This window comes from Puma concolor, chromosome A1 (assembly GCF_028749965.1).
Source record: "Puma concolor isolate L17-30 chromosome A1, mPumCon1.1.hap2, whole genome shotgun sequence".
Classification (NCBI taxonomy): Eukaryota; Metazoa; Chordata; class Mammalia; order Carnivora; family Felidae; genus Puma; species Puma concolor.
The window spans coordinates 109,905,873-109,977,961 of record NC_141667.1 but is presented as its reverse complement, the minus strand read 5'-3'; the positions used below and the strand labels follow the sequence as shown (position 1 = coordinate 109,977,961).

Genomic DNA, 72,089 nt, shown 5'->3' with positions numbered 1-72,089 from the left:
AGATGCTTCATATGGTTTCATTCTTCTTGGATTTATTGATGCTTGTGTGACCTAATATATGATCTATCCTGGAGAATGTTCAGTGTGCACTCAAGAAGAATGTACATAATATTGCTATTAGATGGAATGTTTTTGTATACCTATTAAATCCATTATGAATTTTCTTTTTAGTTTATCTATTGATGTAAGTGGGGTGTTAAATTCCTTTACTATTTTTATATTTCGGTCAATTCATCCCTTCAGATATGTTAATGTTTACTTTATTCATTTGGTATTCCTATGGTGGGTGTGTGTGTGTGTGTGTATTTTATATCTTCTGGTTGGATTGACCCTCTATCATTATGCCTTTCTTTGCCTATTATTGTAGTCTTTCTTTGAAAGCCAATCTTGTGTAACAGTATAGCTACACCAACTTTCTTTCTGTTTCCATTTCAATGGAATAGCTTTCTCTATCCCTTTACTTTTGGTCTCTGTGTGTCCTTCCTTCTGGAGTGAGTCTTGTAGGCAGCATGTAGATAGAATGGCTGAATGGCTTTAAAAAAATACCTATGTCTTTTGATTGAAGAATCTTGTTTATTTACATTTAAAGCAATTATTGATAGGTTTTTACTTAGGCATTTTGTTAGTTGTTTCTAAGCTGTTGTTGTTGTTATTACTGTCCATTTCTTCTCTTTTTCTATTCCCTCATGGTTTGATGGCTTTCAGTAATGATATGTTTGCATTCTTTTCTTGTTCTCCTTTGTGTATTTATTGTAAGTAAATTGTGGTTTTCCTGCATATAATTCCCATTGTTTTTCAAAGCCCATCATTTAGGAAGCTCATTTCATGTAGGATTGAAGGGTTGTAGTACTTGATGTAGAGCACAAACACTTCACTTAGGGAAAAGTTCTGTATTTTTGAGATTCCTTTCACGTGTGGATTGCTGTGATTGGGGAAGATATTTTTGTGTAGGACTTTTTCTGCCTCCCCTACCCATCTTAAAACTGTTCTTTTTTCCTTTGTTGTGGAGATTCTGCTCACCTAGTTTTCTTGCCTTTTTAAGAGAAAATATTTCATATATATTTGCTCTGTGGGATGGAGTGAGGTCAGTATGTTCCGACTCTGCCATTTTGAACCCAACCAGGATTTAAACTTTTAATAACCTACCTATATATCATACACAGTATAAGCTGTCTTCTTCACTTTTTACTGTATGCCCCTATTACTTACCTTATAACCGGAAGTTTGTATCTGTGATCACCTTCATCCATTGTACACCCTCTGCCTCTGGTAACAACAAGTTTGATATATTTTCCTGTGAGTTTTATTTATCTTAAGATTCCACATATAAATGAAATCATGAATTATTTGTCTTTCTCCGGCTTATTTCACTATTTAATGCCTTCCAGGTCCAACTATATTGTCACAAATGGGAAGATTTCCTCAATCCTTGATGGCTGATATTCCATGTGTATGTACTTTATATACATGTATTTATATGGATTTCATTATACACACACACACACTTATACATAATTGTGTATGTGTGTTTTTTGTTGTTTGTGGTTGTGTGTGTGTGTTAAGTCTTATATATTTTGGATACTAACCCCATATTGGATATATCATTTGCAAATATCTTCTCCAATTCAGTAGATTGTATTTTAGTTTTATTGATTGTTTGCTGTGCAGAAGCTTTTGATTTTGATGTAGTCCCAATAGTTCATTTTTGCTTTTGTTTCCCTTGTCTCAGGACACATATCTAGAAAAATATTGCTATGGCTGATGTCAGATAATTACTGCCTGTGTTCTCTTCGAGGATTTTCATAGTTTGAAGGCTCACATTAAGATCTTTAATCCACTTTGAGTCAGGAACAACCTGTGTCTCCATCTTGGTCAAATTTTTTGTTTTTGTTTTTTGACTTGAATATAACACATGATTATTTTTTCCTTTTCGTATTCTGAATATTGTAGAAAAAGTTATTAACCCTATGCTTAAAAGGAAAGCCAGTGGTAAGCTTAATTTTAAATTGGTTGTGATTTCTGTAAACCCTGACTTTTTTTTTCTTCATGAAGGACCTTGTAAAACTGCTAAAGTTGCAGGAGTCTAGGACTTAGGATAAGCACCCAGCAGAGACAAACCAGTATTGAACTTAAGTAATTTAACTTCACCTCCCTTCTTCTACCCCACCCCGGTATAATAAGAACTCTGCTCTGAAATTACTTGCTTTACTATGGATTTTCACTTTTTGGAATACACTTGAAGGACTTGATTATTTGAGAAATCAGAATGATCTCAGTACAAGACTTCTTCACTTATATCATGCCCCTTAAGTTAGGCACCACTGTATTCTGACAGATTTGTACTGCTTTTTCAGGGAGTGAACATTCCCGCTTCCAGGTGTTTCTCAGCACATACACTCCCTTCCTTTAATTTCACTATCTGTCATGGTGATATTGCACCACAGTGGATGTGCTTTTCCAGACTTTAGGTTGAAAGATAGATCTGAGAATTTTCCCTAGTTGACAGTTAACTGTCATTTAAATGTTTTTCTAACCTAAATTATGCAAAGCTCAGATTATCTTCAGCCCTAAATATGGTTTATTACAGGTTTGTATTCCCTATTGGTACTCATTGCTCATGCCATAATTGCTTTTCTTGCTAGAGTTATAGATTTGAATTATGGTCCTAATACCTAGTTATTTACGGAAATGAAGATAAAGTACGAGAGTATGATTATCTCAAAAGAGGATCCAATAATTAGGCTGTAGAAAAGCTAGGATTGTTTCTAGAGGAACTTTTGCCCAAATAAGAACTCAAAAGTTAGTATCTTTAAGGTTTTACTTATTCCTTTTATATTAAAAAGCAGCAACAGCAAAGCTCTGAGCACTAACTCTTCCTAGCTATTTGCTGTTTTAGTCATTTACACAGCTCTAGTGTCTGGAGAGAACTCAGGATTGTACAGCTTTTGCTGAATTAGTTTGGATAATTTGCAATAAAACAAAAACCTCTGTTAAAATTAAATACTAAATGGAGACGGGACTTTAGAAAACCCTGAGCAGATAAAACCATTTAAGCTGCATAAGCAAAACTAAATGTAACTTATTTCATGAACGTAAGTGAAACTTACTTTTTATAAGTGCCTTTGACAATTGTAAAGAAACTTAGTTATTTTCCTAAAAATTGCATGAGATAATCACTTTAAACCAATGCCCTGCCATCTGGATATTTCCATTTTAAATAACCAATCATTGTAAAGATTAACAACTTTTTCACCTTGATTTTATAAGTCATCCTGTAATTCTATGCCCCTGAGCTTCATATCCATTTTTATTTTATTTTTATTTTTTTAATGTTTATTTTTGAGAGACAGACACACAGAGAGCATGAGCAGAGGAGGGGCAGAGAGAAAGAGAGGGAGACACAGGATCTGAAGCAGGCTCCACGCTTGGAGCTGTCTGCACAGAGCCCGACACAGTGTTCGAACTCACGAATGGTGAGATCATGACCTGAGCCAAAGTCGGACGCTTAACAGACTGAGGCCTCCAGGTGCCCCCATTTTTAATTTTACAAGCTCCCATGTTTTGAACTATGTTATATGCACAAAAATATCTTACTACTCTTTGTTGATTTGGTGGTTTTGATACTCCTAGATTTTTGACACCTTAAAATGAGGTAGCTTCTTAAGTAAAAGGGAAAGAAATTTTCCTTAAAAATTCATGCTGATGAAATTTATATTGACTCCTTCCCTTCCTTCTCTTATAGTTTCCTTCCTGGTCTACCTCCTATAATACAATTCACAAAGTCATTGTATTAAAATCAACAATAATTTTATTATAGTTTAAATCAAATTCAGGGTAAAAGTTATATACAGTTTTCATATCAGAAAAGAGGTAAATGGGACAGTGTCATTGCTATTAGAACAAGTAGCATTTAGGAGCAGAGTCCAGGTAACTGGTCAAAAGTCACACTTAAACATGTTTTCTTTGACGCACTTTCATTTGGCTAGTACTTTGCATTCCTTACAATCTGGCGTCACTCTCCTTTCTTACTAGGTTTTCAGAGTTTCATGGCAAATCCAGAAATAAATAGCTTTTATTCTGTAAGCAAATAATGTTGACCTGTAGCCATGTGCCGAGCGCTCTTTGCAGGGCTGAGGATTTAAAGGTGAGCAAAACAGGGGCGCCTGGGTGGCGCAGTCGGTTAAGCGTCCGACTTCAGCCAGGTCACGATCTCGCGGTCCGTGAGTTCGAGCCCCGCGTCGGGCTCTGGGCTGATGGCTCAGAGCCTGGAGCCTGTTTCCGATTCTGTGTCTCCCTCTCTCTCTGCCCCTCCCCCGTTCATGCTCTGTCTCTCTCTGTCCCAAAAATAAATAAACGTTGAAAAAAAAAAAAAATAAAGGTGAGCAAAACAGACCTGATCTGATCTGATTTGACCAAGAGCTGTAGTCTGGTGTGAACAACCAAATACTCTCATGAATAAGTAATTATTAATTGCGATACAGATTTAAAGAAAATAAAGGTGCTTTTTAGGCTATGGAGTGAGGATATGGCACATGAGCTGATACATGAAAGGTTTAAGAATGAAATGGTTGGAGGGGAGGAGGAAAATTGGGCAGTGGAAAGAAGACAGAGTTGTTAAAAGTGGAAAGATGTAAAAGCAGAACATAATGAGGCTATAAATGGCAGGGAATAGCATGTTTGGGTTTTGGAAGGCCATATTAGGGACTTTCATCTCTAGACTCAGAGCATTTATTGTAGGAGTAATGGGAAGGTTTTGAAGAGGTACAAACAGGAAAATGTCCAATAAGAATTTCATTTGTTTAAAAAAGATTATTGCTGACACAGTGAGGAAAATGAACTGGAGAGGAGCAAAAGAGAAGAGAGAAACTAGTTACACATCTACTGCAAAAGTCGAGAGAGATGATGGCAGCATGGACCAGGATGGGGATGGCAGAGAAGACAGAGCAATGACAGAAATCAATGGTATGTGGGCATTGAAATTTCATAGATTTTACAACAGTTGAATACTTCTCAAATTTTATATATTTATGATGAAACAGGCACTATCAGAGGTGTAAATTAGTATCTCCACTTGGGGACATAGTATTGTGTCTCATGAGTGTCAAAAATGCTTAACCCTTTTGCCTAGTAATTTCTTATCTGGGAAACCATTCAAAAGAAAAAACCCTGAAGTACCTAAGTCTTCTATGGACAAAGATGTTTACTACTAAGGAACAAGTGCATTAGTAAAGGTAATTACCTGCATATTCAAATACAGATGAAAGACTACTTTAATTCTGATATAGTTTTCTCCATCATGTCTAATTTTTAAATGTTTACAGTGAGCGTGTTTTACTTAATCAGAAAAATTACTTTTTTTATTTTTTATTTTTTTTAGTTTATATCCAAATTAGTTAGCATATAGTGCAACAATGATTTCAGGAGTAGATTCCTTAGTGCCCTTACCCATTTAGCCCATCCCCCCTCCCCCAACCCCTCCAGTAACCCTCTGTTTGTTCTCCATATTTATGAATCTCTTATGCTCTGTCCCCCTCCTTGTTTTTATATTATTTTTGTTTCCCTTCCCTTATGTTCATCTGTTTTGTCTCTTAAAGTCCTCATATGAGTGAAGTTATATTTGTCTTTCTCTGACTAATTTCACTTAGCATAATACCCTCCAGTTCCATCCACGTAGTTGTAATTGGCAAGATTTCATTCTTTTTGATTGCTGACTAATACTCCATTGTGTGTGTGTGTGTGTGTGTGTGTGTAGACACCACATCTTCTTTATCCATTCATCCATCGATGGACATTTGGGCTCTTTCCATACTTTGGCTATTGTTGATAGTGCTACTATAAACATGGGGGTGCACGTGTCCCTTCGAACAGCACACCTGTATCCCTTGGATAAATGCCCAGTACTGCAATTGCTGGGTCGTAGGGTAGTTCTATTTTTAGTTTTTTGAGGAACCTCCTTACTTTTTTCCAGAGTGGCTTCACCAGCTTGCATTCCCTTCAGAAAAATTAATTTTTAAGGGCCCAGTATCTCAGCGACTATCCATAGTATTAGGTCTTATTTAAAACATCACACTTAAGTTTTAATAAATAATAATAAACAAACTTAAGTTTTAGTGCTTTACCTTCCATCTGCAGTTTTCAAGGATTTGGTTGGAGGGTAAAGGAAAGTGAAGGCCTAAGTAAAAAACCTTGCTAAGAATATTTCATAACCATAAAACTGTAAGCATCGATAAATGAGTATCTCAGTTTCATGGTCCAAGTGCAAGATCTAATATATTCAGTAAATGTACGTAGACTATTCATGAAGGTGTATGAGTACTTAATAGATTTATTAATGACAATTTGGGTCTAATAACTAACCTCCAGTACCTCCGGGGTATATAAGGGTGAGTAGAGCAACAGGAAGAAGGTGAGGGGCATAATATTGCACAGAACATATTGCATCCCATGCAGATGGTATTGTCTCTTCTAGGCTTTTTTATACAGCACTAGGGAGAACCACAGAATGGAAGAGTGACAGAGCTAATAAAGTGGTAAGAACATAATCAGCAAAATCTGGTAGCTATGAGATAAAGTCAGGAGAAGTAGAAAAGATGGTCATAAAGTGAACTAAGCTGACAATCAGATTTTCTAGGCATGTATAACATACAGTTTTCCCCCTTAGTACCCAGAGGAGAGAGAATTTTCTCTTCCTTTTCTTACAGCCTTAGGGCATCCTTGGTGTTGGGGGTGGTGGTGTTCACCTTTACCCTGTCTAGCTGTTAGGGACACGGAGGTCAACAACCAAGGAGTTCAAATGGGAAAATTTCCATTGTATTTATTTGTTTTTCTTTTATAGCCCTTCCCTCAATTTGCAATTATATAGTCATCTTGTTTATTGTCTGAATCTTCCATTTAAAAGTAAGATCCATGGAGTCAGACATGTTTTTGGTTTACTGCTGTGTGCCCCCTAGCCCGCAGAGTGGTCCTATACTATTAATCAAGGGAATAAATGGAGTGGTAGTTAAGTGGGAAGGTAACAGAGCATTAGCTATGGAACGTGGGGAGGAAGTGGAAAGAGTCTGACCTTCAAGGCCATGCAACCATCATTTCTCACCTGCTCTCCTGCCAAAAGGTAGTGGAAAGGTCCAGGCAAAACAAGGCCAGAATCCTCCAGCGATGTGAGGACCTGAGAACAATACTGCTCTCAGGATTAGCACATTGATAAGACAAAATTACAGAAGGCTATCTTGTTTAGAAGGAAAAGAACACTTGGTAACAGTCTCAAAGGAGAGAGAAACAACCAGGAACCTGTTCTCGGTGGGATCAGGTAGAGTACAGTTTTAAGTAAAGAAAAAATTCATCTGAGCACATCTATTCCACATAACAATGGATTTTAGTAAAGCAGTCTTATAACCCCTAAGAAGAAATGTGTCTGTCAAAATTACCAAACTGAAAAATTCTAGAATTGAAGTTGTCTGAGAAGTTTGAATCCAAAATTACACCCTAATGATTTAACAGACTATGATAACAACGGCTACAGAGATTTGTGCATGTATGTGTATAGCTAATGTGCACTATAAATGGATGACACTGAAAAACAACACCTCTTACTTTAAGTGCACTTTTCCTTTTCTGTCATTATACTGTATTAGAGGTCTCCAGAAAAACCAAATCAGTAAGATCAATAGATGTACCTATTTCCAGTCAGAGAAGACCAGTGTTCCAGCTCAGACAGGCAGGAAGACAGGGAACTCTCCTTTACTCTTCTTATTCTATTCAGGCTTTCAACAGAGTAGATGAAGCCCAACTACAATGGAAAAGGCAATCATTTTTACTAAATCTGAGTCTACCAATTCAAATGCTAATCTCCTCCAAAACACATTCACAGATGTATCCCCAAGAAGTTTAACAAAATACCTGGGCATCCTGTGGGCCAGTCAAGTTGACACATAAAACTAAGCATCACAAAGGAACATAAAGGCATGACTAAATCCACTGAAATCCTATCGTTTTTACAACATCATTTTGTAGTTTTGGAATCAATAGTTGCATCCTTTATTACTGCAGCAGGATGCATTAAAATGTCTAGATGCCAGCACCACTAAGTGCAACAATCCAGCCAAATAACATTTTATAGCTGTGATATCCACAAAAGGTGGTATTTCAGGATTTAGCCTGCCTGCCAGAGAGGTTTAAATTTATAAAGATTTGCAAAAGATGACATTAAATGTTAAGATATTTAGCATGATAAACCACTAGTTTATAATATTCATAGTAGGGAAAATTATATTGTAATGTTTAATACACTGAAAATAGTGATTAACCTTACTGTAAAGTATCAAATTTTGTTTAAAACTGGGATTTTATCACTCATTACATTCAAATATATAAGATCTCATTCAAAGCAGCACCTTTGGAGAAAACGTACCCTACTGAACCTAAGTGAGGGGGGTTAGTAAAACATAATAGAAAATATTTATAGGTATTTAATTATGGTCTCTCTTGTGTCTCAGTTTTGAAACAAAAATTTTCTGTGTAATTTCCTTTATCACTTCTCTTGGTTCTAGTAACTTGTAGCGATTACTTAATAGAAAATTCAGGGCACCTGGGTGGCTCAGTCGGTTGGGCGGCCGACTTCGGCTCAGGTCATGATCTTGTGGTCTGTTCAGTTGGAGCCTGTGGCAGGCTCTGTGCTGACAGCTTGGAGCCTGGAGCCTGCTTCGAATTCTGTGTCTCCCTGTCTCTCTGCCCCTTCCCCATTCTCACTCTCTCTCTGTCTTTCAAAGGTGAATAATTGTTAAAAAAAAAAAAAGCCAAAAAAAGAAAATTCACCTACAAAAGATGATTTACCCTTACTTACCATATCAAAATAGTGAACCACAGCTTTTTTTTTTTAAATTTTTTTTTCAACGTTTATTTATTTTTGGGACAGAGAGAGACAGAGCATGAACGGGGGAGGAGCAGAGAGAGAGGGAGACACAGAATCGGAAACAGGCTCCAGGCTCTGAGCCATCAGCTAAGAGCCCAACGCGGGGCTCGAACTCACAGACCGCAAGATCGTGACCTGGCTGAAGTCGGACGCTTAACCGACTGCACCACCCAGGCGCCCCTGTGAACCACAGCTTTAAAGGCAGTCTGACATGGTACCAGGCAGGAGCAGCACCACTGACACACAGGTGTATCTCCTTAACACCAATTTGAAGGCAGGCCGGGGTAAAGAAGTTTCCATGGGATGAGAGTCTGAGAATTTGTCTCCAAATATACTCCTGATTTCCTGGTGGATGGACTTTCCTCTTTGCTCCAGTCCTGATTGTTTGCCACCTGTGTGGGTATTTAAGAGATTGGTAATAAACAAGTTCAACACTTGTAAACCAACAAGTACATAGTTGTTTTTTTCTTCTTCTCCTTCTCCTCCTTTTCCTTGTCCTTTTTCTTTTTATACTAGATATATTCGTTCAGACTACAGAGAAAGGATTTTGCTCTTTTGAGGGGAAAGATAATCCTCTCTTTTCACTTTCCCACCTCTCTCAACCTGGGTAAGGATGCACATTGTCCAGATTGGGACCGGAAGCGTCGTTGTGTAGGAAAAATAAAAATTCAGAGGCTTAATCCTCCCTGTTGAAAATAAGGGAAGGGACTTTCCTACTTCCTTTTCCTAGAGCATTTACTTCAGGAACCTTGTAAGTTTTTTCTCTGTCTCTTCGAGATGAATATAAATACTTAAAAACGAAATAAGCCTGAGACCAGCTTTGTAACCCCAGAATGTCTTCTTCTAGGACCTGGCAGTTGGATGTTAGGGATGTCATCATTCTTGATGATTGCCTCTCAACTTCCAGTTTATGTGAGAGAGTAGGAGCCCAACTTAAGAAGTTTGGTTCACTCCAAGTTGCAAAATTATTTGTTGTCTTAAAGATAGGGGAAGTTTGTTATTCCTTTGGATAAAGCTAATTCACTAACACAGCCATTGCAATTACCAAGTGAATTTAGGATGAACTATAGGAAGACATGTCTTGATGGACTGTAAGTGCTTGGCTATATAAAAGGGTGAAATTACTGTCTCCACAACCTCTTCTTAGTGACTGCCTATGATACACATCACATTCTGGTATAATGCTTATATTTCACCAGTAATTGTGACCATGAGGAAATCTAGTTTAAAGATGAAGCCACCATGTGGAGGAAAAAATAACTTAGAGAATTACAGAATAATGGAACTGAAGACTTGGCTAAAATATTGTTGAGTATTTACATTCTTTAGACTTAACTCTATGAGCAATGACATTTCCTTATTGATTCAAGCCAGATTGAAATAGGTAAATTGTTACTCATAATTGAAAGCGTTCTGTGCATTTCCCTGATGATTAGTGATATTGAACATCTATTGACTTGTAAGAGTTCCTTGTATATTTTGGGATAACTGCTTATCAGATATATAATTTGCAAATATTTTCTCTCATTCAGTAGATTGCATTTTCATTTTGTTGACTTTCCTTGCTGTACAGAGACTTTTTAGATTGAGGTAGTCCCATTTGGTTTTTGATTTTGTTGTCTTTGTTTTTGGTGTCAAATAAAAAAAAATCCTCACTAAGATCATTGTTAGGGAGGTTACTACCTATGTTTTCTTCTACAAGTTTTATAGTTCCAGGTCTTACATTCATTCTTTATTCATTTTTAATTTTTTTTTGTATGGTTTTTTTTTTTTTGTATGGGGTTTTTTTTGTATGTTTGTAGGGTTCCATTTTCATTATTTTGCATGTAGTTGTCCAGTTTTCCCAGCACCATTTATTGAAGATCCTGCCTTTCCTCATTGTATATTCTTGGCATCTTTGTCATAAATTGAACAAATAAGCATGAGTTTATTTGTGGACTTCTATTCTGTTTTACTGATCCATCTGTCTGTGTTTAGGCCAATGCCATACTGTTTTGATGACTATATTGTTTTAATATAATTTGAAACTAGGGAGCATGATGCCTCCAGCTTTGCTTTTCTCTCTCAGAATTGATTTGGCTATTTCAGATTTTCCGTGATTCCATACATATTTTAGGATTATTTGTTCTATTTTTGTGAAAAATGCTATTCGAATTTTTGTCAGGATTACATTGAATCAATAAATGGCTTTGGCTAGTATGAACATTTTAACAACACTAACTCTGAATCCATAAGTATAGAACATTTTTCTATTTATTAACATATTCAATTTTTTATTCATTTCCTTTGTTAAATTTATTCCCAGGTATTTTTTTTTTAATTCCTCAGTATTTTATTCTTTTTGATTTAATTATAAATAGGATCATTATCTTTTTTTCTTTTTTCTTTTTTAAAATTTACATCTAAATTAGTTAGCATCTAGTGCAACAATGATTTCAGGAGTAGATTCCTTAATGGCCCTTACCCATTTAGCCCATCCTCCTTCCCACAACCCCTCCAGTAACCCTCAGTTTGTTCTCCATATTTATGAGTTTCTTCTGTCTTGTCCCCCTCCCTGTTTTTATATTATTTTTGTTTCCCTTCCTTTATGTTCATCTATTTTGTCTCTTAAAGTCCTCATATGAGTGAAGTCATATGATTTTTGTCTTTCTCTGACTAATTTCACTTAGCATAATACCCTCCAGTTCCATCCACGTGGTTGCAAATGGCAAGATTTCATTTTTTTGATTGCTGAGTCAAAATACTCCATTGTGTGTGTGTGTGTGTGTGTGTGTGTGTATGTATGTGTGTGTATATATATATATATATATATATATATATATATACCACATCTTCTTTATCCATTCATCCATGAATGGACATTTGGGCTCTTTCCATACTTTGGTTATTGTTGATAGTGCTTAGTGCTGCTATAAACATGGGGGTGCATGTGTCCCTTCAAAACAGCACACCTGTATCCCTTGGATGAATGCCTAGTAGTCCAATTGCTGGGTTGTAGGGCAATTCTCTTTTTAGTTTTTTGAGGAACCTCCATACTGTTTTCCAGAGTGGCTACACCAGCTTGCATTCCCACCAAAAATGCAAAAGAGATCCTCTTCCTTTGCATTCTCTCCAACATCTGTTGTTGCCTGAGTTGTTACTGTTAGCCATTCTGACAGGTGTAAGGTGGTATCTCATGGTGGTTTTGATTTGTATTTACCTGATGATGAGTGATGTTGAGCATTTTTTCACATGCCAGTTGGCCATCTGGATGTCTTCTTTGGAAAAGTGTCTATTCATGTCTTTTGCCCATTTCTTCACTGGATTATTTGTTTTTTGGGTGTTGAGTTTGATAAGTTCTTTATAGATTTTGGATACTAACCCTTTATCTGATATGTCGTTTGCAAATATCTTCTCCCATTCTGTTGGTTGCCTTTTAGTTTTGCTGATTGTTTCCTTCGCTATGCAGAAGCTTTTTATTTTGATGAGGTCTCAGTAGTTCATTTTTGCTTTTGTTACCCTTGCCTTTGGAGACGTGTTGAGTAAGAAGTTGCTGTGGCCAAGATCAGAGAGGTTTTTGCCTGCTTTTTCCTTGAGGATTTTGATGGCTTCCTGTCTTACACTTAGGTCTTTCATCCATTTTGAGTTTATTTTTGTGTATGGTGTAAGAAAGTAGTCCAGGATTGCTTTTCTTAATTCTCCTTTCTGATAGTTTGTTAATACTATATAGAAACACAAGAGTTCTGTATATTGACTTTGTAGCCTGCAAGTTCACTCAATTTATTTATTTGATCCAAGTGTTTTTTTTAGTGGAATCTTTAGGGTTTTTTATATAATGGATCATGTCATCTGCAGAGAGTGTAAGTTTACTTCTTCCTTTCCAATTACAATGACGTTTTTGTCTTTTTTGGGTAATTGCTTTGCCTGGCACTTCCAATGCAATGTTGAATAAAGGTGGTGAGACTGGGCATCCTGGTCTCATTTTTATATTCGGGGAAAAGTTCATTGCTGAGTATGATATTAGCTTTGGACTTGTGATCATGGCCTTTATTATGTTGAGGTGCATTCCCTCTATGGCCACTTGTTGAGGGTTTTTATCAAAAATGAATCCTTACTTTTGTCACATGCTTTTTCTGTGACTACTGAGATAATCATATGGTTTTTATACTTCATTTTGTTAATGGGGTGTATCATATTGACTGATTGGCAAATGCTGAATCATTCTTCAATCCTTGCAACATATCACACCTCTTCTTTTCAGTGTATTGCTGAATTCATGTTACAAATATTTTGTGGACAATTTTTGTATCTATGATCATCAGAAATATCTGCCCATAACTTTCTTTTCTTGTGGTATCCTTGGCTAGTTTTGGAATCATGGTAAGGATGGCCTTATAAAATGTATGAAACATCCCTCTTTCTTCAAAGAGTTTTAGAAGGATTGGAATTAACTGTTTTTAAAAATTTTGGTAGAATTCAACAGTGAAGCCATCTGCTCTCGGACTTTTGTTTGTTGCAAGGTTTTTGCTTACTGAATAAATTTCCATAGTAGTAATTGGTCTGTTCATACTTTGTATTACATCATGATTTTTGAAAGCTAGTAAGTTTCTAGGAATTACTTCTTTTCTATAGGTTGTTCAATTTGTAGCCATAGAATTCTTTATATTCTGCCTTTTATGATGCTTATATCAGTTGTGATATCTCTTTAATTACTAATTGTATTTGAGTCCTCTTTTTCTCTTGGTGAGTTTACCTAAAGGTTAATGGATTTTATTTGTCCAAGAACCAGCTGTTGTTTTTGCAGCTCTTCTATTTTTTTTGTTTGTTCTATTTCATTTATCTCTGTTGCAATTTTTGTTACTGCCTTTCTTGTACTAATGTTGAGCTCTTTCTCCTTACTTGAGGTATAAAATTAGGTTATTTGAAAAAATAATTTTTTTAGGTAGGTATTCATTGCTATGAGCCTCTCTCTTGGAACTGCTTTTGATGAATTCTACAAATTTAGGTATACTGCATTTCCATTTTCATTAATCTCGAGGTACTTTTTTTTTTTTTTTTGACTGGATTTCTTTGCTGACCCATTAATTCTTAAGTGCCATGCTGTTTAACTTCCACTTATTTTAGTATTTTCAAATTTATTTCTTATGATTGATTTTTAGTTTCATACCATAATGGTCAGAGAAGATGCTTGAAAAGACTCCAGCCTGCTTAAATTTAGTTAAGACTTGCTTTGTGGCATAATGAATGACTGTACTGGAGAATGACTAGGCACTTGAAAGAATGTTCTGGTGTTTTTAAATGGAATGTTCTGCACACATCTTTCAAATCCATCTGTTACAATGTGTCATTTAAAGTCATTGTTTCCTGATTGATTTTCTGTCTGGATTATCCATTTATTGATTTAAGGGGGGAATTAAAGTTCCCAACTATTATAACATTGCTATTTCCCCTTTTAGGTCTATTTACATTTACTTTATATATTTAGATACCCCATGTTGAGTACATACATGTTTATAAATTCTTTCTTCTTGGATTGAACTCTTTATCATGATGTAATGCCTTTCTTTTTCTATTCTTACTGTCTATATTTACTTTTATTTCTATTTTTTTTAAATGTTTGTTTATTTTTGAGACAGAGGGAGGGGCAGAGTGAGAGGGAGACACAGAATCTGAAACAGGCTCCAGGTTCTGAGTTGTCAGCATAGAGCCCGATACGGGGCTCAAACCCACAAATGGTGAGGTCATGACCTGAGCCGAAGTCTAACCAACTAAGCCACCTAGGCACCCCTTTATTGTCAGTATTTTAGTCTGTTTTGTGTAAGGATAGCTATCCCAATTTTTGTTTGGTTTCCATTTGCGTGAAATACCTTCTTGCATCCCTTCACTTTCAAATCTTGTGTTTCCTTAAGTCTGTAGTGATTCTCTCTCGTCTCTCTTTTTTTTTAATGTTTATCTATTTTTGAGAGAGAGAGAGATCGGGTGCACAAGCGGGGGAGGGTCAGAGAGAGAGAGAGGGAGACACAGAATCCGAAGCAGGCTCCAGGCTCTGAGCTGTCAGCACAGAGCTCCATGCAGGGGTGGAACTCAGGAACCATGAGATCATAACCTAAGCTGGAGTCAGACACTCAACTGACTGAGTCACCCAGGCACCCCAGTAGTGCTTCTCTTATAGGCAGCATATGGAGCATTATTATTATTATCCATTCAGCCACCCTTTTTAAAATAATTATTGATAGGCATGTATTTGTTGGCATTTTTATTGTTTTCTAGCTGGTGGATCCTCTCCTTCATCTCTCGGTTTCTTTTTTGGTGGTCTTAGGACTTTCTCTAGTGGTATGCTTAGATTCCTTTCTCTTTTGGCCCTCTATTACAGGTTTTTGCTTTGTTTACCCTAAGGCATATATATAAGAACTTATAGTAGTCTATTTTAAGTTGATAACAGCTTAAGTGAACACATTCTAAGGCTTTACATTTTCACTCTCTTGTCTCCTGCCACACACACATTATGTTTTTCATGTCCAATTTTATATCTTTTACTCTTGTGTATACCTTCACTAATTATTATTTTTTCTTATTTTCTCTTTGAATCATTATACCAGCTTTATAAATGATTAATCCACTATTTTAACTATGTACTCACCTTTACCAGTGAGATTTATACTTACCTAATTTTTGTTACTAATTAGTTCCCTTTCTTTGCAGCTTACAATGTTTATTGTAAGACTAGTGGTAATGAACTCCCTTAGCTTTTGCTTATCTAGAAAACTGGTTACTCTCCTTCACTTCTGAAAAACTTTGCTGGGTAGAGAATTATTGGTTGGGAATTATTTCCTTTTAGCACATTAAATATATCATGCCACTCCCATCTTGCCTGCCAGATTTTTCTTCTAAAAAATCTGCTTATTTCTTATATGGGTTCCTTTGTCTGTAACAAATTGTTTTTCTCTTGCTTTTAAGATGGTCTCCTGCCTTAAACTTTTTACATTTTAACTTTAATGTGTCATTGTATAGGTCTTTTTTGATCTTATTTGTTACTATTTGGGTCACCTGGATCTGGATATCTGTTTGCTTCCTCAGTTTAGGGAAGTTTTCAGTTATTTTTCTAAAGCAAATTTCCTGCCCATTTTCTGTCTTCGTCAGCTCCTGCAATGTGAATGCTAGTCAGCTGAGTATTGTACCCTAAGTCCCTGCTGAATCTAGTCTACTGTTGAACCCCTGTCGTGTATATTTCAGTTCAGTTATTGTATACTTGAGCTCTGTGACATCTTGTTTGTACTTGTTTCTGTTTATCTCTTTGTTGACCTTTTTACTGTTCATCATTTCCAAAATTTGTTATCTTTATTTTTGGGTTTCTTTTCTGATGTCTCATTTTTTTTTTTTTTAATTTGGAACACATTTCTCTGTTTGTTTATATTGCTTGACTCTTGTGGTCCATATGCATTAGAAGAAACTGCCTTTTCTCCCAGTTTTAAACCGTGCCTCGTGTAGAAGACGAAACTGATCATTCAACCCTGCCTCAGCTCCTGGTTGTCTTTCAAGCATGTGTTTGAAAATATGTACATATTTGTACATATCCAAATAGCCAATTTTATTTTTAATAGTTCCCAGGAGTTGAATGTGTACCAAAACCAGGCAGTGTTTCAGAGGGGGTGGGAATCTTAACTCCTAGATTAAGCTTGATTGGAGTGCAGGCCTCAGGCAGCAGCTTTTAAAAAGAATGCAAATCTATCCAATTCTGTAAGGCCACAAGTGAAATGCCACTGGCCACCAGAAACAAGCAATTTAGAAGTACCCATGCCACCCTTGGGTGGCAGCTGCAAAACCCAGAACACCAGACACATACAAGAGATTGCCTCCAAGAGATACTGGTGCTAAGTGACAATGGGTGAATGTGACGATTGTGCCCACCTTGAAAAGTCTCTGGAAAGCTTGTCATCAGCCCCTAGATACGTGTTTGATTAGATCTCAGCTACCATGATAAGGTCATAAGCCTCTTTCACAGAAAGACTGGGTTCCTATGTCCGTTGCTTCTTTCTGTACACTGAAGGTGGTAGCTTTTTCAGAAATCAGAGGAAGAGCAGGAAGATGGTGGCTGCAGCCTTCATCCCTGGAGAGTACGGCGGACTAATGCTTTAAAAGAAGCGAATTTCAAAGGACTGCTTCTGTGTTGGGCACTGGAGCACAGGGGTCTGCATACAAGCACTTTAAGGCCAATTACTTAGTTCACCACAGACTCACAGGGTGGTTTTCAAAGCCAGATATTTGGGGGCAATCTCTCTCATGTGCCAGTCTTCCTAATGTGGGTTCCTATGCTGAGAAACCTGTGTCTCAGCCTTTCCTACCTGCTTCCATGTATTTTATCCCCAAAGGGCAATGTTCCAGATTTCACTATAGATAGGGGTTATCCATGGGAGGAGGTGAGTTTAAGATCTTTGTGTATCACTATCTTGAACCAGAACCTAGAGGTGGATTTATTAGATTCAAGGATATGCAGACTTTCATAGTTTGTTGAATATATATTTTTCAATATCAGGAAAAAATGAACTACAGTGCCAATTCTCAACTGGAAGAATAATTCTTAAGCAACATGACTCAGTAGCCTAATAAGACCATTAGGAATAAATGTTGAGTACAGTAACACGGGAATACCATTTTGATATTTTAAAAAAAGCATAAAAGAATGAATAATGGAAACATAAAGTAGCTTTTCTGCATTGAGGAAGCCTGGGTTTATACTTTTACTGGTGATCCTTTCAGTATGCAGTACATGCTACTTGGGTGATAGCATAATCTGTTTGATCCACCCCTGAGAAATTCTATTTTTATATAATCTTCTCAGAAGGAGCTATAATGAACTGGATCAGTATAATGACCAGAAAAAACAACTGGAATTGGAAGGTTCACTTTAACTTAAAAACAAATGTGTGTTCATAGTGAAACCATGAAACATAAGTCACTGCAGTATATATAAACAGAATTCTGTTCCTTACATGTAGTTTGGGAATGAACTTTGAACACAGCTGTAAGTTCATTATAATTTTTGTTGCACTTAGCGCATCGACATGTATACCCAAAGTGGGCAGAAAATCCAATGAAACATCTGGTCCTGCGGAATTGGAAATTTTGACAAAGTGAGAGTTGAGCAGGTGGACAGATTTAGATGTTTGAAATAGGCCAAATGATTAGTGGCAGTTTATAGAAACAAATTTATCTAACTCATGTGAATATTAGCTTTCAGTTCTTTGGTCAACCACTATGCATCCTGTTTTCTTAACAATAAGGAGTGTGGAACCACAATTTTTGAGGGCTTTTGTTTTCGTATTTCCATTTGGTTCAAGAATATAGATGAAAGAAATAAAAGCTCTATCAAGGACATGCTAAGAAACATACAGAAGGTAAAAGATGTACTCAGTATTGAAGAAAGTGTAGGATTTTAAGGGGCACAGGTACAGATTCATAGCCTTTCAGTGAGGAAGAGAAAGAACGAACACACATAGGTGGAAATGCTAGTTAAGGTGACTAATAGTGAAAAGACCCAATTATATTTGTTACAGGTTCGTGGTAGTATTCTGGATTATTTTAATTTTTAGCTTTTTAAATTGTGAAATGAGCATATGTTATTTCTATAAGAAAATAAGTAACAACAAAAGAAGCCAGTAATTATATGTGATTTGTGAGTTGTATTTCAAATCTCATCCTGGAGGGCAATGGTAGTGTTTGAAAGAGCAGCAGCATTACCTGTAAACTTGTTAGAAATGCAAATTTTTGAATTACACTGAATCAGACTCTCTAGACGCAGAACACAATAATTGGTGATTTTATAAGGTCTCCAGGTGATGTTATTTTTATTTGGTTTGGAGAGAGACAGGTAAGAGCAGAGAGAGAAAGGGGACAGAGGATCCCAAGTGAGCTCTCAAGAACCATGAGATCATGACATGAGCTGAAATGGGATGCTTAGCCAGCTGAGCCACCCGGGTGCCCCAGGGTCTCCAGGTGATTTTGATGCAACTCAAGTTTGAGACCTGTTGTTATAAGATATCATCATTTCCTTTTAAAATATCAACCAAATCTAACTTAAACACATTAAACAACTTACCACGGTCACTCAGATGGCAAGGGATAGAGTGAGGATTATAAATAGATCATAAGCAAGTATATTTTCTGTTAAGTACCATTACCTTCAATAAGAATGTGTTTTTTAAAAAAGGAGCAAGTGTATATAGCTATTATTGGGCTGACATAATTTATTTTGGCATCTGTAAATGCACAATTGCTGGAATGATTGTTAAAGGAGAAGTTAAAGTTTCCTTATAATTACAACACGTACAAGGCTCAAAAACTGGCTGAACTGGAGAACATCGTCTATATTTCTGAAAAGTATAATTAAATGAATGGAAAACTAGCATCTTGTTAGTTTGGATTGCTATAACACAGTAGTCTAGACTGGGTGAGTTTTACAAACAATAGAAATTTCTTACAGTTGTGGCAACCGGAAGTCCAAGATTAAGGTGCTAGCACAGTCAGGTTCTAGTAAGGACCCTCTTCCAGATAGTATATTGCCCTGCAGACATCTCACTGTTGTCCTTAAACAATAGAAAGAGAGTAGCTAGCTCTCCTGCCTCTTCTCATAAAGGCACTAACACCATTCACAAGGGCTCTACCCTCATGACTTAACTACTTCTCAAAGATCCCACTCTAAATACCATCACATTGGGGATTAGATTTCAACATATGAATCGGTTCAAATCCTCTCCCTAACAACATGGTTATAATTAATATTCTTTCATTAATCATTCCTATCCTCCTCACATGTAGCTTTTCTAACATTAGTTGAACGTAAGGTATTAGGACATGTACAACTTCACAAAGGACCAAACATGGTAGGGCCATATGATCTGCTTCAACCCACTGCAGACACCATAAAACTCATCACCAAAGAACCCCTCTGACCCATCACATCCTCTATATCCATATTCATTATAGCACCCATCCTAGCCCTAACCGTATATTCCTCTACCCATACCATATCACTTTATCAACATAAACTTAGTACTATTCATACTAGCTATATCAAGCCTCGCCGTTTACACAATCCTATGATCAGGATGAGTCTCAAATTTAAAATATGCTGTAATTGGAGCTCTACCAGCCCTAGCCCAAACAATCTCATACGAAGTCACATTAGCCATTATTCTCCTATCAGTATTGCTAATAAATGGGTCCTTCACACTAGCTACATTATCACCCAAGAACACACATGACTAATCCTTCCACCTGACCGTTGGCCATAATATAATTCATCTGAACATTAGCAGAAACAAATCGGGCTCCATTCGATCTAACAGAAGGAGAATCAGAATTCACTTCCAGATTCAACTTTGAATATACAGCAGGTCCCTTCATCCTATTCTTCCTAAAGGCATATGCAAACATTATCATAATAAACATCCTCACAACAATCCTACTGTTCGGAGAATTCCACAACCCATATATACTAGAACTATATACCGTTAGCTTTACCGTCAAAACCTTACTCCTAACAGTCACTTTCCTGTGAATTTGGGCATCCGCATGTGGTCTGTGATAACCATGAGATTAAGAATTGGCCTAATATTCCCAATAAGGTTTTTGATAGGAAAGAGTGAGTACAGACCCTGGAGCAGTGAACACAAGCTCTCTCATATGCCTTAACAGCATGAAGAGAATTTACTTACATGAGCCTTGGAGGTTAAAAGTTGGAGTTCAAAATTTGGACTCAGTGTTTCATTGATTACTTCCCCTTTTATTGTGCCTTCATAAAAATACTAAAAAAGTTAGGAAAGATATTTATGACATTATATTTGTTTTGGCATCTTTCCATTCAGTTGCCTTTAGAGTTATAAAATTGTTAGATTTAAATTGTAAACTTTAGCATTTGAATTTATTTTTAAATGTTATTTTTGAGAGACAGAAACACATGAGTGAGGGAGGGGCAGAGAGAGGATCCAAAGCAGCTCCACCCCTAACAGCAGGGAACCTTATTCTGAGCTCAAATCCAAGAGCTGTGAGATCATAACCTGAGCCAAAGTCGGTGGCTCAACCAACTGAGTCACCCAGGCGCACCCAGCATTTACATTTCTTAATGCATAGTAAAAACTTGTGTAAAAAGGTGTCATGGGTAAAAATCTCTTTAAGTATTTAGTATTTGTTTATAGTCCATCTCTGTGTTATGCAGAAGCAAAATTTGTAGAAACTGCATTCTAAAAAATGTTTAAATGCAAGTAAAATCCTAATTTTGGACCTTGGCAAAAGTAATTTGATCAGATTTAGAAAGTAACCACTGACATGATTCTAATCAGATTTCAGAAACTCAAATCTACTAGATCACTGAGAAATTTTATTGAGCTTTGATGCTCACCAAGATTTTCAGTATCAATAACCTTGATAGCATAATTCAGTATGGATGAATTTAGAATAAAATATATCTCACTTTTAAAGCACAGTCACTGTAACTTCGGACTGTTTCTTGGTAGTATGTCTATACTTTGTCTGCAGGAGTGTCAGGAAAAATACTAAGAGCAATGACTTGGGTTCCCCATCTCCTTTGCTTTGTGGGTGAAGCTATTAATAATAATGTAGTTTTCACAAATTTTATTTTCCTTTGTTCTGCCTGATTGAAAACCTCATGTAAGTGTGTACAAGACCTCATGAAAAGGTCAGAACCTAAGGACTTCTGACTTGCCACAGATTGAAATAGCATGGGTGGACAGGGCTGTCTTCTGAAGTGTTTCTCTGAAAGATTCTTCTTTGGGGTACCTGGCTGCCACAGTCCATTAAGCATCCAACTCTTGATATTGGCTCAGGTTATAATCTCACTGGTTCGCGGGAACTACCCCGAGCTTTGTCAGCCCAGATACTGCTTGGGATTCTCTGTCTCCCAAAATAAACTAAGAAAAAAAAAGAATCTTTTCTGAACACTGGAAATACAACTAGTATCTTAATTTATGCTTATTTTTATCAACTAGGTAAAAGGTTTATCAATATTGACCCTGCTTTCAACTGTTAGAACTAGTGACCACTATTAAACTAAAATCATCATTTTTTTTAGATGGTCTCAAAACTATATTGGCTTACATCCTACAATTCTGAACAGGATTGGATTATCTATTGGTTCATGTTGAAAAGACCCAGAACTATTTACTAAAAAGTAATCTTGGCTCAGTTTTCATGCCTCTCACTTGACAAATCATAAGGAAAAGTATGTAGTACTATCATTCACTTAGTTGCATTTATAATTTTGACTATTGACAAAGAATCAGCATTACAGAATACATATGCACTGTAGCTTTTTAATTGAACCATAGCTCTCAAAGATCAGCCTAACTTGTCCTCAACAATAGGCAGAATAATTAGCATTCCTGTCATCTGTAAATATTTTTTGTGCAATGAGTATTTGCTCTGATATATAAAAGTAACATATTGAAAATGGCACATACATAGCAAACAAAACTGACAGCATTTGGGTTTGCAAGTATGGAAGCATAATGCCCCTATTTCTTGAGTTCTTTATATGTTAGTAATTGTCTTGAATTGTGTGCATGGACTGTTTCAGGAGCTAGTTAATGACTATTTCCAAAGTCATGTATTTGATGTAAAAATCCAAGAATAAAATAAATTACGGAGAGTAATCAAATGTGGTTAGGACTCCCCAGTACTTTTGTAAAAATAACCTCCTTCTAATTTCCTCCGAGCTTGAGAAAGTACTTGAATGGATCTTCTTGTCCCTTTGGAAGAAGGAATTTCAACACCCTCAACATAGCAAAAAGCTTGGAAAGTTATCAGCCTTGATTGAAGATGAAATGGTAAATATCCACTTATGAAGTGAGGTCCAAAATTTTATGGTTTGCCAAATTCCATACCATGTCATGATCCCCTTAAATTGTGAACTGGTACTGTGCATCAAGTAATGACAAATCATTACACATTGTCTCTACTAGTCACCTTTCCAGTTAGTCCCTACATGCCTCATTTATTTTTTTTTTTTTAAGAAATAAAATAGCATACATACAGTTAAAGTTCCTTATGTTCCCCCTACACAAGCCAACTTTGTCCACCCCTTCCCTCAAAATGAAATCACTATTCTTAGGTTAGGATACTGGTGTCTAAATTTTAAAATTTCTATTATGTACATATATATCCATGAAAAGATACCAATCTGCTTGCTGTGTTTTTAATGTCTGTAATGGTATTGCATTCTGCACATTATTCTAGAACATGCTTTTGTTACTCAATATAAAGATTTTTAATTACTCCATTAAACATTTAGAACTAGTGATTCTTAGTTATTTTGGTAGTATACAGTATTACATTGATGTATGCACTATGGTTTAATTCTCTGTCCCTTCACTGATAGATATTTGTGTTGTCTTGTTTTTCTCTATTACAAATAATTCTATTGGCTGCACTGTGCATAGTTTTTGCAGATAGGTATGAGAGGGTGCTAAGAAATTGATTTCTTAGTTTGTAGGACATGCTGTCAGTATAATGGGTTTGCAATTACGTTACTTGTGTTTTGCATTTTCCCAACGTCTAGTAATATTGTGGTCTCTGTTTTCATCCTTATTTGCCTAATTGTGTTCTCTTGAGTTACAATACATATTCTTTGGCAATTTTCTACTGGATTATATTCTTACTGACCGATAGGAATTATTCTGAGTTTTTCTACTGTCTGTAATACATGTTGGTTGTATTTTCTAGGTTACCTCCCTCCCTTTAATTTTCCGGTCTCTCTGTGTTGTTGAAGTTGTAAATGTTAGAGTCAGAATTACTCATCTCTTATGATTTATATCTTTTAAAGGAAAACCTCGGCTGCCTAAATTACAGTTTTAATTTTTTGTTCACGTTTAGGTCTGTATCATATACATAATATATCTACTTCCTACCCTGGTATATATAAAAGTCCCACAAAGGCTTTAGTCTCTACTTGAGTGTTTTTCCTATTGATCTTTCTTTCCCTCAGACAATAGCATACATCTTAATCACCTTATCTTTATAATAAGTCTTGATATTTGATGAAACCAAGTCACCTCATTAGTTCTTTGATGTAAATTTTTGAAATCGTCTGAGAAATTACAGGAAATTTTGATTATAATTGCACTGAATCTTATGACTAATTTAAAAATAATTTACATCTTTAGTCACGCTTTCTATACGTAAAGGTTATACATGTACCTTAGCATTTATTTAGGCATTTTATAGGTCTCGTATATCTATTTGGAGCTTACTTTTATTGAGGTATAACCAGTATAGAGTAAAATAAATCCTCTGGCCAATTTTGACAAATGTGTAAAGTCATGTAACCTCTACCTCAGAACATTTTCATCACCTCCAAAAGTTTCCCTGCATGCATTTGTATTAATGTGCTCCCCACTCACGAGCCCTTGCCAACCACTAATTTGATATTTCTTTCTAGAGTTTTTCCTTTCCAGGATACCATATAAATCAAATCCTGCTCTTTTTTCACTTAGCATCATACTTTAAGATATACCTGTGTTCTTTAAAAGAGAAAACTCCTTTTTAGCACTAAGTATTATTTCATTGACTGGACATACTATGATTATTTATCCATGCACCTGCTGATGGACATGTGGAATGCTTCTAGTTTAGAGGAGTATGAATGAAGCAGTCATAAATATTGACTCACAGGTTTCATGTGGACATACTTTTGCATTTTTCATGGGTAAATACCTAATTATTGATTGGATTTCTCATTCTTATAGTAAGAGTATTTACAAACACTCATTAGTATTCATGACTTGTACACCCACCCCTGCCACCGCAGTCAGGAGGGGATAGTTAGGGGTATGAGCAGATTTATCTACTCTGGGGCACAAAAAAGAGGCTATGGTTTGACATAACAACCAGAATATAAAGGAACTGACTCTAAAATTTTGCTCAATAGCAGGGAAATAGCTAGAACCCTGCCAGGGTTGGAGGGGCTAGCAAGTGCCACAGTTCATTTACCCCCTGCACTTGGATAGTACAGAGCAGGATCTGAGATTCCTCTCCAGCCTGCTGCATCAGTAGGTTCTGGGCACCTAGCCTATACCAGCTCTAGCCATTTCACCATGGGACCTCCAATGAGGGGCAATGGGACTTCCTTAGACAATGCTCACTACAGCTCCAGCTATCTCACCAACATGACACAGGCACAAAGCACACCAGAACACTCTAGGCCTGTACCCTCACCAAGACACCCCTAGTTTAGAGTGCCCTGGGACCTCACAGCCCACATGTGCTTCAGCTGCAGTTGTCCCACCAGCCCCAACCCCCACACTGCCCAAAACATTCAGGGATTTTCTGGCTTGTGTCTGCCATGGCTCCAGCCATTGCACTCGGGCTCACCAGTGCTCAATGACATAGGATCCATCAATCCACGCTAGTCTGGAAAAACATCCACCCACTAGGGTACTTGCTGTGATGAGTAACCCAGGAGCCCTCAGCCTGCGCTGCCTCAGCTCAGGATGCCCAGCTGCATGGAGCACCCCCATTCTTGTACCCAATCCACTTCAGCTATCCTGCTATGGCACCCTGTGCACACAGGACCTGGGGACCATCATGGCTTGTGCCCACTTCAGCTCCAGCTATCCCACCAGGATGATCCATGTGCAGACTACCCCAGGACCCCCAGCCCATGCCAGCTACATCTCCAACTAGACAGTTAAAGATGTCAAAAGCACCCAGTTGACACAGGGGACATTCCTATACAAGGCCATTTTTCCAATTTTAGGAGATACGCCTGGTTTGGTAAGTCATAGAAAAAAAAGGTCAAACAAAATGATAGTATATAAGGATATGCTCCCAACAAAAGAATAAGACAAAACTTTTTAAAAAGAACTAAGAGCAGTAAAGGTAGTAGAACAATCACTTCTAAAGCTAGCATTAGGAATAAAAAACACTAATTAAAAACATATAAACTATGCCAACATACACATAAAATGTGGTACAGGGGACTCAAAATGTAATGGTTTCAGAATAGATACAAAATTAAATGACTATAAACTTAATATAGACTACTACATATGTAAGATGTTACAATATGAACCTCACTGTAAACTCAAAAGCCTTTAAGAGATACACAAAAAATAAAAAGCCAAACACAATATTGATGATTATTCCTTCTCTTGTGATTAAAGAAAGAGACACACTATGAAAACCAGTAAACAACTTACAAAGTGGCAATAAATACGTACTGATCAATAGTTATTTTAATGTAAATGTCCTAATGCTCTAAACACAAGACATACATGACAGAGTATATTTTTAAAAAGAAACATCTAAATTCTGCCTACAAGGGACTCACTTCAGACCTAAAGACACAAAGTGAAAGTGAAGGAATGGAAAAAGATATTCCATGCAAATAGAAGTAGAAAACAAAACACCTCCCAAAACCCTAGGTAACAATGCTTTCATCAAAAATTAGACTTTAAAACAAAGACTCTAACAAGAGACAAAGGCATTATATAATGGTAAAGGGGTCTATCCAAGAAGAGAATATAACATTTATAGATATCTATGTACCCAACAGTGGAGTACCTAAATATATAAAACAAATATTAATAGACATAAAAGGAAAAAAAGACTGTAATAGAGTAATAGTAAGGCAGTTTAAAACTCCACTTAGATCAAAGGATAAATCATCCAGACAGCAAATCATTAAGGAAACAATGACTTTGAAAGAACATTAGCCCAAATGGACTTTACAAGTATATACAGAAAATTCCATCAAAAACAGAATATACTTCTTTTCAACGTTTTTTTTTTTTTTAATTTATTTTTGGGACAGAGAGAGACAGAGCATGAACGGGGGAGGGGCAGAGAGAGAGGGAGACACAGAATCGGAAACAGGCTCCAGGCTCCGAGCCATCAGCCCAGAGCCTGACGCGGGGCTCGAACTCACGGACTGCGAGATCGTGATCTGGCTGAAGTCGGATGCTTAACCGACTGCGCCACCCAGGCGCCCCCAGAATATACTTCTTTTCAAGTGCACATGGGTCTATCCTCAGGGGAAATCACGTATTAGGCCATAAAACAAGTTTGAATATATTTCAGAAGACTGAAATCATATCAAGCATCATTTCTCACCACATTATGAAACTAGATAGCAATTACAAGAAACACACACATATACAAACCCATGGAAGCTAAATGACATGTTGGTCAACAACCAATGGGTCAGGGGCACCTGAGAAGTTCAGTTGGTTAAGCGTCCAACTCTTGATTTCAGCTCTGGTCATGTTCTCACAGTTCCTAAGATGGAGTCCTGCATCAGGCTTTGTTCTGGCAGTGGGAAACCTGCTTTGGGATTCTCTCTCTCCCTCTCCCTCTCTGCTCTTCGCCTGTGTGTGTGCGCTCTCTCTCTCTCTCTCTCTCTCTCTCTCAAAATAAGTAAATAAACATAAAAAAAATGGGTCAATGAAAAAATACATGGAGACAAATTAAAATGGAAACAAAATGGCCCCAAATTTTGGGGATATAGGAAAAGGAGTTCTAAGAACTTCATAGCAATACAGGCCCTCCTTAGAAAAACAAGAAAAATGTCAAACAATCTAACCACACATTTCAAGGGACTAGATAAAGAAAAACAAAGCCCAAAGCAGATAGAAGGAATGAAAGAGACTTAAAAGAATAGAAATAATCCATGAAACCAAGAGATGGTTCTTTGAAAAGATAAACAATTAAAAAAAAATGTTTTTTGTATGTTTATTTTTGTCGGAGAGACAGAACGTGAGCAGGGGAGGAGCAGAGAGAAAGGGAGACATAGAATCCCAAACAAGCCCCGGGCTGTCAGCACAGAGCCTGATGCAGGGCTCAAACTCACAAACTGTGAGATCATGACCTGAGCCAAAGTCAGACACTTAAACAACTGAGCCACCCAGGTACCCATTAAAGATAAACAATTTTAATATTTTAATAAACCTTTACCCAGGCTCATTAGGAAAAGAAATGGAGAAAAGAGTCTAATAAATACAATGATATATGAAAAAGAGAAGTAGCATTCTTCCAAAGGTGAATCAGGAAGAAATAGATAATCTGAACAAACTAATTACTAGTAACAAAATTGAATGAGTAATCAAAAAACTCCCAAAAAACAAAAGTCCAGGACCAGATGACTACACAGGTGAATTCTACCTAACACGTTAAGAAAAATTAATATCTCCTCTTCTTAAACCAGAACAAAAGATCCAGAAGTAAATAATGCTTCCATATTCATATTATGAGGCCAGCATTATCCTGATATAAAAACCAGGTAAAGACATGACAAAAAAAAATGGCAAGCAAATATCCCTGATGAACCAAGATACAAAAACTCTCAACAAAATACCACATTGAACAATACATTAGAAGAGTCATGCAACAGATTCAAGGGGGATTTATTCCAGGGAATAAAGATGCTTCTCTATATCCACACATTTATGACATTAAACCTGAAGGATAAAAAAACCTATCATCAAAAGTCAACATCAATTCATAATCTCAACAAAGTGGGTTGAGACAGAATATACTTCAACATAACAAAGGCCATATGTGACATACCCACAGCTAACATCACACTCAATGTAGTATGGGAAGTCCTAGCTATCAGACAAAATAAATAAATAAAAGGCATCAAAGAAGAACATGGTACCATATATAGAGAACTCTAAGGAATCCACCAAAAAGCCATTATCATTAATAATTCAGTAAATTAATAGGGTAAAAAATTAATGCACAGAAATGTGTTGCATTTTTTCTAAGGTTTTTATCACCTAGTGCTCATCATAAGTGCACTCCTTAATCCATATCATCTATTTTTACCAAACTCCTCACTCACATCCTCTCTGGTAACTATCAGTTTGTTCTCTGCAGTTAAGGTTCTGTTTCTTGGTTTGTCTTTCTCACAACAGTGATAATGGCTAATACACCAATAAAATTCAACAATAATTACAACTATACCAAAACTATTAAAATACCTATGAATATAATTACACAATGAAGTGAAAGACTGGTCTTCTGAAAAGTATAAAACATTCATACAAGAAATTGAAGATGATACAAACATGGAAAGATATTCCATCCTAATGGTTTGGAAGAAATATTGTTAAAATGTCCATACTATCCAAAGTCATCTACAGATGCAGTACAGTCCCTGTCAGCATACCAATGCTATTTTTCATAGAAGTAGAACAAATAATACTAAATTTGTATGGAACCACCAACTTGAAAAGCCAATGAGCTCTTGAGAAAAAAGAACAAAGCCACAGGTATCACAATCTCAAATTTCAAGATCTATCATAAAGCTATGCTATTCAAATGAATATGGTACTGGCATAATAGACACCCATATCAAGGGAACAGGGTACAGAGGCCTAGAGTAAACCCACATTTATATGATTGGTTAATCTAAAACAAAAGAGGTAAGAATATTCAATAGGGAGAAAGCTGTCTCTTCAATAAGCGGTATTGGGAAAACTGGACCACTTCTAAAATCATACACAAAAATAAATTCAAAACATATTGTTGGATTCAGTTTGCTAATATTTTATTGAGAATTTTTGCATCCATGTTCATCAGAGATATTGGCTTATAGGCCACAGTGAGACCTAAAACCATAAAACAAACTCCTAAGGGGGGAAAAAAAAGCATAAGCAGTAATACTTTGGTTATCAGCTTTAGCAACATTTTCTAAATATATCTCCTCAGTCAAGAGAAACAAAAGCAAAAATAAATTATTGGGACTACACCAAAATTAAAAGCTTTTGTGCGTAAAGGACACCAGTCACAAAATTAAAAAGGAATTTAATGAATGAAAAAAAGGTATTTGAAAAGGACATATCTGATAAGGGTTTAACATTTAAAGTATCTAAAAACTTAAATTCAACATACAAAAACTAAACAATCCAATTAAAAGTGGGAAAAAAATCCTAAAAGACATTTTTTAAAGGAAGACATACAGATGGCCAACAGACACGTGAAAAGATGGTTCACATCAATCATCCAACAGGGAAATGCATCAAAACCACAAATGAGATATCACCCCACACAGTCAGAATGGCTAGTACCAGAAAAAAATAATAAGATTAGGTGAGGATGTAGAGAAAAAAGAACCTTCATACACTGTTGGTGGGAAGGTCAAATACTACAACCACTGTGGAAAACAGTAAGTAGGTTCCTTCAAAAAATTAAAAGTAGCAATACCACACAATCCAAAAATTCCAATACTGGATGTTTACCCAAGGAAAATAAAAACACTAATTAAAAAGGGGGTGCATCTCAACAATAGCCAAATTATGGAAAGAGCCTAAATGTCCATCAACTGATGAATGGATAAAAAATTTTTGGTTTATATACACAATGGAGTACTACGTGGCAATGAGAAAGAACGAAATATGGCCCTTTGTAGCAACATGGATGGAACTGGAGAGTGTGATGCTAAGTGAAATAAGCCATACAGAGAAAGACAGATACCATATGGTTTCACTCTTATGTGGATCCTGATAAACTTAACAGGAACCCATGGGGGAGGGGAAGGAAAAAAAAAAAAGAGGTTAGAGTGGAAGAGAGCCAAAGCATAAGAGACTCTTAAAAACTGAGAACAAACTGAGGGTTGATGGGGGGTGGAAGGGAGGGGAGGGTGGGTGATGGGTATTGAGGAGGGCACCTTTTGGGATGAGCACTGGGTGTTGTATGGAAACCAATTTGACAATAAACTTCATATATTGGAAAAAAAGGGGGGTGCATTCTAAGGGGTGCATCTGAGAGAATGGAAAAAGTGGTATAATTATACAATGGCATATTACTCATCCATAATAGGAAATTATATCTTGCAATTTATGACAACATGGATGGACACAGAAGGTATTACGCTAAAGGAAATAAGATACAGACAATTACATTATTTTACTTATATGTGGAATCCACCACCCCCAACCAAAATGAACAAATAAACCAAGAAAAATGAACAGAACTTGAAATATAGAGAACAATCTTGTGCTTTCCAGAAGGGAGGGTGGAGAGGAATGAGCAAAATGGGTAAAGGGGAGTGAGAGATTCTATATTTCAGTATGGAATGAATAAGCATGGGATGAAACCCACAGCATAGCAAATCTAGTTAATGGTATAATAATGGTAATGTATGGTATATTGTGGTGAGCAGAGCTTAACTTATAGAGTTGGTGAGTCACTATGTTGTACACTTAAAACCGGTATAACATTCTGTAGTAACGACTTCAATGAAAAAGATAAAAAACAAGAGTGTTGGCTCTGACCATTCCTATTCAGTACATTACTGGAAATCCTTACAGAGCAGTCAGAAAATAAAAAGAAAGTAAAAGCACCAGAATTGTACAGGAAGAAGTAAAAGTGTCACAATCTGCAGATGATTGGGTTTTATAAATAGAAAATACTCAAGTCCACACCTAAAAACTCTTAAATCTCTATGAATTCAGTAAAGTTGTAGGAAGCCACATTATCATAAAAAGCAGTAGTATTTCTATATACTAACAATGAAATATGTGAAAATGAAATAGATCCCATTTACAAGAGCATAAATAAATCAATAAAATCCTTATTAGCAAACTTAACCAAAGAAGTGAAAAATCACTACTCTGGAAACTTCAAGATACAGAAGTTAAATCAAAGAAGAAATGAAAAAATGAGTGGTAGTCTCTGTTTATGGATTGGAAGAATTAATATTAAAATATATGTACTATTAAAAGCAATCTATAGATTCAGTGCAGTCTCTATCAAGATTTCAGCGGCAACTTTACAGGAGGAAAAAACACAGTCTTAAAAAAAAGATGGCACCACAACAACCCTGAATAGCCAAGGTAATCCTGGCAAATTAGAAACAGGAGACCTCAAAACCCTTGATTTTAAACTATACTATCAAACTATATTAAAACAGTATGGTACTGGTGTAAAAACAGACAAAGAAATCAATGGAACAGAATTAAGAGCCCAGAAGTAAACCCAAGCATATACAATCAATATTAATAAGGGAGCCAATATGGTTCAATGGAGAAAAGACAGTCTATTTAATGAAAGGTGCCGAGAAAATTAGGTATTCACATGTAAAAGAATAAAACGGCACCCCCTTCTTATGTCACTAACAAAAATTAACTTGAAGTGACTTAAACATAAAACCTGAGACCATGAAATTCTTAGAAGAAAACAGGAAAAATGTTATTTGCTATGGGCGTTGGCAATGATTCTTTGGATGTGGCACCTAAAGATGAGCAACAAAATAAAAAAAAAAAAAAAAAACAGCTGGGTTACATCAAACTAAAAAGCTCTTACACAGCATAAGAAATTATCAACAAGGTGAAAAGACAACCTACTGAAGGGAAAAATGTATTTGCAAACTATATATCTTATAGGTGGTTAATATCTAAAATATGTAAAAAATTCATGCTGATAAAAATTAAAAAGCAAACAGTCTAATTGGCCCATCTAAATGGACAAAAGACCTAACTGTACATTTTTCCAGAGGTGACTTGCAAAAGGCCAACATGTACATGAAAAGATCTTCAGTTTCAGTAATCATCAGGGAAATGCAAATTAAAAATACTATGAGGTATCACTTTATGCCCATTACAATGGCCATTATAAAAAAGTACATATAGTTCTCCCACCATTGCACCCACAGTAACTGAGGTGGTCACTGCAGACAACCAGGCTGTGGGCCAGCTCCACCCACCAGTACACCCATACCAGTCGCAGTTCATTCATAATAAGAGGGTTCACGCAGCCCACACGGGGTACATTCTCAGAGAAGCCAGTGCTTATGACCAGGTGGCATTGTGCTCTGGGCCACAAAGGAGGCCGTCTACATAAAACCACTGCTGTCAAGGCAAACAGATGCAGCTGGCTTACTTAATGCAAACAAACAGAGAGAATGAGACAAAATAGGGAGACATAGAAACATGTTCCAAACAAAAGCACAAGACAAAACCTGAGAAAAAGACCCACATTAAATGGACCAATCTACTGAAAAAGAGTACAAAGTAATGTCCATAAGGATGTTCAATGAAATTGAAAAAAGAAAGGATTAACTTAGAAGTTCAATAAAGAGAAAATATCACAGCTGAAAAATATAGTACATGAAATAATAAAAAAAAAAAAACACTAGAGGAAAACAAGAGATTAGAGAAAACAGCAGAATGGATCAGCAAGCTGAAAGACAGGAGAGAGATTGAAAATCACTCATGCTGAACAGAAAAAAAAAAAAAAGATAATATGAAGGGACCCCTGGAACAACATTAAGCATAATAACTTTTGCATTATAAGGGCCCCAGCAGAAGAGGACAGAGAAAGGTGCAGAAACAGCAGCTGTAAACCTCCCTAGCCTGAGGAAAGAAACAGACATTCAGGTCTAGGAAGCAGAGGGAACCCCCAAAACTATGAACCCAAGGAGGTCTACAGAAAGATACATAATAGTTAGAAAATCAAAAAGCAAAGATAAAGTCTTAAAAGTATCAAGAGGAAAGCACATATTTATGTACAAGTGAAATCTCATGGACTGTCAGCTAACTTTTCAGCAGGAACTTTGCAGTCCATAAGGGAGTGGCATGATATATTCAAACTGCTGAAAAGAAAAATCATACAATCAAGAATATTCCACCCGGAAATACTGTCATTCAGAATTGAAGGTGAGATAAAGGAGTTGATCTCCACTCAACTGGCCTTATAAGAAATGTTAAAGTGTCTTCTTTCAGCAAAGAAAAGGTCATAACTAGAAATAAAAAAATATACATATATTAAAGAAAAAAATAACATCAGTAAAACCAAATGTATAGTTAAAATTTTTTTTTTCAACGTTTTTATTTATTTATGGGACAGACAGAGACAGAGCATGAACGGGGGAGGGGCAGAGAGAGAGGGAGACACAGAATCGGAAACAGGCTCCAGGCTCCGAGCCACCAGCCCAGAGCCTGACGCGGGGCTCGAACTCACGGACTGTGAAATCGTGACCTGGCTGAAGTCGGACGCTTAACCGACTGCGCCACCCAGGCGCCCCCCAAATGTATAGTTAAAGGTAGTAGATAAATCATTTATAAAACCAAGAAGAAGGTTAAAAGACACAAAATTATGAAATCAATTATATCTACAAATTAAGGAATACATAAAATGTGAAGGGCTAGTGTAAAAAAGTAGTGCTTTTAGAGTGTATTTGTACTTAACTTACCATCAAACTAATGCAGACTATTATACTGAGGGCGTTACATAGTAACTACAAGCCAAAAACCTTCAGGAAATAGGCAAAATAATTTAAAAAGAGGAATCCAAGCCTAACACTGAAGAAAGTCCTCAAATTGTAAGACAACAAGATAAACAGAAGGGAAGTGATAACTACAAATGTAACCGGAGCAATTAACAAAACGGCAATAAATACATACTGATCAGTAATTAATGTAAACTGACTCAATATTCCAATATTCAATATTCAGGTGAATGAATGGATAAAACAAACAAGCAAACACAAACAAAACTCATCTATATACTGCCTCCTGGAGACTCACTTTAGACCTAAAACACATACAGACTCAAAGTGAAGGGATGGAAAGTTATTCCATGCAAATGGAAGTGGAAAACAGATGAAGTAGCAATATGTAGACAAAGTAGGCTTTGAAACAAAGACTGTAACAAGAGACAAAGAAGGGTATTACATAATAGGGGGATCAATCCAATAAGGAGATATAATAACTGTTAATATCTTTGCACTCAACATTAGAACATCTAAATATATAAAACAAATATTAACAAACATAAAGGGAGAAAATTGAATGTAATACAATAATAGTGGGAACTTTAACATCCCCCTTGTATCAATGGATAGATCATCCAGACTGAAAATTCAAATAAGGAAATGGCTGTGAAAGACACATTAGACCAGATAGACTTCACAGAAAAATACAGACCATTTCATTAAAAAAAAAAAAAAAAAAAAAAAAAAAAGCAAAATACACATTATTTTCAAGTGCATGTGAATCATTCTCCAGGAGAGATTACATGTTAGGCCACAACATAAATCTTAATAAATTTCAAAAGATTGAATTAATATTGTCCCTATTTTCCTACCACAATAGTGTAAAACTAGAAATCAATTATAAGAAAAAAACCAACACACAGAAGGTAAACAACATGCTACTAAGCAACTGATGGGTCATTGAAGGAATCAAAGAGGAAATAAAAAAAATTCCTTGAGAGAAATGAAAATGGAAAAATAATGGTTCAAAATCTTTCGGTTGCGGAAAAAGCAGTTCTAATAGTAATGTTGATAGTGATACAGCCTGACCACAAGAGACAAGAAAATTCTTAAATAATCTAATCTTATACCTAAATGAACTAGAAAAATAAGAAACAAATATCAAAGTTAGAAGCAGGAAGAAAGAATTAACCTAAGAGTGGAAATAAGAAAGAAACAAAAAAATAGAAAAGATTAATAACCTAAGAGGTGATCTTTGAAGAGATAAAAAAAAAAATTGATAAACCTTTAGCAGACTCAAGAAAAAAGTCAAAGAACCAAAATCAGAAATGAAAAAGAAGTTACAGGCCACCCTCGGGTCTTGGCGGTGAGGTCAGCGGCGAGGTCAACAGTGCAGTCCACAGTAGGAAATGGCAGTCCTCCCTGAAGTGCGATGGCACAGACAAAGCCAGCCAGCACTACATATTGGACTGCACTGAAAGGTGCTTCCCTAGCACCAGAGCGCACAGAGCAGGACTTTGAATCCTAGCCAAGTGCAGGGTCAGGGGAGTTGGTGGAGTAAGAAGGACTGCCCCGTCTGTGCCTGCGGCACAGGTGAAGACAACTCAGAGTCCACTGAGTCTGGCTCAGTGGAGAAGAGACTGGGGAATCACCATCCCCACCACCCCACACACACCACCACCACAACCACCACCAAGGTGGGGCCTCAGGGATCAGTCCCGGGGCCCAGAGTGGAGGTGGGTCCAGACTACACCAAACCACTGGGTAACTGTGTATCTTCTGGAGCAGGATAGACCCTGAAGACAGCTACTCAAGACAAGTGCTGCAGCATTGGCTGGATTAACTCTAGGTCAATTCTGGATATATAGATATATTCTCCCCCTCCCCCATTTCTCCTCCTTATCTCTTCCCTCCCTTTTTCATTCTCTCTCTCTGGATTAAGCCTTTTAGTCTCCATACCTAGTCAATGTTTATTTTTTCTGCCCTCTGCCCCCGCTCCCACTCCTGTCATTTCTCTCTTTGTATGTGCTCATCCATCAGCACCACCTCCAACCTCTACTTTTAGTTGGTATTTTTTGGTTTTTTGGTTTTAGTCTTTAGTTTTCTGTTTTTGTTTGTGTTGTTTGTGTGTTTGCGTGTTTTTGTCTCCTGTTTGTCTGTTTTCCTTTATAGGGCTACTCCAAGGAACAAATCAAAGCACACCTAGCGGAGGGTCCAAAATATCACTATGAGTAGGGTAATAAAATAACCAAAGTCACATCTACAGAGAGCAAGTAACCATCTCCAAAAACACACCTCCTGAAGGGCCATGCCCTGGACAGTGTATGACCACCCCACCCCTTTAATATTGCATTGCTCGCAGGTGCAGAGCACACAACAAGCTTTTAAAATGCATAAGGGATATAAAACTGGCCAAAATAATGAAACGGAAGAATTCTCCTCAAAAGAAATTCCAGGAAGTAGTGACAGCTAACGAATTGATCAAAACCAATTTAAGCAATATAACTGAACAAGTATTTAGAATAATAGTCATAAAATTAATGTCTCGGCTTGAAAAAAGCATAGAGGACAGCAGAGAATCTACTGCTACAGAGATCAAGGGACTAAAAAATAGTCATGATGAATTAAAAATGCTATAAATGAGGTGCAAAATAAAATGGAGGCGGCCATAGCACGTATTGAAGAGGCAGAGGAGAGAACAGGTGAATTAGAAGATAAAATTATGGAAAAAGGGTAAGCTGAGAAAAAGAGAGATTAAAAAAATCTAGGAGTATGAGGGGAGAATTAGAGAACTAAGTGATGCAATCAAACGGAACAATATCCATATCATAGGAATTCCAGAAGAAGAAAGAGAGAAAGGGGCTGAAGGTGTACTTGAACAAATCATAGCTGAGAACTTCTCCAGTGTGGGAAAAGAAACAGGCATTAAAATCCAAGAGGCACAAAGAACTCCCTTCAGATGTAACTTGAATGATCTTCTGCATGATACATCATAGTGAAACTGGCAAAATATAAGGCTAAAGAGAGAATTCTGAAAGCAGCTAGGTATAAACAGGCCTTAACATACAAATGTAGACACACAAGAGTAGTAGCAGACCTATCTACTGAAACTTGGCAGGCCAGAAAGGAATGGCAGGAAATCTTCTATGTGATGAACAGGAAAAATTTGCAGCCAGGAATCCTTTATCCAGCAAGTCCATCTTTCAGAATAGAAGGAGAGATAAAGGTCTTCCCAAACAAACAAAAAACTGGAAGGAATTCATCACCACTAAACCAGCCCCACAAGATATCATAAGGGGGACTCTGTGAGTGAAATGTTGTAAGGACCACAAAGTACCAGAGACATCACTAGAAGCATGAAACCTACAGACATCCCAATGACTCTAAACCCGTATCTTTCTATAATAACACTGAATGTAAACGGACTAAATGCTCCAACCAAAAGACAAAGGGTATCAGAATGGATAAAAAAACAAGACCCATCTATTTTCTGTCTACAAGAGATTCATTTTAGACCTGAGGACACCTTCAGATTGAAAGTGAGGGTACGGAGGACTATGTATCATGCTACTAGAAGTCAAAAGAAGGCTGGAGTAGCCATACATAACAAGAGATGAAGAAGAGCATTATATAATAATTACAGGGTCTATCCATCAGGAAGAGCTAACAATTATGAATGTCTATGCACCGAATCCAGTAGCACCAAAATATATAAAAGAATTAATCACTTATTGATAAGAATGTGGCAAATAAGAGAATTGAGATCATACCATGCACACTTTCAGATCACAATGCTATGAAACTTGAAATCAACCACAGGAAAAAGTCTGGAAAACCTCCAAAAGCATGGAGGTTAAAGAACACCCTACTAAAGAATGAATGGCTCAACCAAGCAATTAGAGAAGAAATTAAAAAATATATGGAAACAAATGAAGATGAAAATACAACAATCCAAACGCTTTAGGATGCAGTGAAGGCAGCCCTGAGAGGAAAATACATTGCAATCCAGGCTTATCTCAAGAAACAAGAAAAATCCCAAATACAAAATCTAACAGCACATCTAAAGGAAATAGAACAGCAAAGACACCCCAAAGCCAGCAGAAGAGAAAAAATAAAGAGCAGAGAAGAAATAAAAAATATAGAAACTAAAGAAACTGTAGAGCAGATCAATGAAACCAAGAGTTGGTTTTTTGAAAAAATAAACAAAATTGATAAACCTCTAGCCAGGCTTCTCAAAAATAAAAGGGAGGTGACCGAAAGAGATAAAATCATGAAGGAAAAATGGAATTATTACAACCAATCCCTCAGAAATACAAGCAATTATCAGGTAATAAAATGAAAAATTATATGCCAACAAAATGGATAACCTGGAAGAAATGGAAAATTCCTAAACACCCACACACTTCCAAAACTCAAATGGGAAGAAATAGAAAATTTGAACAGACCCATAACTAGTGAAGATATTGACTCAGTTATCAAAAATCTCCCCAAAATAAGAATCCAGGACCAGATGGCTTCCCTGGGGAATTCTACCAGACATTTAAAGCAAAGATAACACCTATCCTTCTCAAGCTGTTCCAAAAAATAGAAAGGGAAGGAAAACGTCCAGACTCATTCTATGAAGCCAGCATTACTTTAATTCCCAAACCAGACAGAGACCCAGACAGAGACAGAGACCAGCAAAGTAAGAGAACTACAGGCCAATATCCCTGATGAAAATGGATGCAAAAATTCTCAACAAGATACTAGCAAATTGGGGGAGCCTGGGTGGCGCAGTCGGTTAAGCGTCCGACTTCAGCCAGGTCACGATCTCGCGGTCCGTGAGTTCGAGCCCCGCGTCGGGCTCTGGGCTGATGGCTCGGAGCCTGGAGCCTGTTTCCGATTCTGTGTCTCCCTCTCTCTCTACCCTCTGCCCCTCCCCCGTTCATGCTCTGTCTCTCTCTGTCCCCCCCCCCCCAAAAAAAAAAACCGTAGAAAAAAAGATACTAGCAAATTGAATTCAATAGCATATAAAAAGAATTATTCACCATCATCAAGTGGGATTCATTCCTGGGCTGCAGGGCTGGCTCAATATTCACAAAAATATCAGTGTGATATATCACATTAATAAAAGAAAAGATAAGAACCATATGATCCTGTCAATAGATGCAGAAAAAACATTTGACAAGATATAGCATCCTTTCTTAATAAAAACCCTCAAGAAACTTGGGATAGAAGGAACATACTTAAACATCATAAAAGCAATTTATGAAAAGCCTGCAGCTATTATCATCCTCAATGGGGAAAAACAGAGCTTTCCCCCTGAGATCAGAAACACTAGAGGGATGTCCACTCTCACTGCTGTTGTTTAACATAGTATTCGAAGTCCCAGCATCAACAGTCAACAAAATGAAATAAAAGGCATCAAAATTGGCAAAGATTAAGTCAAAATTTCACTTTTTGCAGATGACATGATACTCTACATGGAAAACCTGACAGACTCCACCAAAAGTCTGCTAGAACTGATACATGAATTCAGCAAAGTTGCAGGGTACAAAATTAATGTACAGAAATTGGTTGCATTTTTAGACACCAATAATGAAGCAACAGAAAGAGAAATAAAGAAACTGATCCCCTTCACAATTGCACCAAAAAACATAAAATACCTAGGAATAAACCTAACCAAAGATGTAAAGATCTGTATGCTGAAAACTATAGAAAGCTTATGAAGGGATTTGAAGAAGATACAAAGAAATGGAAAAACATTCCATGCTCATGGAGTGGAAGAGTAAATATTGTTAAAATGTCAATACTACCCAAAGCAATCTACACATTCAATGCAATCTTGATCAAAATTGCACCAGCATTCTTCTCCAAACTAGAACAAGCAATCCTAAAATTTGTATGGAACCACAAAAGACCCCAAAGAGCTAAAGTAATATTGAAGAAGAAAACCGAAGCAGAAGGCATCACAATCCCAGACTTTAGCCTCTACTACAAAGTTGTAATCATCAGGACAGTATGGTATTGGCACAAAAACAGACACATAGATGAATAAAATAGAATAGAATAGAATAGAATAGAATAGAATAGAATAGACACTCCAGAATTGGACCTACAAATGTATGGCCAACTAATATTTGACAAAGCAGGAAAGAATATCCAACGGAAAAAAAGACAGTCTCTTTAACAAATGGTGCTGGCAGAACTGGACAGCAACATGCAGAAAAATGAAACTAGACCACTTTCGTACACCATTCACAAAAATAAACTCAAAATGGATGAAGGACCTGAATGTAAGACAGGAAATCATCAAAACCCTGGAGGAGAAAGCAGGAAAAAAAACCTCTCTTACCTCAGCTGCAGCAATTTCTTACACGACACATCTCCAAAGGCAAAGGAATTAAAAGCAAAAATGAACTATTGGGACCTCATCAAGATTAAAAAAACCTTCTGCAAAGGAAACAATCAACAGAACTAAAAGGCAACTGATGGATTGGGAAAAGATATTTGTAAATGACATATCAGACAAAGGGCTAGTATCCAAAATCTATAAAGAACTCACCAAACTCCACACCCAAAAAACAAATAATCCAGTGAAGAAATGGGCAGAAGACATGAATAGACACTTTTCTAAAGAAGACATCTAGATAGCCAACAGACACGAAAAGATGCTCAACATCGCTCCTCACCAGGGAAATACAAATCACAACCACACTGAGATGCCACCTCACACTGGTCAGAGTGGCTAAAATGAACAAATCAGGAGACTATAGATGCTGGAGAGGATGTGGAGAAATGGGAGCCCTCTTGCACGGATGATAGGAATGCAAACTGGTGCAGCTGCTCTGGAAAACAGTGTGGAGGTTCCTCAGAAAATTAAAAATAGATCTACCCTATGACCCAGCAATAGCACTGCTAGGAATTGACCCAAGGAATGCAAGAGTGCTAATGCAGAGGGGCACTTCTACCTCCAATGTTTATAGCAGCACTTTCAACAATAGCCAAATGATGGAAAGAGCCTAAATGTCCATCAACTGACAAATGGATAAAGAAGATGTGGTTTATATATACAATGGAATACTACTTGGCAATGAGAAAGAATGAAATCTGGCCATTTGCACCAACGTGGATGGAACCGGAGGGTATTATGCTAAGTGAAATAAGGCAGGGAAAGACAGATACCATATGTTTTCACTCATATTTGGATCCTGAGAAACTTAACAGAGAACCAGGGCGGGGGTAAGTGGGGAAAAAAAGTTACAGAGAGGGAAGGAGGCAAACCATAAGAGACTCTTAAACACTGAGACCAAACTGACAGTTGATGGGGGGTGGAGGAGATGGAAAAGTGGGCAATGGGCATTGAGGAGGGCACCTGTTGGATGAGCACTGGGTGTTGTATGGAAACCAATCTGAAAATAAATTATATTTAGTAATAATAAAAAAAGTTACAACATACATCAGAGAAATACAATGATGTAAGATACTACTATGAAAAATTGTATGCAAACAATTGGACAAGTTAGAAGAAATGGATAAATTCCTAGAAACATACATTCTTCCAAAAGTGAGTCAGGAAGAAATAGAGAATCTGAACAAACTAATTACTAGTAATGAAATTAAATCAGTAATCAAAAAATTCCCAACAAACAAAACTTCAGGACTAGATGGTTTTACTGGTGAATTCTACCAAATGTTTAAAAAAGTATGTTATCTAACTGGAATTAAAATGAAAACATATGGACATGTGGTATATAGCCAATGAACTATTTCTCAGCCATAAAAAATGAAAACTTGCCATTTGCAATGATATGGATAGAGCTAGAGAGTATTATGGTAAGCAAAGTCAGAGAAAGACAAACACTGTATGATTTCACTCATATGTGTAATTTAAGAAACAAAACAAGTTAGCTAAGAGAAAAAAAAAAGAGAGGCCAACCAAGAAAGAGACTCTTAACTATAAAGAGGAACATGGTTACTAGAGGTGGTGGCGAGTGGATGGGTTAAATAGGTGATGGGGATTAAGGAATACACTTGTGATGAGCATTGGGTGTTGTATGGAACTGGTGAATCACTATATTGTACACCTGAAACTAATATTACACGCCATGTTAACAGGAATTTAAATAAAATATTTAAAAATTAAAGAAAGGTTAATACATATTCTTCTCAAACCATTGCAAAAAACAGAAGAATGAAAGCTTCCAAACTCATCCTATGAGGCCTTTGTTACCCTGATAACAAAACCAAAAAAGATACTATAAAAAAAGGGAAACTACAGAGCAATACCCTGATGAGGACAGATGTAAAAGTCCCTAAAATAAGAGCAAACCAAATGCAATACAGTAAAAGAATCATTCACCAAAATCAAGTGGAATTAATTCCAGGAAAAAAGGATGGTTTAATAGAAATCTGTCAACATGATTATTCACATGTACAAAATGAAGGATAAAAACCATATGGTCATTTCAACAGATGCAGAGAAAGCATTTCACAAAATTCAACATCCGTCCATGGTAAAAACACTCAATAAAGTGGGTTTAGAAGGAAGATACCTCAACATAACAAAAGCTATATATGATAAGCCCACATTTAACATCATACTCAATGGTAAAAATTGAAAAGCTTTTCCTCTAAGATCTGGAACAAGACAAGAATGTCTACTCTTGCTAGTTTTATTGAGCCTGGAATTGGAAGTCACATCTCCAGCAAACAGAATAAAAAGAAAGAAAAGGCATCAAATCAGCAAGGAAGAAGTTCTATCTCCCTGTAAGGGGAGGAGCATGGTCCCTGCCCTACCTCTGACACAGCCTCCAAGCTAGGGTGGGGTTTAGCGTACCTGGGACAACTCAGGTTTGGCTAAATTGTGGTGAGGGACCTTGCTCTCCCCATCCCAGCCCAGGGTCTAACCTGACTCCATGGTAATCCTTGGCCATTCTCTGTGTGATATGCACACAAATACTCCTTCTCCCCCTCCCACAGCTTAGTATGAATCTTCTTATTTTCTTGATTTTTTCATGTTTGTTAATTTTATTTGGGGGCTGCATGAGTCAGAGAGTCAGAAATCTGCCTTTTGTCCCCCCCACTACTTGACATTCTGGTTACGGTGTATGTGTGATTTTGGGTTTTTCTATGGTGGTTGTATTTATATTAAACCCCTGGCTGGTGTAAAAAAAAAAATCAGATTTCTAGATGCCTCTGTTAGTAACTCTGTATGGCAACTGATGGTAACAATACACTTAACATAATGAGCACATTTCATAATGTATGTAATTGTCAATTCACTATGTTGTATACCTGAAGCTAATATATCAACTATACCTCACTTAATATACATACAAATATATACATATATGCACAGAAGAGATAACAAAGGCTGGAGAAGAGGTGGAGAAAATACATCCTTATACACTTCTGTTGGGATCATAAATTGGTACAGCCACCATGAAAAATAGTATGCAGGATCTTCAAAAATTAAAAAAAACGAATTACTATATGATCCAAGAATTCGACTTCAAGTAATATATCCAAAGTAAATGAAAACACTAACTGAAAAAGGATATCTACTTTCCCATGGTCATAGCATTATTTATAATACCAAGACATGGAAACAACTTAAATGTCCATAATAGATAAATGTATAAAGAAGTTGTGGTGTATATACAACATTACCCAACTATTAAAAACAAAACAAAAAACCACAAAAAACAAACAAACAAACAAACTAAGGAAATCCTGAAATTAGTGCTACTGGAGATGGACCCTGGCAGCATTATGGTAAATGAAATGTCAGAGAAAGACAAATATTGTGTGATCTCTCTTATATGTGGAATCAAAAAAGCAAAAATTCATAGAGAGATTGTATTTGGGGTTATCACAGGGGGCTAGGAAGAGCAATGAGAGAAAGGTGGTTAAAGTGTATAAACCTCCAGTTAAAATATAGATAAGTGGGGCGCCTGGGTGGTTCAGTCAGTTAAGCATCTTGCTTGGAGCCTGCTTGGGATTCTTTCTCTCTGCTCTGCCACCCGCCCCCCCCTTTCTCAATATAAGTAAACTTAAAAAAAATTTTTTTAATTAAAAAACTAGGTAACAGGTATGTAATGTATAGCATGACAGCTGTACTTAACATGATCTATGTATGAAGGTTATTAAGATACTAAATCCTGGGGCGCCTGGGTGGCTCAGTCGGTTAAGCGTCCGACTTCGGCTCAGGTCATGATCTCGCAGTCCGTGGGTTTGAGCCTGGCGTCGGGCTCTGTGCTGACAGCTCAGAGCCTGGAGCCTGTTTCAGATTCTGTGTCTCCTTCTTTCTCTGCCTCTCCCCTGTTCATGCTCTCTCTCTGCCTCAAAAATAAATAAATGTTAAAAAAAATTAAAAAAAAAAAAAAGATACTACATCCTGATAGTTTTCTTCAAAAGGAAATTTCCTTTCTTTCTTTTTTTTTTTTTTTTGCTTTCTTTTCTTCTATTTATAGGAGATGATGGAGGTCAGTAAGCTTATTGTGATAATCATTTCACAATCTATGTAAATCAAGTCATTATTGCTGTATACCTTATACAGTGATGTATCTTAACTGCATCTCAATAATACTGGGGGGAGGAGGGATAAAAGAGAAATGCCATGAGACCATGAAGGAGATTCACTCCTATGTGGGAGAGGAGGAAGAAGGAAGGTGGGGGAAGAGAGGCATTAAGACTAGAGCAGAGTTCTTTTTTTTTTTTTAGGTTAATTTATTTATTTTGAAAGAGAGAGAGAGAGAATGAGTGGGGGAGGGACAGAGAGAGAGGAAAAGAGAGAGAATCCCAAGAAGGCTCCATGCTGTATGCTGACACTAACCATGAGATCAAAAGCTGAGCCAAAATCAAGAGTTGGATGCTTGACCGACAGAGCTACCCAGGCAACGTGACTGGAGCAGAGTTCTAAGATAATTTTGGCAAAGTTGATAAAGAGTCTTGAAGCCAATGTGCCCATTACCATAATCCTGTATCTGTCAGGAGTGTCTTTCTCAATGTACCTGCCAAGCTCCATTATTAGTGGAAAGCAGCCTGTCAGAAGTATGGTGTTGACACTAACTCACTGGTGAATTTCAGAGAGAATCACTGGGGGCCAGGTAATTATATTCCTGTGGTGGAAGATCTGAGAGGCACATTTTCATCTTCAGCACATTCATTTTTTTGGCAAACAAAGCAGCAATATTGTGAATCAAAATAAGGTATCAGCTCTATCTTTTTAATGTAGCTGGTGGAAGATGACACACTCTGGCAGTTCTAGAAGGCTCTACTCACATTTTACCTATGAGAAAAGGGAGTGTTGTACTCCTCCTGTAGACAGCATAGGTTTCCCCACTGTGGAACCACAAACTGGCACAACTGACAAAATGCAACATCATCCCGTTTCAGCTCTAAGAGTATCTAGAACACCCTGGATCCCAAAACAGCAGAACCTAGGAGAAGTAAGCTCTATCCAGGAGGTTATTTCTATACATAGAACATCTACCCATTCACATGATCCATGTTTTGCTGGCACTTGCCCTACGGTTAAAACACCTTTTTTGCCCCTCAAAAATGTCCTTTCTCTACATTGTTTGCTGGATTCTCCAGAGACTATCCCTCAATTTTACACCCCAATCCTCTTAGCTAGTACAAAACATCTGATATTTTAGCTTCTCCCATTCTATTCAGCTTCCACTAGCCACCACCAAGTAGTTACTTCTTGCAGTTTTGTTGTGGGGACTTTGAAGATGGCAAAACTGTGTGTGAATGCTTTAGTGAAAAACAACCTTATTGTATTTCTGCAAAAATTAAGAGAATGGCTTTGCCTGTTGCAAGTTGATTGCCTATTATTTTGAATATTTTAATTACTATTTAAATATTCTTATGATACCTAGGTGAGTATGTAAATATATAAAAGGAATATGTAAATATTCTTATGATATCTAGGTTTTATAGATCCTTTGGCAACAAAACTTTCTGTCAGCACTTCAGTATTCTTCTTTTCCCTCTTTATTATATGGAGATAGGAGTTTATTTGGAATTAGGCCAAAAGGCACATCTTGGGAAAAATAACATACTGTAACTCATGATTTCCTTTCCCTTTGTTGACTAACTCTTTGTTGCTGGGCCAAGCTTATGTGTCCTATTACTTCTTTGCTGAGAATGACTTCTCCCCTAGGAAACTCCCCAATCCTTGCTGCAAATATATCTTTGCTATCCCATCCTACCAGTTTGCTAGCCAACCCCTGACACGTTGTAATCCCAGTGGCAGATAGGCTCCAACAGCACTTTGCTGAATAAAATCATCTCCTGTTACTATTCTAGGCAACTAATATAATTTCTTATCTGGTGTAGCATTTCAGTTCTTCTCCTAAGAATCTCAGTTTTTTTTCAACTAGAGTTATCAAGGCATTCACTAACTGATTATTTCTCTGAGCACAATGATAAAAATGTATTCTTAACTCAAAGGGAGATAACCCATGTCAAACTGATTCTACCTTAATATATTTGGTGTGCTCTTTTCGTCCATGTCCTCCTGGAGAAATCCAATTGAATTCTTACATTCATCTTAAAAGCAGAACACAAGGACAGCAAAGTAACAGTTGGCCATTCATCAAAGAAAATTGAGCAAAATGTATAGTGCATTTCGGGCTCAGATCATTGTATTTTGAAGAAATACATGCCAATTGTAATGATGATAAAAATAGCAGCTACCTTTTGCTGTTATCTCCTTTGTACTGGGCATTGATGTGTACTGTATGTGCACTATTCTAATCCTTTTTGTTACCCTGCAATTTTCAGGTAAGATTATCATCCTATCACACCCGTGTGGAAATTGAGGGTTACTTCTCCCAACTTTGCAGTTGTGACTGTGCTGGTATTTGGGTTGTTCTCTAATACAGCCCTTCCCATTAATTTATTTAATAAATCATAGGCACCTAAGATGTTAGAAGGACACTGAAGCAAAATGGTGGAATGGTCTTAAAGATCTTTCCCAAGTACTTGAGTCTATTTGCCAGAGAGTTTCAAATTGTGTTCTGGAGAATCCTAGGGTTCTTCTGAGGTTTGAAGCTGAAAGAATCTAGGGGACAGATTTTGAGGTATTATGCAAGGTTCCGTGCTTACTACTCCAAGTAGAAAGCTCCAGTTTTTTTTTATATGTATATTTTTTGTATATGCTTTATACAATGAGAATTCACTTGGTTTGTTTTAAAAATCTGAAAGCCACTGATGATATGCAATGTGTTTTAATAATTTAGAGAAAAATCTCAAAATTACTTCAATGCTTCTCCTAAATCTGTATCTTATTTTGTTTGATGGCCCGATTATACCAAAAGGAATGTTCCACATTAAAATTCCCTCTCCCTAGCTACACAGTAACTTCCTGGGTTACAGAATTAAGTAGTGGCTAAGAGGACGAGCAATGTATTACACTATTAGAAGCCTGGCTTTACTACTTACTACTCTCTCTGTGACTTTGGACAATTCACTCAGACTCTCTTTCTCATCTGTCACATGAGATTAATAATAGCACCTTTGCCACAAGGTGATTGTAAGGATTAGGTGAATATAAAACAAATATTCTCACATGGTAAATGATCAGTAATTGTGAGGTATATTTATTAAATGTCTGCCTAACTCTAGTGATCACCTTGAATAGTGACTAAAGCACTAGGACAGTAAGTCCATCTTCAATAAGCTTCTATAGATCTCAGTTTCAGTCATTGCATTTGATTACTTTCTATTCATAGGGTATATACTTTAATTTGTATCCTAAACTGATAAAATTTACTTTTCTACTGCTCCCACTGTGTACTATTTTACTATTGCCCTTGACAGCATCAGTTTTTTAAAAAATTCCATGAATATTATTTTTATGTTAGTATGAAAATACAGGTTTCAATCTGTAAACAAGTAAAAAAATGGCGAAAAGTACATACCTATCTTACTTTGAATGTGAGTGGACTATATCCTCCAATCAAAAGACACAAGGTGACTGAATGGATAAGAAAACAATACCCATGTATGTTGCCTACAAAAGTCTCACTTCAGATCTAAAGACACCTGCAGACTGAAAGTGAAGGGATGAAAAATCATTTATCATGCAGATGGAAGCAAAAAAAAAAAAAAAAAAAAGCCGGGGTAGGAATACTTCTTTTAGACAAAATAGACTTTAAACAAGGACTGTAAGAAGACACAAAGAAGGACACTACATAGTCATAAAGGGAACAATCCAACAGGAAGATATAACAATTATAAGAATTTGCGCACCCAACACGGAAACACCCAAAAACATAAAGCTACCATTAATAGGATAAAAAGATTAAAAAATTGGCAGTGATATAATAATAGTAGGGGGTCTTAACACCCCAGTCTGGATTATCTATCCATTGATGTAAAAATTAATAAGGAAACAGTGACTGTGAATGACACAGTGGACCAGATCTAATAGATAGGTTCAGAATATTCCATCCCAAAACAGGAGTAAACAGATTCTTTTCAAGTACATATAGAACATTCTCCACAATAGATCACATTAGGCCATAAAAACAAACAAAAAACCAAAACCAAATCTCAACAATTAAAAAAGACTGAAATCATATCATGCATCTTTTCCAACCACAATGGTGTGAACCTAGAAACCAACCACAAGAAGAAGTCTGGACAGAACACAAACACATGGAAGCTGAATAAAGTACTCCTAAACAACGAGGGGGTCAACCAAATCACCAAAGAGGAAATTTAAAAATACAAGGTCCAAACACAATGGTCCAAGATCTTTGGCATGAAGCAAAAGCTTTTCTAAGAGGGAAGATGATAGCATTACAGATCTACCTAAAGAATCAAGAAAAATGTTAAACAACCTAACCTTATGCCTAAAGGGTCTAGAAAAATAAGAACAAAGCCAAAAACCAATAGAAGGAAGGAAATAATAAAGATTAGAACAGAAATAAATGAAATGGAGACCAAAATAAACTGAATGGAATGGATCTATAAAACCAGGAAAAGGTTCTTTGACAAGATCAACAAAAATCTATAAACCTTAAGACAGACTTGAAAGCAAGTAAGGAAGGGAGGGAGGGAAGGAGGAAGGGAGAGAGGGAGGGAGGGAGGAAGGAAGGAAGGGAGGAAGGAAGGAAATTCAAATAAAATCTTAAATGAGGGAGATAAGTAATAACAGATACCACAGAAATACAAAAGATTCCGACAGAATATTATGAAAAATTATATGCCAACAAATTGGACAACCTAGAAGAAGTGGATATATTCCTAGAAACATATAAACTTCTAAAAGTGAATCAAGAAGACATTTTCAGCAGACTGATTATTAGCAATGAAACTGAATCAGTAATATAAAAACTCCCAACAAAAAAAAAGTAGAGGATCACATGGCTTCATTAGTGAATTCTACCAAATATTTAAAGATTTAATACCTATTCTTCTAAAACTATTCCAAAAAAATACAAGAGGAGGGAAAGCTTCCAAATTCATACTAGAAGATTGGCATTACCCTGATACCTTAACCCCAAGCTTAGAAATATGAACAACGTTCCTTCAATTTACATTCAATCTCTAAACTGGTGGGCCTGTGTGACTTTATTTCATACTGCCATGGTCCTGATTTAAGTAACTATAGATCTCTTATTTTTTCAGGCTTCTAGAAGAAAGCCTTCTAGTTATTTTCTTTAGGTACCTTTTTTTTTTTTTTTTTTGGCCTAAAATGTTATCCTTCAAAGAGAGATTTGTTGGAGATGGGTGGATTTGCTTCATACTTATTCACTGTTTAATACAAGGTCTCTGCCCAGGAGAAATGGCTGGTGATGGTTTAGCAGTAATCCAGTATGTCTGCAACTAAGGCTTTCTTTCATTCAGTAAACAAAACAAAACAAAGGAAAGCAACCACAAGAGCAACAACAAAAAAAACCTTTATTCTTAAAAAAAAAAAAAAAAAAAAAAAAAAAAAAAAAAAAAAAACTTGATTCTTAAAAAAAATCTTAAAAATAAAAAATGTTTTAGTCTTTCACGTGAGTGCTTGAAACTTCATTTTACTGGGCCCTGTGTATAATACTGCTGCATAGGCTTCCTGAGTATTTTTGCATTGCACATCTGAATAAAACTGATGAGCTTCACAGAAATACTCCTGTTTATTTGGTGCTTTGGAATACTGCATTAACACCATAAAACAAAAATTACCACACTACTTTTATTAGAAAATATTATCTCATATCCCAAATCATCCACTTTTCCATATGCAGTTAATGATTAGGAAAAAAAAAAAAAGATTTTCGTTAAGGTAAAAACTATATCCATTGAATATGAATTTTCAAATCATTGAAAAATATTATGAAAAGTGTTGGCAGTAATTAAAATGAGCTCTTTTACTTATTGTCTAATTACCTATCCTTTGTGAGTCCCTAGTTCTCTCTCTCTTTTTTTTAAGATTTATTTTTGAGAGACAAAGCCCAAGTGGGGAAGGGGCAGGGAGAAAGGGGAACAGAGGATGTGAAGCTGGCTCTGTGCCGACAGCACAAAGGTGAAGTCGGATGCTCGACTCACTGAGGCACCCAGGTGCCCCCATAGTTGTGTTTCTCTCTTTTTTTAAGGTTTTTTTTTTTTTTGTATTTTTTAAATGTTTATCTATTTTTGGAAGAGAGAGAGACAGAGCACTAGCAGGGGAGGGGCAGAGAGAGAGAGGGAGACACAGAATCCAAAGCAGGCTTCAGGTTCTGAGCTGTCAGCACAGGGCCCAATGCGGGGCTGGAACCCCTGAACCTTGAAATCATGACCTGAGCCGAAGTGGGCCCCTTGACTGACTGACCCACCCACGTGCCCCCTCCCCCGCAGCTCTGTTTCTTAAGTTAAACTGATGATAATACTTAATTAGGGAATTGCTTTTATTTTTTACTTTAAATATATATTCTACTGCCTAAGAAGCTTCATGTAGCCACCTTTTTCATGATCCTGTTATACACATGAAGATTATTCTTGGTCTGGTGATCTGTCAAGCACAGGATAATTGACTTAAAACATTTTTTTGTCTAACATTTGCACAGTGGAACATTTTCTAAGGACTAATGGAGGCTTCAGGTAAAAAGACCACATTCTTTTTTTTTTTTTTTTTTTTTTTTTTTAATTGATGGGAAATTTTAACATTTATATATTTTTTGGGACAGAGAGAGACAGAGCATGAACGGGGGAGGGGCAGAGAGAGAGGGAGACACAGAATCAGAAACAGGCTCCAGGCTCTGAGCCATCAGCCCAGAGCCCCACGCGGGGCTCGAACTCACGGACCGCGAGATCGTGACCTGGCTGAAGTCGGACGCTTAACCGACTGCGCCACCCAGGCGCCCCTAAAAAGACCACATTCTTAATCACAGGTGTGTATATCAGGATACTGAGGCAAGAATGGACAAAGTAACATGTTTAAGATGAGTATAGAAGAAATCAGTGTCATAAAGCACATAGCTTCAGGTCTACCAGGGACATATATTAAGGAAATTGCAAAAGCTACAATCCAGGAAAGTAACTGGGATTAGAGAACAGAATACAGTCGGCTCTCCAGAACTGCTTGCATGGTTTGACTGCCGGGAATCTTGTTATACTAAGTTTAGTGATTTCCTTTTTGACTAGGAGCATTCCAATTTGGTCATTCCAGTTTTTAGTGGCATTTACATATCACTTCTTAAAAGTAACCCTTGGTTACGGAATCTGAATCAAAGTTATTTTTTCAGACTCACTTTAAAGGTGTTCTAGTTTAACTTTTACTTTTCCCTACCAGTACAGTAGTCTTTTAAGCCACTCATCTTCAGTAATGAGAGGAGACTTCTTAATTGGTGCTATTCTTCCATTTTGACAATATCCTTGACAATGCAATAATGCCAACAACCATAGGGCTTCAATCCAACATTATATTCAGACTTCATGCTAAAATAATGGTGTCTAGAGATCTATGTGTTCATTACAACTAAAATAGATCTGAGACGTAGTGCCATAGGCTTTGAAAAACAGAAGCAGTTGGAGTCATTTTGTAAAGGACTGTGCCACAAGTCAAAATTCCCTTTAGTAGTCCAGAAGATTAATATAGATTCATGATCAGTGCTTCTTAATCACTTTCTCTAGAGCCCTAGGTGTAGATGTCCATGATAAAGTGGAGTGGCTTTGCATTGGCTATATTAATCATATACGGGACAGAATGCAGTGAATCAGCAAATTTATTTTAGAGCCTGTATTTATGTGAACAATTCCTAAATTTCCTTCATTCAGTGAAGAAGAAGGCAGTTTGTGATTCTCATTTGAAATAACTGTATTTTACTATGAAAAGAACGTTTAGGATCAGGAAACTCATACCAACATAAATAACTACCATGAAATTCTCAATATGTATACTACCGCTGTATCAACATCCCATGATTTGGGTACAAAATTAATTGTATAATTTAGCAAACCTACGAAAATTTTAGTGAAATAGATAAAATCGATACCTGGCAAGGTCGGTGCCATTGACATTTGAATCACATGCTGCTTTTTCCTGACATGAAGATATACCAACAGTGTTTATATCCATAGACAGGAATCGTTGGCCGATTGGTTTAATGTCAGCATTTTCTTTAGAAAAAGGTGTGATCAATACAAATTAAGAGACATTGTCCTAGCATAGATATCTCGATTCTAAGAATAACAAAAAGGGATTTTTTGTAACTGCCTTTCTTTCAAACAAAAGTATTCTTAAAAAAATTTTTTTTTTTTTTTAATTTTACAGAGATAGAGTACATGCACACGAGTTGGGAGAGGGGCAGAGAGAGAGACAAATCCCAAGCAGGCTCCATGCTCAGCACAGAGCCTTTTGTGGGGTTAGATCCCATGACCATGAGATCATGACCTGAGGTGAAATCAAGAGTCAGATGTTCAAGTGACCCAGTCACTCAGGTGCCTCTCAAACAAAAGTATTCTTACTTCATAAGATTTAGCACCCATGAGTTTTCAGGCATTTTGCTAGGTTCTGGCAGTAAATATAAAATGACTTTTATTTTTAAGTGACTTATGGAAGTTTAAGTTTACTTATAGAAGTTACTTATGGAAGTAAGATTCAGAAATAAGATCATGAAGTACCTAGACAATTGCAATACAATGGCATTGGATTAAGACTACTGATTAGGTGCAATACAAGTTGGGATCGGGTGAATAAGGGAAACTTCTGGGGTAAGAAAGTGGTACATGAGCTAAGTCATGAAAAACTAATGGGGGCCATCTACAAAAAGAGAGGGTTGTATGAATGGTGGCGTGCCAGAAGGAAGCACACCTACAAAATCAAAGTTGAGAGAAAGTATGGTACATTGGAAAATCTAAAAGTTGGTTACTGTGAAAGAAGATGGGCATCCTGAAATCTTTAATAAGTATACAGAAAGCGTTGATCTTATAGCAAGAAAACACTAAACATCCTACTTATAACTGGGGTATCTAAAAAGATTAGGTATTACTAGAAAAAGTCTCAAGAGCAAAAGATATTGTGGAAGGAAAGGCTTTAACTTAGAACATAGATGTTGTTTGGGTTTCTTTTTAGGAGTTTGTTTTTTCTTTTATTTTCCCCCAAATTGGGGAAGGTCAACAGGTGCCCGCAACAAGGACTTCAAAGATATGTAGAGTTATGTAGAGTTGATATCATGAATAAGGGTGGATTTTAGTTTCAGCATATGAAATGACTTTAGAATCTCATTCACATATTAAGTGTTAGAACTCACAAAATTCTTTGAGAATTTCCAGTACAAATAATATTTTCATTTCTATTTTACTCAAGGATTTTTGAACATTTTTGCAGAAAGTACTACCAAGGACAAGGATACAAAAGGACACAGTATATGGAAGTATCTCCTCAGAGAATGACACATTATATGAAAGGTTTCTCCTCAGAGAAAGAGAAGACTAGTACATAATATGTGGAATAAAATACATGAGAAATGACTAATTGCTATAAGAAACTTAGGAAGACTTAAAGGAGTTACATTTGAATTTAACCTTGGGGGATTTTGAAAGGCAAAGGTTGGGACCAAAAGCAATTTTAGGGCCATAAACAGAGACTCCAAGGTTGAGTACCTCTTATTTTCTATGTAGTAGCTAGAGTTGTATGAAACATTAATCAGATCATATTGCCCTTCTACAGAAGAAAGAGAAAAGAGAACCAAGGACACTTTTTTGAATCCTAGATGGCTAAGTTTTTCAAGTTCCTCTGCATTTATTACAGACAAAATTTCATTTCTAGTTTTAGATAGAGAAGAAACCCAGAATCCAATGGAACAAATTAAGCTTTTACTTAAGTCAACAATTTTCTGCACCCAAGACTTTCTAAAAGTATGAATGTCACTGACAAGGATGTCCATGAGAATGTTCCTTTTTAATTGGCTTTTGTCACACTGCATGTTCACAGTACAGCTTCCAACAATACCAAAAGAGCCAACACAACTTTATTTGTAAAACTCAAAAAAGTTTTGATCCTTTTGAACTAGGTTGAAAATATGGCATTACTCAGAGATATTGCCTAATATACTTGTGAATTGATTCTACTTCTAATCCCCACAGATATTTGAAAAATTAAGACCATTAGGGTATACATAATGAAGTCACAACTTGTGACTATTTTGATGGATTATAAAATGCATTCTTGCTTCATGTGGCATTACCTATGCAGAATTTACTGTCTATGCTGTTAAATTGGAAATATATTCAAGGACATGAACTTTAACATCTTAAGTGGAACATGGCATTTCTATGTGGATCTATGAGTATTCTATAATGTTCAATTCTTATTGCCATAAACTTTCTACAAGAACATTTAAGAAAACATTTGCATTAGAAAACATTTTATTCAATGACATATATGGGTATGGTCTATTTTTGAGCTATTATAAATGCTAGATTTGATTAGAGAAATTTCACATAACCAGCCTATTTATGAAATGCACAGTTCAAAACATCTAAGGAATTACCAATTTTTTTTGTTGTTGTTGTTACTGTTGAAAGATGCAACAATACTGTGATAGAAGCAGAAATGCCTTAGGTCTTTTGATTCAAAATTTAACTGGTAAATCACTAACATTGTACTTTTAGTCATCTTAGGTTGTTTAAATATTAAAATTAGGACCACATTCACCATTACTATCAGAGAACAGCTATATTCAAGGATTCTTATTTAGCTTGCTTGCAGAAAGAACAAAGGTTTCAGACATATGAACCACAGCAAAGAGTTTTTACAAAATATCTCTTCAATAATAAAAGAGTATCTCTTTAAAATTAAAGAATATCTTGCATGGGGATAGCACTTTATTTTTACACATTACTGTAAAGTATTCATTATTCTCTTTGATCCAGTCAACAATACTACAAGAATGCAAGGCAGAAGCTACTATTAACTTTTTACATTAAAAATGAAAAATGGAATTAAAAAAGAATTAAATGAGATAAAGTGAATCACCCCAGGACTAATTACTAGTAAACTGTATTTACTGATAGCAGAATCTGCAGTGTTGTCTTAATAGCATGTTTATTTTTAAATAACCCATATTTCCTCAGCTTCTATGTTTGCTTGCCTTTAACAGCCTGCATCTGTGACTTTGGAGGCTGCCACAGGGCTATGACAACTACTTTGCCTGCATAGAAAGCAAAATGCTAGGATTTTATGTCTCTCCTGGGATGGTCCAGAGTCGGTGACTAAGGCAGATAGTCTAGCCCAGCTCCCTTACTTGAGTCAGGACAAACTGACTCCATGTGGGTCAGAGAGATGCTAGCACTTTCTCTGTAATCACAGCCCTAGTTTTTTCCACTTCTTAGTCCTTCAGCCAGCCCTTACTTCTTATTGGGAGCAATTCTTTAATAAGTTACTGCACAGAAATTCTCATCTCAGAGGTGTGGTGTTTTGTTTGTTGGTTCTTTGTTTGTATTTTCTTTCCAGAATCCAGACCATGAAATAAACTAAGGAAGTTGAGAAATGTAAAGTTTAAATATCCAGTATAAGAATGCATATTTCATATATGAGGAAAATAAAAATCAAACATAAGCACCATAATTTTTCTTTCAGTTGTTTCATGACAAAAGACTGGAATATGAGTGTTGAAGCTTTTACTTTACCATAAATTTACTTTCTTTAATTTAAGGCCAAGTTAGTTAAGATGTAGTGTAATAATTGTTTCAAGAGTAGAATTTAATGATTCATCTCTTACATATAACACCAAGTGCTCATCCCAACAAGTGCCTTCCTTAATGACCATCATCCATCTAGCCCATCCCCTGCCCCTTCCCTTTGTTCTGTGTATTGAAGAATCTCTTAACCTTTTTGAGCCTGTATTTTCAAGTGTAAACTGGGAGATAATAGCACCTGCTCAGACTGTTGCATATAGGTATTGTGATGGTAAAATAATTAGTAAAAATAATTTATCAACTATAAAATGTTCCAACAGCATTTCTCAAAATGTAAAAAATAAAACGTAGATTCCAAGGTTCAACAAACCCTCTCCTCAAATGCACAGATGCACACTTAGGGAAGAATTAGGGAATCTGCATTTTTAACAAACACCCTAGTTGAGTTAGCTGAAGATTGTCCAAGGTACATACTTTTAGAAACTTCAAACTGTTGACGAGATGGTATCACCATCATCTACGAAGAATGGTCTTAATCTCTGACTTCTCTGTATAAAATCTAGTGTTTTTTTATAGGGTTTTAACATTATTAATTGATTTTCCCCATTATCTTCCTTTTACTTCTTACCTGACACTAGCAAAATTTTTATAATTTAGTCAAGGAAGTAAAATGAAACAAATCCAACAGAAAGACTAAATAAGCACATCAGAAAAAATTGAAAATGACCAGGAGGAAGTTCTTAAAAATTAGCTTTGATTTTTTTTCACACAGACAGTGCTTATTAATGAGTCATTAATATTAAAAAGGTTAGAGAAAAATAATATGGTGCCAGTTTAAAAAATGAATTCACCTACAGCACTCTTCAAGCCATGAACATAATTCTTCAAGCCATGAACATAAGTTACATAAGAAACATGCAAAGCTTGAAGTAATTATACTTTCTAAGTTTTGGATCTTCTGCCACTTTACAGTTCAAATACATTCAGAGAATGTACACTGATACAAGGGTTATTAATTAGATATAATACTGACTGGCTATTATTGCCAATTGGTATTTTCTGCCTTTATGTATACTACTAAAGAGAAGTAAGCTTCTGTTTAGTTGACTTCAATTCTATCTATCCAAATACCAAAAGACTATGTAAAATATTTTAAATGTCTATTTGCAACCATATACTGGTATTTCTTTAAATTTAGGCATGATATCAATTATTCTAGTTAGCAAAACTCTGAACTGTTAAACTGCAAAACAGTAACTTAGTTTCTTTTAAGGGAAATAAATGTAGTATATACTTTTTGGGCAAATTAAGTGATTTGATGCTTTGTCCATGCTGATGCCTCCCAAATTTTTATCTCCAGCACAGAACTCTCCCGAACTCCAGATTCCCATAACCAACTGCCTAAATAATGTGTGTTACAGGGATCTCAAAATTAACATGTAATCAACTGAATTCTTGACATACCCCTTAGGCCTCTTCCACCCCAGTCTTCTACATCATTTTACCAGTTGATTATGACCAATGTATAGCTAAAAAGCCAAAACAAACAAATGTGAATATTGCAGTTACTCTACTCTTTCTCTTATACTATCTAATTTGTCTCATTGTAGTGATTTGTTAAAATATGTAATACATATTATGCCATTTCCCGAACTTTTCAGTGACTTTCCATTTCACTCAAAAGACAATCATTATAAAGATCTATATATCTCTTAGTAATACAGAACCAGATCCTCTAATGCTTTCAATCACCTATGGCTCTCTAAGTTGGACCAGCCTACTCTGATCCAAATTATTTGACCACTGTCCCTCTTTGCTGTTCCTCGATCATGCCTGGAATGCTCTCTTCCCTGGAATGCTCTTTTCATTGCCATCAGGTATCCAATGGCCTTCCTTGGCCAAATAATTCCTATTAAATGTTATTTCTCAATGTTATTTCTCAGTGTAGCTATCATCATATTATAATTTAAAATTATCCAACCCACACAACATAGTCTCTCATCGTCCACTGCTTTTTCTTTTTTTCACAATAGATTTGATGATCTTGTCACATCCTGTATAATTAGGTTACCATACTTGCTCACTTTCTTCCCACTTCTTCTAAATGTAAGTTGAATGAGGGAAGGAATCTTTATTTTTTTGAAAATCCTAACTAATGCATTTTTAAGCACTTAGAAAAATGATTATCACATGGTAACAGATGAATGAATAATTATTGAATGAATGAATTCACATAAATGAAAAACAAAGAAACATTGTGCATTTCAGGAAACACGTAAGAGAAATGAGGTTCTAAGCAGAATGAACAGGAGGACTGGTTCTGGTGGAGATGGATAATCTGGGTAATAAAAAGAACATTAAGATATTTCAGTTAGAATCCTCTGTTGTGAGATAATATTTAATTTATTAGTATTGGAAAGCTATAAAAGAACCAAATCAGAACAAGAAAGAGATCCTGAAATAAACTGTAGATGATGAAATTAAAAACAAGCCAAGAAAAACTCCAGAAGAATTTCATGGAAAATTGTTGAAAAACTTCTCAAAATATAGAGCAGCAAGATAGGAGAAGCAAACTCTAAGAAAAATTTAAGGAACACAGAGGATGGATTTAAGAGGTCCAGTTTTCCTAACAGGAATTCCAGAAAGGGGACACAGGTGAAAATAAAGTGAAGAATAATGGATACGATTTCCACATATGAATGTAAACATCTTCAGATTGAAAGAAAATTTCAGGCAGGATATGCATAAAGATACACAGCACCTCTCAAAAATTTTCAGAACAAAAATCATTTAACATGCATACACACACACACACACACACACACACACACACACACACTCTATCATCTATCATCTATCCATTCAACACGTGCACCAAAAAGAATCATTAGGAATAAACTTAACCAAGGAAATAAAAGACCTGTACTCAGTTGTCTAACTATAAAACAATGATTAAAGGAACTGAAGACGACATGAACAAATGGAAAGAACTAATAACCTCATGGACTGGAAGAATTAATATTGTTTAAATGTCAATATGACCCAAAGTCATCTACAAGTTCAATACAATTCATATCAAAACACCAACAGCATTTTTCACAGAACTAGAGCAAATAATCCTAGAATTTGCATGGAATCATAAAGACTCTAAAAAGCCAAAGCAATCTTGAGAAAGAAGAACATAGCTGGAGGTATCACAATTCTAGATTTCAAACTATAGTGCAAAGCTGTAATATTCAAAACATTATGGCATTGGCACAAAAAGAGACACATAAATCAATAGAACAGAATAGAAAACCCAGAAATAAATGCATAATTATATGGTCAATTAATATACTAGCAGGAGGAAACAAGAATATACAATGGGAAAAAGACAGTCTCTTCAACAAATGGTGCTGGGAAAACTGGAGAATTACATGAAAAAGAATGAAACTGGACCCCTCTTCACACCATACACATTAATGAATTCAAAATGGATTAAAGACCTAAATGTGAGACCTACAACCATATGATTCTTAGAAGAAAACAAACCTAAGCAGTAATCTCTCGGACACTGGCCTTAGCAATATTTTTCTAGACATGTCTCCTCAGGCAAGGTAAGCAAAAGCAAAATCAACTATTGAGACTATAAAGGAAACCATCCACAAATGAAAAGGCAGCCTACTCAATGGGAGAAGATATTTACAAAAGGTATATCCAACAAGGGGTTAATATCCAAAATACAGAAAGAAACTATACAACTCAATACCAAAATAACAAATAATGCAACTAAAACATGGGCAGAGGACCTAATAATCAGGAAATGTGAATGAAAACCACAATGAGAGATCTCATTACACCTGTCTGAATGGCTAGAATCAAGAAGACAAGAAATAAGTATTGGAGAGGATATACAGAAAAAGTAACTCTTTTGCACTGTTGGGAATCTCAATTGGTGCAGCCACTGTGGAAAACAGTGTGAAGATTCCTCAAAAAATTAAAAACAGAACAACTATATGATTCCATGATTCCACTAAGGTATTAACCCCAAAAAAGCAAAAACACTAATTTAGAAACATATATGTACCCCTATGTTTATTGTGACATTATTTACAATAGCCAAGATATAGAAACAACATAAGTGCCCATTGATACATGAATGAAGATGTATTCTATACATACAATGGAATATTAATCAGCCATAAAAAGGATGAGATCTTCCCATTTGTGACAGTGGGGATGGACCTAAAGGTATTATGCTAAGTGAAGAAAGTCACAGAAAGACAAATACCACATCAATTGACTCATATGTGGAATCTAAAAACCAAACAAATGAACAAAGAAAAGCAGAAACAGACCCCTAGGTACAGAGAAACTGATAGTTTTCAGAGGGATAGGCAGAATGGGCAAAAAGACAGCGGAAGATAACTGGCTTCTGCTCATGGAATGAACGTTACCGACATGAAAGGTACAGAATAAGCAGTACAGCCAGTGGTATTATAATAACACTGTAAGGTGACCGATGGTAGCTACACTTGTAGTGAGAATAACACAACATAAAGACTTGGCGGATCACTATGTTGTACACCTGAAACTAAGGTAACATTGTGTGCCACCTATAGTTCAATAAATAGAAGAAGAAGACGAAAAGTAAGTAAGAGAATATCTTTAAAAACCTGACATAACAAAGCAGAATTATAAACCAGTGAAGATATCTTCTAAAAAATTAAGGTGCAATAAAAACAATTTTGGGAAAATGTGTGATTAATAGCTAACACTACAAGAGATATTGAATTTCTTTCAACTGAAGAGCAATGATTCCAGATGGAAGCCTGGGGTCTTCAGAGATAAACATTACCGGAAATTTTAGGTATATGTATTTAAGAGTAATGATTGCTTAAAACACTAATAATAATAGTGGTATGTAGTTTAAAACACGTAGAGATAAAATATAAACAATAAGACGAAGGCAGGAAGGTGGATAAATGCAATTTTACTATTATAAGGTCCTTATGTGTTATGTGGTAGAATATTAAGTGAAAATGTACTCTAATAAGCAAAAGATGCATTTGTCATCTCCATATGAAACATAAATATGACATTACCCCAAAACAATAGAAAACAAATAACTAGATTATAAATGTAAATTTGTCTATATCAGCAACTAAATAAAATAATAATTGCTATTATACACTGATGATATAATGTTATACATAGAAAATCTCTATGTATCTGTAAACATAGTAAGTACTTTAATCAAGGTATCTAGATACTAGCTCTGTACAACAATATATTTTTGTATACCAGAAACAAATATTTGGAAGCTGAAAAAAATATGTATGATAGCATCAAATACTCTATCAAATACATAAACATAAATTTAAGAAATGTAAAAAATTTTTATACTTACAACTACAAAAAATTGCTGCATGAAGTGAGAGAGCATCTAAGTAAATGGAAAGGTATTTTATGTTCATGGAATGGAAGATTCAATATTGTTAATATGTTAATTTTCCCCAAATTGATTTGCAGATTTACTACAATTCCACTCCAAGCTTCAGAAATATTTTCTTTTGTAAATATTAACAGACCAAAATTTATATGGATGTGCGAGGGACCTAGACAAAATAATACTGAAAAAGAGACATAATTGAAGGTCTTATACTACATGATTTCAGACAGTCTGTAAAGCTACAAGAATGTGTGGTTGACACAATGATACTTATATAGATCAATAAACAGAATGGAGCCCAGAAAGAGACCACAAATTATTTTCAATATAGAAAGAAAAAATTATTTAAAAGGACATATAAAGCATTTTCATTAAGTGTCTCTGGAACAACTTTTTGTGTTTTTATGTATGTTTATACACATACACATACATATGTATATAGGTTGAAAATAAAATTTGACCCCTTAACTGTTTACATTGTTCATAAAAATTAATATTTTACCTATTTCTACATCTGGAAACAAAAATATATATATTCTAGAAATAAAACTTAAGTGAATGTTTTTCTGGCTTTCAAGCAGGCAGTTTCTTAACACAGAAAAGCCACCATAAAAGAAAACACATGAGAAATTATATTTTACCAAATTTAAAACTTCTGTGATCTGAAGATACCATATAGGAAAGTAAAAATGCAAGATGTAGACTGGACGTCATATGAGATATATGATATGAAACAAAAAATTGATACATAAGATATATAGGAAACTTCTACCAATTAGGAGAAAACAAACACCATTAAAAAAAAAGTGGACAGAAATATCTAAAAAGATACTTCACACACACACACACACAAAATTCAATGGCCAAAGAGCATATGAAAATTTGGTCAAGATCAGTACTCATCAGTGAAAAACAAAGCCACAATGAATAATGGTAGAATGTGTGATCTTAAAAATTTTGATGAGACTGGGTGTCGGTAGGAATGTGTAACAAAGAAAATTTTCATAAATTGCTGGTATTATTGTAAAATGCTCCAGCCTTGTGATCAACTAATGATTTCTTTCAAGTTTGCACACAGACTTGCTCCATGGCACAACAAATTGACTCCTAGGAACTGGAGAAATAAGCCTTTTTGTCTACAAAAAGACAGGTACAAGAATATTCATACCAGCTCAATTCGTAATAGTCTATAGCTGGAAATAACCCAAAAGCCCATCAATAGAAGAAAATATACATGAACTTTGGATACTGGTAACAAAGGAAGACTCCTCAGCAATATGAAAGGAAAGGACTATCGATCCATACTAACACATACATGAACTTTATTTTTTTTTTAATTTTTATTTATTCTTGAGAGAGAAACAGAGCACAAGCAGGGGAGAGGCAGAGAGAAAGGGAGACACAGAATCGGAAAGCAGGCTCCAGGCTCTGAGCTGTCAGCACAGAGCCCCATGGGGGGCTCAAACTCAGGAACCACAAGACCATGACCTGAGCTGAAGTTGGATGCTCAACCAAGTGAGCCATCCAGGTGCCCCAATACATAGATGAGTTTTAAAAACATGTTGGTGAAAGAAGACAGACATAGAAGAGTACATATGATATGATTTCACTTATAAGACATTCAGTAATAGGCAAAATTAATTTGTGATAACAGAAATTAGGAGCCACTGGACCAAGTCACAAGGTGCTTTCCAGAGTGATAGACTCTTTCCCTTGTTTTGGGTAATGGTCATATCATGTTTATATTTCTCAAAATTCTCTTTACTGATTTTAAATTATAACTCAAAATACTAATTCTAAAAACCAAAAATAAGATCTAGAATTAATTATCATAAAATATCTCAAAAGAGCTCTAGAATTAAGTGTCAGATCATAATACTCTATAAACTCTTAGGAAGACAAATAAGAATGGTAGCTGTAGACTTTGGAAGAATGTTAAGGTACTCCTTCCATCAGTTTCTTGTCTCATTTTTTTTTTTTTTTGAGCATAAATTATTTGGGGTATGGCTCTGCAAATTAAATGAATTTAAATCTTTGATTACTTTAAGTCCATTGGTAGATTCTCATTGTAAATTTAATATCACAGAGAAATTTCCAGTAATTTACTCAAACAACAACAAACAAAAAACAAAAACAAAAAAACCATCACTTTAATTTAAGTAAAAAACACCCAAACTCAAACTGAGTCAAACTCCATTTCTTTTGAAGCTTTTCTGAGCTGAGACCTCCTGGTTCATATTCAAAATTTGGATTTAAGAAGCATTTAAATATTTAGCAATATACACAGGTATCTTAGCTTGGAATTATTCCTCAGATTCTGGGTACTAATTTGTAGGGAGCAACATACATTTTCCATCTCTGACACTTGTATAACTCTTGAAATTTCTTGTTATTCTTTATGTGGACCAAAATAAAACAAAACAAAAACACTCTGATGCAATGGGGAAAAACTACATGATTATTTACAGTATTTTTCTGATAGTTGCTGCACAACAATTGTTAATAGTAGATATTGTTTCCTCACTCAACTCTTTTCTATTTAGAGCGGAAAGAAAATGCTTTACATCTTTACAATCTGAGGCACTGGTTCTCTGGATAGGATTGGTAATAATTATGGCAGTCAGCTCTAATACATTGCAAATGTCATTGTTCCCCAAAACGATTTTCTCAAAGACCAACACTGTTGATTTAGCTGCTTGTCAGTAGTTTCTCATGGATTTTGTCAAGTTTTATAATCTCTCGATCACATTTCAAGGGCTAACAAGTATTCGTGTCTTCTAGATTTCTTACACAGATTATTTCAGAGCCTATGGGGTTCAATATATCCTACAAACAGAAATATTTTCCCGTTTCTTGATGGCAATTAATGGCTAGGACAATTCTATGCAATAGAATTCAAACTTAACACAAACTGAACTCATTCACTGATACCAAATCTTCTTTCTCTCTCCCTCTAGGTTTCTTCACAGATGTGTTTGACTATTGCTAAGCATCTCAACAAATCTTCAGCCTACAGACTTCCAATCTAGAAATGATGTGGGGATCAAGAAACTCGACTTTAACCCTATCAAGAAGGGAGGGTGTGGAAGAAGAGAGATAGAGAATAACACACAGACTCATTTTTTTATTCCCTACCAACTTGTGACTGTTGACACAGAGGCTGCCTTTGCTGAAATTTACCATATTGAGATAACTGATTGATTGTATCACCAAAGAATACATGGTGTGTTTAACATACAGGGAAGAAGTGGAGGTAAAGAAATGGTCAGTGCCTGCACAGAGCTGTCAAGAACATGTACTGCAAACCTCATTTTGCCTTTTTTTCCCCATTCAGTAGGAACTCTGTGAATAAGAGAAGCATAGAAATGATACTAGTCTACTGCACACTCCTTCTTGAATTGCCATGGAAATCTGTTCATCAAAATTACTGAGTAAAATTAAATCATACAATTAGACCTAATCACCTAGGCCACATCATCACAGTTGAAACATCTTAAACATACCCAAGGTGATCTAATTTAAAAACTTGGCATTTTGTGGGGATATATTAACACTTTCCTATTTGGAGGACACAGCAACTCCTTTATCCCATTCTTATTAAATATTTATATGCATGACATCAGTGTTCTGAAAATACCCTGTGTGTTATAAAGCCAATATATGGTTTCTCCAAAAGGAAAGCATTAAAATAATTTGCTTAGAGAAATTAGGGTTATAGATTTTTAAATTAATTTAACTCCACATATTTACTCTTATAGAAATGGGCACCAGAGTGAAAACAGGGAGATAGGAATCCAAGAGACTGATGGTGACCAAGACCAAGGTGCCATCAGGAATGTACTGAAGTGACTGGATTCAAAATATATATTGCAGTCAAAGAAATTGCTAATGAATATAATGTAGAAGACAGGGAAAAAAGAATTCCTGATTGAAGAACTGGGAAAACTAGAGGTGCCTGGGTGGCTCAGTTGATTAAGTTGCAGCTCTGAATTTTGGTTCAGGTCATGATCTAATGGATTTTGAGTTTGATCCCCTGATGGGGCTCTGGGCTAACAATGCAGAGCCTTCCTGGGATTCTGTCTCTCCCTCTCTCTGCCCCTCCCTCACTTGCCCTCTCAAAAATAAACACCCATGGGGGAAAAAAAATGGGAAAACTGAAACAAATAAAAATACTTTGGACCTTACACATTTATAAGCTCTGAAGAGAGATTTTTTTTCCCCCCAGATCACTTCATCCCACAAAGAAAACTCAAAGGTCTTCAGCAGGCTATGGGCAATTCATTAAAGAATGGCAAAATCATAGGGTAGTCTGAAGTACATATATTAGAGACCTGGATTCAGCTGTGTGATCTTGAGGACACCATCTTAACATTCAGGCCTGTTGCCTCATCTTTAACAAAGGTCAATGATAATGCTCTACAAAGCTTTCGTAAAGGTCAAAAGAGATAATGCCTGAAAAAATGCCATTTGATGGAAGTTAAAGTTGTATTAATTGTGTCTTTTAACTTTTCTCTGTGTTTCTTATCACAACGTCATATCCAAACAGGGTCTTTTATAGCATTCAGTTTATTTGGATCTAAACATTTCATTGATATTAAGATATATAATGTGTAAAAAAATTACATATTATATTATTCATATTAATTTACTTAAATGATATATAATTATTTTATATTAATTACATAACTATATATATAAGTATTTGTGCAGGCATATACAAACTAACCAAAAACTAAAAATGAGAAAACCAAGCCCCCCCACCCCCGCTTTTTTTTTTTTTTTCAACGTTTATTTATTTTTGGGACAGAGAGAGACACAGCATGAACGGGGGAGGGGCAGAGAGAGAGGGAGACACAGAATCGGAAACAGGCTCCAGGCTCTGAGCCATCAGCCCAGAGCCTGACGCGGGGCTCGAACTCCCGGACCGCGAGATCGTGACCTGGCTGAAGTCGGACGCCTAACCGACTGCGCCACCCAGGCGCCCCCCGCTTTTTTTTTTTTTTAGGCTAATACTGCTACAAAGTTTCACAATGAAAAAGGAATATGGCAGCAAAGATAGCTCTTTTTCAGACTTATTTATTCTTTTCAATGCTAGGTTGGTCAAGGAATGCCTAAAGCTCTGCAGCTCAAGTCTCTGGAGCAGGTCAGTTTTCTGATTTGTTTTTTCCCCCTCTGGAATCTGTCCAAGGAGAAAGGCAAAGGCTGTGGTTGAACAGCATTTTTCACACTGGCCAGCTCATTCATTTGAATCAGTAACACTATTTAGATAAGAATCAAGACAGTGAAAACATCAGGAGGCTCCTTGAAGGATGCTTCCAGTTGGAAGGATTTTTTTCTGCTGTTTATCTCCAAAAGCATGTTAGTATCTCTCTTAGTACTTTTCACTGTCATTATAATATACATGTGCATGTGTGTCATATCATACACATATACACATACACTTACATGTATATATTTTCATTATATAGCACATGCATTATACTATAAATATATGCTAACATACTTTATGTAGACCATCACTTTTTAGGTTATTGCTTTCTGCAATAACCTAGCACCTGGTTTATACTGGAAAGTCAAATTTATTTCAGATGAATCAAAGAATTAATGATTGCATGTATGGCTAGATAAATGGATACAATGTTTAGGCAAAACTCTAAATAGTTGGAAAAATAGGATGAATTTATTAATTTCATAGTAGGCATATTTATGTAAAAATTGCCTCTCTTTAACCTGTTTAGAAGACTTTTTATAGCAGTCACATTCATTTATTCATGCAACAAATATTTTTAAATAAATTTTTAAATGTTTATTTTTGACAGAGAGTGCACGTGAGAGCTGGGGAGGGGCAGAGAAAGAGGATCCTAAGTGGGCTCTGTGTTGACAGCCAAAAGCCAGATGCAGGGCTCGAACTCAGGAATCCTGAGATGACCTGAGCTGAAGTCCGACAGTTAACCAACTGAGCCATCCAGCGCCCTCAGTATTTTTAATACTTCTTTAATGTATTTATTTTTGAGAGAGAAAGACAGAGCATGAGTGGGGAAGGGACAGAGAGAGAGAGGGAGGCACAGAATCTGAAGCAGACTCTGGGCTCTGAGCTGTCAGCAGAGAGCCTGATGCGGGGCTTGAACTCAGAAATGGCGAGATCATGACCTGAGCCCGAAGTTAGTCGCTTAATAGACTGAGCCACCCAGGTGCCCCAGTTTTTAAATAAATGCTTTGACCAAGGTACTCTGCTAGATACTGAGTATACAATAGTAAAAATAAAAACAGTTTATGGCCTTATAAGTATCATCTTTCAAGATATGCCCTTGAGCTAAATTGTAGATTAATACCTGAGTTGCAAAGTAAGTTAATAAAAGGTAACCTTTGCTTAGGCTGTCCTCCCTCACCTCTTCCAAACCTTCCCAATCACTGCTCCTTTAGGTTTGGGGGCCTACTCTGGTATTTTCATAGTCACCTTGCAATCGCAGTACTTAACTAATGTGTTTGAAAGTTGTGCAGGGACTACCCTCTCTTCAAGAATATAAGAGAGAAAATAAACTTTATCAAACATTACACACATTACTGATTTTCTTAAAATAATGATGTAAACTAAATCATTTCATTATCTCTTATGCTATGTAGACGATTTTGAAGAGTAGTATGTTAGGTGGAATATATTTTATTGGATACTTAGAAGAAATATACTACAAATTTTCCTTTTGAAGGAATGAGGTCATAATGATTTAATATTAATAAAGGTAAAATGTACATAGTTAAGTTTTAACTTATTTCCCCTAATAGACTGTAAAATTAAAAGTTATTTGTCTGAGATGGCCAGGAGTCAGTGAAGTGAGGAGGTTGTATGGTAAGCAAATTATCTTAATACTTTATGGCCTAAAAATAAGTTATATGGACTGATACAAATTTTACCTAAGATTTTTTTTAACTTCCATTATTTTTATGACATTGTTTTTATAAACCAAATATCTTGACAGAAAAATATGTGAACCAAAAGTAAAGGCAGAAAAAGACCAAAAAGCTATAAAATCTTAAATCAGTATGCACATGAATAGAAAGGGAGTGGAGGCAGAATGATTATTGAATTATTATCGTATTGAAAATATCTTGGGGGGAACCTGGGTGGCTCAGGCAGTTAAGCATCAGACTTCAGGTCAGGTCGTGATCTTGCAGTTTGTGAGTTTGAGTCCCAGGTTGGGTTCTGTGCCAACAGCTCAGAGTCCGGAACCTGCTTTGGATTCTGTGTCTCCCTCTCTCTCTGCCTTTCCCCATTTTGTGCTCTGTCTCTCTCTCAAAAATGAGTAATAAAAAAAAGTTTAAAAATTCACAAAAAATTCTTGGAACCAGGGTTTCAGAAAGTATAGATTTATGTCTTGACTTAGCCACTTTCCCAATGGTTTTATTCTAATCACAAACTCTCTAAGCCTTTGTTACCTCGCCTCTTCAAAGAAGGTGTGAGAGCATTCACCATATACTACCTCAGAGAATTACTGCAAGGGTAAATGGAATAAAGGAGATAAGCAGACATAAACATGTGTTAGTAAACTTCATAGAGCTAATAATTATATATACATACCTTCAAGAAGTCTGCCACTAGTGGGGAAGTGAGAGCTGGCACAGAAGCTCAAAGAACAAAAAAGTTTCTAAGAAGGGTGCCTGGATGGCTCAGTGGGTTAAGTGTCCGACTCGTGGTTTCGGGTCAGGTCATGATCTCACAGTTCGTGATTTCGAGCCCCGTGTAGGGCTCAGTGCTGCTGGTGCAGAGCTTGCCTGGGATTCTCTCTTTCTGCCCCTCCCCTTCTCTCTCTTTCTCTCAAAATAAATAAACTTAAAAAAAATTTTAAAGTGTCTAAGGAGGAGTTATGTGTTAAATTGTGTCCCCCACCCCCCACTTCCTGTGTGGAAATCCTAATCTCCAGTAGTTTAGAATGTGACCTTATTTGGAAATAGGGTTAGGGCAGATGTAATTAGGTAAGATGAGGTCATACTAGAGTAGGGTGAGCTATGACTGTTGTCCTTATAAAAAGGGAAAATTTGGGCACAGAGAGATAGACGTACGTATAAGGTAGATGACAGGAAGAGACATGAGAGAGGACAGCCATCTGCAAGCCCAGGAGATGCCTCTCTCACACCTCTCAGAAGGAACCACTTCTGTGGATGCTTTGACTTCTGACTTCTAGCCTCCAAAACTGTGAGACGATCAACTTATGTTGTTTAAACTATATGTTAAACTATGTTCAAACCTATGTTGTTTACGGTTGCAAGTCATGTACCTTCACATTTAGCTTTCCAGACTTCTTTACAGGCTATGAGTAGTTTTGTGGGCTAATTCTGACCACGATAATATAAGAAGTGCTCCATTGGCTGGAGCTTACAGAAAAGTATCATTTGTCTCATAAACAAAAGACAAATCATTGAACATTTACCTTTGCCAGTTTGTAGCATTTTGTTAAAGCAGACTGAGCAGGAAGATAAAAATAGAAAAGCCTAGGCCATTTTATAGTGTGAGAAAAGTAACCAAAGAATTGGAAGAACGTATCCTTACATTTCATTTTATTTTTGTCATCATTTTCACACCATGTCTAAAAATGGGATGGGCACGATGGTCACTAAATAATATTGAGCAACCTCAGTATTGTGAACATGACACAACAGCTAGAGCAGTGCCACACTGATTTCTGCTTAAGCTAACTACTTTGCTGTAACAGTAGAAAAGTTTAAAAAGCAGTAACTTAAGAGTACAAAAGGAGAGATTCACAAATAGGAACAAAGAAAAATTTTCAATTTCGACCTCAGTATATTTTATAGAAAATGGAAACGCACTTCTTGGAAATGCAAGAAGTGTCTTGGAGAGAAAATCAATTCCTTTGCCCTATTCCGGTTGCAAGTTGCTTACCACGGTGCCCCAGCTGAGGAGTTTATCCTTCCCTTCTTCTTTCGTGTTTTGTTTTGTTTTGTTTTATTTTGTTTTGTTTTGTTTTGTTTTTTTGGCATATGAAGTAAACCGTATACTCATACATCCCTGCCATTCTTCCACCATTGTTGTAAAAGGTGATTACGTATAGCAGGTGGACAGGGCCAGTTAGAGTAGCTAATGATTGCCGGTTCACTCAAATTACCATCCTATGAATAATAGTAAAACTGGAAAAATAAAGGTCGTATCTTTTTCCATGAGGACACTCACATCACCAGCTGTAGACCCATCTCAGCATTTATTGACTGTCAACAGTAATGAAAAGTGGCAGCACCAGTTACATATGGTAATTCCAATCTAAAGAGTCTATTGAATGATGCATTTGCTTTCCATCAAGGCACCCAGCGCAGCATTATAGGAAGTTAGAGTTTGTTATTCCCTCATACATCAAAGTCGGCTTGCCAGTATTGTATTTATTGACCTGTCCAACTCTTTTTACATGATTGATCACTTTTGCCACCCAAGGGTTTTCCCTGTTGCCCTGTCAGAGCAAAGTTCGTAACAGTGCTTAAAAAATTTAAAGTCCTCTTTACTGTTTCCCTGGGAAAAAATTTAATTTCGCAGGAACTAGAGATAATCCAGTGTTGTAGCAGACATTGACTTTGCTACTCAACATGCATTCTCCCCTTCATTACCACCAAAGACAATCCCTATTTTGTTTAGGGTTACAAGGTACGTGCCTTCACGTTTAATTTTCCAGGCTTCTTTATGATTTGAGTTGTTTTGTGATCTAATTCTGACCACAATAATATAAGAAGTGCTCCATTGGCTGGAGCTTACAGAAAAGTATCATTTTTCTCATAAACAAAGGACAAATCATTCAGCATTTACCTTTGCCTTTCACTTGGCCTACTTCTTTTTTCCTGGTATGTGAACATAATACATCGTGGCAAAACAATTTTGTGAACATGAAAATGGAACCACTCAGTAAAGATGCTTATGTGAGGTCCCTATGGCATTTCCAGGAGCCAAGCAACGAGCTCTGGAATGGTCACCTCTGAACTCAAGTGAGAAAAACTGCTCCCTATTATATTTAAGTCACTGGCATTTATTTGAGTTTTCTTCTATAGGCAGATGAATGCAATATTAAAGAGTTCACAAGCTCCATATATAGGTACAACCATTCTATAATAACTGGGCTTTGTAATGATATTTTTATCAGGGCAACAACTATTTCTACCAATCAATTTCAAGATAAAAATGTTACATTTTAAGAATCATATCTTGTAGACTTTAGAAGACATTGTATATGTAGAGAACTAAGTCTGTTTTCCTCTTTCCTTCTGGAATTAAACATCAGAAAAATCTGACATCTTAATATAGATGGCATAGAAAATGTCAAGTCTCCCTACCTTTGACATGATACTAACATGGTATATTGGGCTGCCTTCCCTCCAGGTCACAAGTCACTCTCTAGCAATAATTTAATCCTCAGAGAGGTTCATCTTGATGAATTTGAGTGTGGAAGGTG

At 36.2% G+C, this 72,089-nt stretch overlaps 1 long non-coding RNA gene across 1 annotated transcript; it reads left to right on the top strand.

Annotated features, from left to right (window-relative positions):
- Nucleotides 1–22,407: 22,407 nt before the first annotated feature.
- On the top strand, nt 22,408–66,141 carry LOC147584358 (uncharacterized). Its single transcript, XR_015255389.1, has 2 exons — nt 22,408–22,728; nt 64,602–66,141. It is a non-coding gene; the product is annotated as an uncharacterized LOC147584358 (long non-coding RNA).
- The last annotated feature ends 5,948 nt before the right edge of the window (nt 66,142–72,089 follow it).